The 61,723-nt window shown below is 42.4% G+C and overlaps 2 protein-coding genes across 5 annotated transcripts in view; both read right to left on the bottom strand.

The window, feature by feature from the left end:
- Positions 1-23,094: 23,094 nt before the first annotated feature.
- MED18 (mediator complex subunit 18) lies at positions 23,095-31,191 on the bottom strand. Of its 3 annotated transcripts, none has more exons than XM_011229150.3 (3): positions 31,096-31,191; positions 30,232-30,374; positions 23,095-23,986 (listed from the first exon to the last, which is right to left on the bottom strand). In XM_011229150.3, exons 2-3 carry the CDS (start codon positions 30,302-30,304, stop codon positions 23,433-23,435), a joined length of 627 nt encoding a protein of 208 aa, XP_011227452.1. In that variant the 5' UTR covers positions 30,305-30,374; positions 31,096-31,191; the 3' UTR covers positions 23,095-23,432. The 3 variants fall into 3 exon arrangements, with proteins under 3 accessions (XP_011227452.1, XP_002913377.1, XP_011227439.1); XM_002913331.4 differs by having other exon boundaries at positions 30,961-31,129; XM_011229137.3 differs by having other exon boundaries at positions 30,953-31,128.
- A 29,481-nt stretch (positions 31,192-60,672) lies between these two features.
- Positions 60,673-61,723, bottom strand: part of SESN2 (sestrin 2) — a 16,632-nt gene continuing 15,581 nt past the window's right edge. For both annotated transcript variants that reach the window (XM_002913330.4, XM_034647695.1), the window contains one exon: positions 60,673-61,723. This exon is cut by the window's right edge and continues 798 nt beyond it. The gene's annotated coding sequence lies outside the window, so the exon portion shown is untranslated.

Here is a 61,723-nt window from a genome sequence, read left to right as displayed (position 1 = left end):
TTTTTTTTTTTAAGATTTTATTTATTTATTTGACAGAGATAGAGACAGCCAGCACGAGAGGGAACACAAGCAGGGGGAGTGGGAGAGGAAGAAGCAGGCTTATAGCGGAGGAGCCTGATGTGGGGCTCGATCCCAGAACGCCGGGATCAGGCCCTGAGCCGAAGGCAGACACTTAACCGCTGTCACCCAGGCGCCCCGATGATAGTAGTTCTTAAAAGTGGGGACTGTGGCATCAGACTGCTGGGCTTTAAAGTTGGGTCAATCAAATACCTCTTCTATACCTCAGTTTTTTCATCTATAAAATAGTGATGATAACAATACCTCTTCTATATCACAGTTTTCTCATCTATAAAATGGTGGTGATAATAGCTTTTCTGTATAGATGTTGTGAAGATTGGATCAGATCATGTGAACTGCTTAGCACGATGGCTGGCACATAGCACAAAACAAATATCAACAGTTGTTGTCAGGCAGAGCTTCAGAAGCTCCTCCCATTCTAAACTGACAAATAGTACCTTGACACACAATAGTGCAGTGGAAAGACCTTTAGCATCTGGCTGTACCACTTCTGGCCTGTGACCTTGGGCAAGTGTTCTCACCTCTCTGAACCTTACTTGACCTCACAGGTGGTTTTGGATGTTACATGAAATCATCTGTATAAAGCACCAATCACAGTGCCTGGCATAGAGTGGACAGTTACATGCAGTGACGATGGAGTGATGATTAACACAGGAATAGTTACCAAGCATAGGCAAAGGTTGAACAGCTCAGGTTGCAAATAGGCAGGCCACAGGCGGTCACTACCCGCCAGATATTTTGGTTTGCCCCTCAGTGTTTTATAATTTTTAAATTACTTCCTAGCATTAAAAATGGAAATTCCACATTTAAGGCCAGATTCTTAACTTCTCGTAAAATGTGAAGGTTTGACAATGTATTATACCAGATCTACAAGGAAGAGGACATATAACAGGGAAACATAATTTCTTCCAAGGGAGCCAAGTAATGCTCCCTGAAGAAGTGATGTTAACAGCTGAGACATTAAGATTAAATAGAGGTTAGCCTGATGGAGAGAGAGGGGACAATGCTCCCAGCAGAGGGATTGCCATGTTCAAAGGTGTTGAATCAGGGAGTTTTAGTGCCTCCAGAAGACTTCAGGAAAGCCCACTGGCTGGAGCAGAGTGAGCAAGGGGAAGGTGGGAAGAAGATAAGGCTCTACTTGGCACCTTAAAGATTTTGGGCTTTATTGTGAGACCAGTGTAGTTTAAGGCTGGAAGCTGGGAGGTAGCCAACTGGGGGCTAGATGGTTAGAATGCAGAAGGGTCAGAGGCCAACAATTAGCAGCTGAGAAAACAGAAGAGTACTAGGGCAGAATAGGATCTATATCTAGAATAGGATCTATATCTAGAAACGCTGGGCGTACACAGGACTGCCTGTCAGGTATGGTCTGACAAAGGGCAGACTTTATAAGAATCAAGTTGAGTTGGACACCAGGGTGAATATCTTATGTTCATTTTAATAGTGGAAAAATGGGAAGAAAAAAGATTTGGCCAAGGGCATATAACAAAAAAGACACAGAGCTAGATTCACAATACCTATCTCTAATTTGTTCCTCCTCTCACTACACTAGTTTTCTCAAGGTGAATAAACACTAGTTTTCTCAAGGTGAATAAACTCAGCACTATGTTGCTAAAAATAATATATCCCATTTATTGAGAGCTTGCTAAGTGTTAGGCTCTGTGTACATGTGCATTATTATCTCATTAGTTCACTCAGTTAACAAATATAGTCCACCCAAAATATTATATACCAAGGGACTCTTAGGCACTGGGCACACAGCAATGAATGAGACAGACACCATCCCTATCCTATGGGAGTTCACAATCCAGAAAGGAAATGAGTAGTTGAGGAAGTAGTTATAAAGGGTAATTGGCAGGTAATTTAGGGAGAGTATAATAGGTGGCAGTACCATAGGTGGCAGGGAAGGCTTTCTGGAAGAAGTGACAGTCAAGCTGAAAAAGCAGGAGTAAAACATAGGAAAGACTGTTCCAGGGAAAGAGAAGGCACTACCTGGAAAACCCTATTCTCACCATAACTTGATGAGATAGGAACTATGATTATCCCCTTTTTCACAGATGAGAAAACTGATGTTCTTAGAGATTAACTGATCCATTAGACAGTGCTAGAGTGAGGATGTAAGCCTGGATTTACCCAGACCAAAGCGCATTCTCTTAGCTGTTCAGCTAGATATTCTATTATCTTGTCCTTTCTTTCTAATGGTCATAGGAGTGGAATGGCATATTAACTGAGGTGTCTGCAATGCAGGAAGTTGAAATCATGGCTTACAAACCATTCAAGCATGTCTGTGTCAGGGTAGGCTGTCAATTGCGGAATGGTAGCTATTTAGTGACACAGGTCTGCACTAAATGCCTGAATGGATGGTTCGCTCAACTGGATATGATTCAACAGCTAGTACTGAGCGCCTACTATGTGCCAGGAAAGGTGCCAGGCGCTGTCAGAATTACAGAGATGATGAGACAAGTTCCTAAGTACTAGGCTAAAGATGGCATTTATCACTAACAAATTAAAAAATTAAATAACAAAGCTGTAATCCTGGCAGTTAGAAACAGTAGGTAACTTGTAATAGCTACCTGATTTTGGGCATCAACCATATGCCAAGCATTGTGTGAGATACCTAAATGAAAATAAAAATGATCATGGTCATAACTAAAAACTAGAAGCACATACTGTGTTGAGCAGTTTACATGTATTATCTGATTCTTTTAACCCACATTCATTCTATAATGTTAGTATTATAGTATTAGTGACACTCCTTATCATTATGATAGTTAATATTGCCTATTTGACAGATGAGGAAACTGATGCAGAGATTTTCATCTGAGATCTCAGAGCAAAGAGGTAGAAGAGCTAGAAATCAAACCCAGGTCTGCCTGACTCTAAAATGTGGGCTCTAGGGGGGCGCCTAGGTGGCTCAGTAGGTTAAGCATCTGACTCTTGATCTCAGCTCAGGTTTTGATCTCAGGGGCTTGATCTCAGGGTTGTGATTTCAAGCCCCATGTCGGGCTCCACGCTGGGCATGGAGCTTACTTACAAAAGGGGTGCCTGGGTGGCTCAGTCCTTAAGCGTCTGCCTTCGGCTCAGGGTGTGATCCCAGGGTCCTGGGATCGAGCCCCGCATCAGGCTCCTCATCTGGGAGCCTGCTTCTTCCTCTCCCACTCTCCCTGCCTGTGTTCCCTCTCTCACTGGCTGTCTCTCTCTGTCAAATAAATAAAATCTTTGGGAAAAAAAAAGCAATTGGCCAAGAACAGGATTATTTAATCACACACACACACACACACACACACACACACACACGTGTACACACACAATACTGATAGATCATTGTCCTTATAAAAAAAATTTAAATACATAAAATAAAATAAAAATAAATAAAATAAAATTTGGGCTCTAGACCATGTGCCACACTATCTCTGCAAGGAGAATCAGCTTATAAAAACCCAGGGGAATTTGGTATGATCTGTATGGCCAAGTATATACCCAGATAGAGGAAATAAATGTCAGTGCTTTTAAAACCCTCCAGGGAAGTAGAGGAAACAGGAAAAAACAACAAATAAACCAAATAAACAAAAAGCAATGTGTCTAGTAATTAGACACTAGTTAATCCCTAAAACAGAGAACCTACCCAAGATATTCATAAACTATTCTTTTCTGTCATTTAATTCTGCTTAAATTTGCCTGTAGAATTATCTTTAAATTTAATTAGAAACTAAAGCTCAGAATTTTCGGTATCAAGATACAGTTCCTTTAATTCTTAATTTATAGCAATGTGAGAAAGAAAAAAAAAACTATTTCACAAAATCCAGTGTCAAGCAAATAAGTGACCCCATTAAGTATGGGGTGCAAGCTGTGCTTAGCAAACTGGGAGAAAAATGTCCCCAGCAGGAGGCAGTCTTCAGCCCTGAGCCGAGTGAACGCTCTGTCCCCGGGCAGGGAGGTAAGCAGCCTTATTCCAGATGTTCAGATATGGCCAGAGCCGAAATTTGTGTAGCTAAAGAAGTGCCCAGAATTGGTTCTGTGACACACAGACTGGGGAGATCACTGTTGTGTTCAAACATATGGATATTTACATTTCCATCTGCTTATTTATCCTCTGTCTCAACATAAAAGAAACTAATATTTATCAAGAGCCCCTTTGTATATAGTATATTGTTGTCTCAACAATTCATTTAGTACCGTAGAAATGAGTTCAGAAGAGGTAGAACTTCTATTATAGCAACTATAAAAAATTACTTATTATAATTACCCTGTTACTAAAACAGTAACTATAGCTTCCATTTATTGAGTGCATACTATGTGCCAGACACTGTGAAGGGCACGTCTCATCCATTACTTCATTTAATCTTGATGACAATCCTGTGGCATAGGAACTATTACCCATTTTACAGGAAAAGAAACAGACCTTCAGGAGGTTAAACAACTTCCCAAGGCCACACAGTGAGCAAGCAGCGTCTGTTCACGTGTCTGTCTCCCCACCAATCGCTGTAAATATCTTGAGAGCAAGCACTACATCTTATTCATCTCTGTATTCCTAGTCTCTGACACTGCCTGGCACAGAGTAGGCAGAATCCGGTAAACATTTTTCAATAAATGAAAAAGAAACAATTTCCCAAGATAAGTGGTAGAGCCGTCATTGGGATTTAGGTCTTCTGTCTTCAAGTCTAGTGTGCTTTCCATAATTAAATACTGCCTGCCTAAATCAGGAGCCTGATTAATCTCTCACATGCTTCTTTTACTCTGGAAATTCCTATGAGACACTTTCCATGTGACGATAGAGCAATTCCACTTCTCAGTCTTTACGTTACAGAAATACTAGCATACGTGCTTAAGGATGTATTACTAGGGTATCCACTGCTGGTATTTCAGAAGAAAACTGAAAAATAAATGTCCATCCATGGAAGTATGATTAAATGGTATATCTATTTTATAGAATATCGTACAACTTTAAAGAGAGTAAAGTAAGTCAGAGAAAGACAAATACCATATGTTTTCACTTATATGTGGCATTTAAGAAACAAAACAAATGAGCAAAGGGGGAGAAAAAAGAGAGAGAAAGACAAATCAAGAAACAGATTCCTCGGGAACCTGGCTGGCTCTGTCAGAACAGAGTGTGATTCTTTTTTTTTTTTTTTAAAGATTTTATTTATTTATTCGACAGAGATAGAGAAAGCCAGCGAGAGAGGGAACACAAGCAGGGGGAGTGGGAGAGGAAGAAGCAGGCTCACAGTGGAGGAGCCTGATGTGGGGCTCAATCCCATAACGCCGGGATCACGCCCTGAGCCGAAGGCAGACGCTTAACCGCTGTGCCACCCAGGTGCCCCCAGAGTGTGATTCTTGATCTTGGGGTGGTGAGTTTGAGCCCCACGTTGGGTGTGGAGATTACTAAAAAACCCGAAAAACAAAAAACAAAAAAACAACCTTAAAAAAAAAAAAAGAAACAGACTTGCAACTATTGAGAAGAAATTGATGGTTACCAGAGGGGAGGGGGAAAGGGGTGAAGTAAGTGATGGGGATTAAGGAGTGCACTTGCCATGATGAGAACCAGGTGATGTACGGAAGTGTTGAACATCTGAAACTTACATAACACTGTGTGTTAACTAACTGGAAATAAAAAAATAAAATAAAATAGAGTAAGGTAGACTTCTACTGATGTAGAGAATGAACGTAAGATTGTACTAAGCAGAATAAGCATGTTTCAGAATGTTAAGTATGCCTTAGTGTGCCCAATAATAATACTGTCTTCAGCATCTGTTATGCACCTTGTTTCAGGTACTCTTCAAACTGCATTACACACATTCCCATATTTCATTGAAACTAAGATATTGTTTATTGAATGCTTACAATTACTTGGACCTGTGCTAAACATTCTGATTTCGGAGATAAAGTTAATGGCTATAACTTCTCCCGCATTTAATTTTCCTATCCATCCCCTCCCCTCCCAATCCCACTAAAACTTCAGTAAAGGATTGCATTAAAGCATAAAAAATTGGAGAGGGAACAATAAATACAACAGAATTTCGCAGATGGAAAAGCAGATAAATGAGGGTTCTGGCAGACCCAACAACACTGAATCCTGGGCCAGAAACTGGAGAAGGCTGAGAAGCAGCCTGCTGTGTTCAGGAATTAACATACCACTGGTATCCTTGGAAGTGAGGGGTGAAGAGCCCCTAAAAAAGAAGCCCCTAGTTCCCTTTCCTATTTCCTATTCTATTCCTTTCGGTGACCGCCCCCTTCCACCTCTGAAGAAGTATGGGGGTTTATTCTCTTGAGAGAGTAAAACAGACAATCTCTGGAGTAAGGGTCACCAGTACAGTTAAGGGCATCATAATAAAAACAGGGGAATCCGCAGACTTTTCCCACACTCTGCTCCCAGAAGCTGGTAGCCAACCTTTACCACCTGTACAGATGCATATTCTTTAGGGAAAATGAAGCCCAATATTAAAGGTCTAGAGATAATGGCAGTGAGGTCTCCCAGCTAATGGTTCCTCACGGACATTGACTTATGGGCAAATGACCTCATGGTCAATGGCTCTCATTTTCTTTCTTTCTTGTTCTTTCTTTCTTTCTTTCTTTTTCTTTCTTTCTTTCTTTCTCTTTCTTTCTTTCTTTCTTTCCTTCCTTCCTTCTTCCTTCCTTTCTTTCTCTCCTTTTCCTTTCTTTTTCCTTTCTTTCTCTTTCTTTCTTTTTCTTTCTTTCTTTCTTTCTCTTTTTCTTTCTTTCTTTCTTTCTTTCTTTCTTTCTTTCTTTCTTTCTTTCCTTCCTTCCTTCCTTCCTTCCTTTCTTTTTCTTTCAATTATGAAGTAATCTCTACATCCAATGTGGGGCTCAAACTCACAACCCGAAGATCTACTGACTGAGCCAGCCAGGCACCCCTGAATGGCTCTCATTTTCATGCACAGATCTTTCAATCAGCTTTAGTGCCCCACTTTATCCAGGAACAAAAAGGCAAGGATTACCAGACATTGAGACTTTCCACCAGGAAAGAAAGAGACCAAACAAGAAAGAAATTTGGAAGAAGTTGAGGCAATGCAGAGAAAAAAAAACTTTAAAAATTATCATGTATATCTTCAAACAGAAGAAATGATACCTGAATATGTGCAACAATAGCAGGAAACAAAAATAAAGAATACTCGGGCGGGGGGGGGAGTTCTTGGAAATGAAAAAAACATGAAAGCAGAAGTCATAGCCCAATAGAAAGATTGGAAGAGAATGTGGAAGAACTCTCCATCAAAAAAACACAGCTTTGGAAAATAGGAGAAAAAAAATATAAGAAAATTAGAGCACCAGGGGCACCTGGCTGGTTCAGTCAGTAGACAATGTGACTCTTGATTTTAGGATTGTAAATTTGAGCCCTATGCTGGGTGTAGAGATTGCTTAAAAATAAAATCTTTAAAAAAAAATTGGAGGCATCTGGCAGGCTCAGTCATAAGACCATGTTGGACTCTTGATCTTGGGGTTGTGAGTTTGAATGCCACACTGGGTGTAGAATTACTTAAAATCTTTAAAAAATAATAAATAAATAAATAATAAAATAAAATATAAAAATTTAAAAAAGAAAATTAGAGCACCAGCCAAGGAAGTGTAACAGCTGAATAAAAGTTCCATAAGGAAAGATTATTTTTTTTTAAAGATTTTATTTATTCATTCGACAGAGATAGAGACAGCCAGCGAGAGAGGGAACACAAGCAGGGGGAGTGGGAGAGGAAGAAGCAGGCTCCCAGCGGAGGAGCCCGACGTGGGGCTCGACCCCACAACGCCGGGATCACGCCCTGAGCCGAAGGCAGACGCTTAACCGCTGTGCCACCCAGGCGCCCCAGGAAAGATTATTTTTAAAAGAGTTGATGAAATCATAAAAATCATTCAAGAACATTTCCTGTAAGTTTCCAGACTGTCCACTGTGTGCCCAGCACAATGAATGAGAATAGACCCACATTAAGACTTACCACTGTGAAATGTCAGAACTCTGCAAATAAAGACAAGATTCTATAAGCTTCTGAGGAAAAAAGAGACTGGTCCCATACAGATCAGGGATCAGAATGGCTTTGGCTTTTCAACACCAACACTGGAAGTAGAAGCAAAGGGAGGAATGCCTTCAAAATTCTGAAAGATGATTTTCATCCTAGGATTCTGTACCCGGTTAAACCACTGACACCATCATTAAAACATGTGGATAAAGACATAATCAGATACATGAGGGGTTAAAATTTTTACCTCTTTTTAAAAAATGTATTCATTTATTTTAGTAATCTCTACACCCAACATGGGGCTCAAACCCATAACCCCAAGATCAAGAGTCAGCCAGGCATCCCTAAAATTTTTACCTCTAATGCATCCTTTCATGAGAAGCTACTGGCAGATGCAGTCCACCAAAACTCGAGGGCCAACAAAGATGAAAGTTATGGGATTTAGCATGTAGGAGAGCCAGCACAGGAGAGAAGCAAAGGGAATTCCCAAGAAGCTGCAAAGAACATTCTAGGAAGACAACTATGCTCCAGACGTAGAGGGCTACCTATCCGACTCAAGCACTCTGACTCAAGAGAGACATACAGAAGACAGTCGTAGTCAAGAACTCTTACAGTTGAAAGTATAGATCCCAGGTGAGCCTGGCCCTGATTCTTACCTTCATTCAGCTTGTCTTGACCAGGTGGTGATGAAGATCATATGCTCCCCAAATTGGGTAATAGGGCAAGTGAAAAAGTGATGGTAATACCATAGCTTTGGGGCTAAAGACACTGTTTCCAGCCTCTGGCCATGCCAGCGCCCTCCTGCCCCCAGAATCATCCTGAGGAGCCAGTCTCTGATAGGGGATGGGCTTCCTGACATCAATCATCAGAGTTCTCAGACAGGAAACAGAGTCCAAATGAACCGGGCCTGATTTAAGTTACTGTAGAGATGGTGGTAGTCACCTTTCTAGGCCTTCCTCTCTTGAGTTGCTCTTCACAGTTGAATCTGAAGATTCTTGTAAAAGATTCTCTGGGATAAGAATTAAATACCCCTTGTGCCACATGGAGGGATGATCAGAGGTGGGCAGGGAGACCTCCCTGTAGGGACTACCAACTGTAGATGACTGAGCTGTATATTGTAAACCAGACTATCTAGATTCTTCTGTTACTTGATATCACTGGCATGAAAAAAAAGGAGCAGAGGAGGGAAACATTATAGAATAAGAGGAAACTTAAAGACATAAAAACTGAGTGTAACATGTTGACCTCTTTTGGATCCTGACCCAAATGAACCAATCATAAAAAGACATTTTTGAGACAATTAGGTAAATGTGAATAATAATTGAGTATCACGTGATATTAACTGTTGTTAATTTTGTTAGATATAATAATGGCATGTTTTTGTTTAAATCTTTATTAAGTTAGAGATGCATACTAAAGTATTTAAGTGTGGAATGGCATGCTATCTGAGATTTGTTTAAAAATTCTCCAGGAGGGGTGCCTGGTTGGTTCAGTTTGTTAAGTGTACAACTCTTGGATTCAGCTCCGGTCATGATCTCAGGGTGGTGAGACTGAGCCCTGCGTCCAACTCTGCGCTGGGCGTGGAGCCTGCTTAAGATTCTCTCTCTCCGGGGCGCCTGAGTCTTTAAGCACCTGCCTTTGGCTCAGGGCGTGATCTCAGTGTTCTGGGATCGGGCTCCCTGCTGCACTGGGAGCCAGCCTCTTCCTCTCCCACTCCCCCTGCTTGTGTTCCCTCTCTCGCTGGCTGTGTCTCTCTCTCTGTCAAATAAGTAAATAAATAAAATCTTTAAAAAAAAATTCTCTCTCCCTCTCCCTCTGCCCCTCCCCACCCACTCACATGTGTTCATACACTCTCTCTCCCTCTCTCTCTCTCACAAAAAAAAGTGTTGGGGGACAGAGAAATGAAATAACATTGGTAAAATTTTGGTAATTGCTGAAGCTGGGTGATAGGTAAATGGGGGTTTACTATACACTTCTTTCTTCTTTGGGGTATGTTTGAAAATTTCCATAATATAATATTCAAAAACAGGGGAACACAATCAGTGCAGAAAATTCATGAATACAGATAAGCAAAAAGGAAAAAAAATATTATGCCTAACCCTACCATCCATTAAGGGGATTTTGTAGCTCTCACCATTATGCACATACACACATGTATATATGTATTTTAAAGTTGGGATCATACCTGATGTGTTTAATATTCTCTTTTTCTCATTTTATATATCATGAGCTTTTCCTCATGCATTACATTTTCTATGACAACGTTCTACCTACACAGTTTTGTTCTACAGAGTTGCATAGTATTTTATCATGGAATTGTTTTCTATTACTGTAGGATATGTTGGTTCTTTTGAGGTTTTATTTACTTGAAATTATGAATAACACAGCAAAAGGTATCAGCCTTAATAGTTTCCCTGGAAGAGGTTCCTAAAAGAGGAATGGTTGGGTCAGATCTTCGTTTACTTGTACAAATTAATGGTGGAGGACACACTGTCCTACCAACAACCTTGTGCTTTCATCCATCCCTGCTCTTCTCCTACTTCATTTTGAAATTGTCCTCATCTTTAAGATTTTATTTATTTGAGAGAGAGAGCGAGAACATGGTGGAGGGGGCAAAGGGAGAAGCAGACTCCCGTGCTGAGCATGGAGCCTGACAAGGAATAGATCCCCAGACTCCGAGGTCATGACCTGAGCTGAAGGCAGACACTTAATCGACTGAGCCACTCAGGCACCCCTGAAATTGTACTCACCTTTCAAGACCTACTTCTAACGCTGAAGTCCTTATGAGGTATGTCCTTACTTCTCTAATCAGATTGTCAGTTCCTAGAAAACAGTAAAGAGGGGTCCAATTTTGCTTCCAGTTGTAAGACCTAGTTTCCAAATGCCTGAAAATGATTTGTAGTTTTAGTGAATAGAGTTGCCTGGAACAATGGTTCCTAAACCAAAGATCTTCACATTCACCTAGAGAGATTAATAAGGGAAAAATAGAGATTCCTGGGTCCACATCCCAAAGATTCCAATAGGGTTGGTTGGGGAGATTTGGGTGATCATCAGGTTTAGCCAATGCTATTTCTGAAACACTTCATTTGCTTACTATTGCTTCTACATTGTCTTTATTGGATTATTCATTATATCTTCTTGTTTCTTCAAGTGTCATTTATTTGAATTCCTACAGTATTTGCATCTCAGGTGACCCATGTCCATAAGAGGTCTACAAATGCTGCCAAACTCTTTTTGTGTACAGAGCAGGACTGTAAATTCTTATCACCTGAGCTTCCTTGGGCTTCAAGGAATAAATCATTCCCATGCTCCCAACTGCCAAGTCTTATCTGGTTAAATGATACTGTCCTTGGAGATATCTTCTAAGGATCTTGATACAGACAAGGAATATCCATTACGCTTACCTGCTCCTACTTTGGCCACCAATGTCACTGTCCAAGGAACCTCTTAGGGTTCTTGGCCAGGGTTGGGACTTCACCAACCCTGATGTCCTTGCCAGTTTGTGTCCACCTCAAAATAACAGAGCAATTCCTCAAAATCTACATTGTAGCAAAGTGGAGTATATTTCAAAAAATGGTGGAAGAGACCTTTCCCCTCTACCTTTTTACATTCTGTCACCTGGGCCCCAGAGCAGCTCTGTTTGAGACTTCGAATGAAACAGGAAAACAGTTTTTGGTTTTTTTAAGATTTTATTTATTAATTTGACACAGAGAGAGAGAGAGAGAGAGAGCACAAGCAGGGGGAGCAACAGGCAGAGGAAGAGGGAGAAGCCGACTCCCCGCTGAACAGAGAGCCCAACTTGGGGCTGGATCCCAGGACTCTGGGATCACAACCTGAGTCGAAGGCAGATGCTCAACCTACTGAGCCACCCAGATGCCCCAGAAAAGAGTTTAATTTGCAGTCCCTCATTCTACAGGACTCAACACAGGCAGGTCCTCAAAGCTGGGCAGGGGGACACCAGATTGTCTTCCCCATGCAAGCTCTTCTGGTCCTCCCCATCAATATAAGCCCACCAAATAAACTCATGCCCATGGTAGGAGCACTACAGCGCAACTGCTGAGTCTTGATACGTCTGAAGGCAGCCTAGGTTCAAATCCAGTTCTGCCTCTTACAGCTGCGACCTTGGCCATGTTTCTCCAAGAGCCTCAGTTTTCTCACCAGTAAAATGAAGACAAGAATATCTATCTCAAAATATTGTTATAAGAGTTTAAAACATAATAGTTTTTTTTTAGCACAGTGCCTACAACATAGTAAGTGCTTCATAAATGGTAACGATGATTATTACCTGGAGAGCACCTACCTTTTCAGGCACATCTAATAAAGACTGAATTTCAAAAGTGGGCCCAATCTATGGTCAGTCTGGGACCCACAACCGTATTTGAGTGATTCCTTAAAAACAGGACACACCTTGTCCCAACAAATGAATATTGTTTACTTCAAAGCTGTCATCACCTTGGAGACAGTGCACTTAGGCCAGGGAGGTTTCTATTCTCCAAACCATTACTGGGATGCCCAGTTCAGAACTGTCTGCAGGGTGTATGACAAAGCCTCATTGGTAGCAAACCATCATCTTTTTTTTTTTTTTTTTTGAGTGAGAGAGCGTGAGCGGCAGGGGTTGGGGGGGGGTGGCACAGAGAGAGGGAGAGAAAGAATCCTAAGCAGGCTCCGTGCCCAGTGACCAGCCCAGAGCCCAATGTGGGGCTTGATCCCACGACCCTGAGATCATGACCTGAGATGAAATCTGACTTTTCAGATGCTTAACTGACTGAGCTACCCAGGTGCCCTGAAAATCTTCACCTTCTAGAAAGACAAATTCCAGTTTTAAAATAATCGGAAGTGGGACGCCTGGGTGGCTCAGTTGGTTAAGCATGTGCCTTCAGCTCAGGTCATGATCCCAGGGTCCTTGCTCAGTGGGGAGCCTGCTTCTCCCTCTGCCTGGTGCTCCCCCTGCTTATGCTCTCTGTCAAATAAATAAATAAGAATTTCTTAAAAGTTTTTTATTATTATAGTGTATGTAGCTTTTCCCATGCTTTCCCTTATTTTCTCAGCCTGGATTATCAGAAGTGGTACTGTTGAAATAAATATTAAAAAAAAAAGGGGGGGGCCTGGGTGGCTCAGTCAGTTAGGTGTCCAATTCTTGATTTTGGCTCAAATCATGATCTCAGAGTCATGAGATCGAGCCCTGCAAGGGGCTCCGAGCTGAGAACGAAGCCTGCTTAATTTTCTCTTACCCATGAGATCATGACCTGAGCTGAAATCAAGAGTCAGATGCTTAATCAACTGAGCCACCCAAGTACCCCAGAAGATTTGATGGTTCTTAATATTTACTTCCAAATTGCTTTCCAGTAGGTTTTTACTAATTTATGATGCCACTAGAAACACCTAAATAATACCCATTTCACTGCATCTTAAAAAAGCACTTAGTATCAAAAAAACCCCAGAAAAGCACTTAGTATCACAATTTTAATAAATTAGGAGGTGGAAAAAGATTTCATTCAAACCAATTTTAAGGGCAATTGGTTTGACTTCTCCCCTCCCCCCAAAAAATCCAAAAAATTATATGAACAATAGCAAAAATTTGTTAATAAGTATGTGATTTCTCAAAATAAGTACTTTGAAGGGAGCCACTTATTTAGATGTTTATCTTGATATATTTGTGTTTTTTTTTAAATTAATCTCATCATTTCACATTCACACCTCCAAGGAAAACACAAACAATTACAGTCCCGACAGAATGCCAGTGTGATGACTCATATCCTGTTCACCTCTTGAGTTCAGTGTTGGTTCTATATTGTCGGGGCCCCACTTTGCTAAGAACTTGCCACTGCCTAAGGGCATCCTGGACATGTGGGTCCATCGCTCCTTTAAGAAAAGAGGAGATGGGGGCGCCTGGGTGGCACAGCGGTTAAGCGTCTGCCTTCGGCTCAGGGCGTGATCCCGGCGTTATGGGAGAGCCCCACATCAGGCTCCTCCGCTAAGAAAAGAGGAGATGGGAGTGCCTGAGCGGCACAGCGGTTAAGCGTCTGCCTTCGGCTCAGGGCGTGATCCCAGCGTTCTGGGATCGAGCCCCACATCAGGCTCCTGCGCTATGAGCCTGCTTCTTCCTCTCCCACTCCCCCTGCTTTGTGTTCCCTCTCTCACTGGCTGTCTCTATCTCTGTCGAATAAATAAATAAAAAATCTTTAAAAAAAAAAAAAGAAAAGGGGAGATGATCTTTTAAAGTGAAAGAAGACTAACCCCTCCTTCACTCTTATACCGGTCATACCAGGTAACAAGAAGGGCACGGACAGGGTAGAAAATTCCAGTCACCCTCCCTTCCCTACTAAAGGAATGATCTTTTTCTGTTTTTTTTGTTTGTTTGTTTGTTTTAGATTTTATTTATTTATTTGAGAGAGAGAGAGAGAGCAGGGGGAGGAACGGAGGGAGAGGGACAAGCAGACTCCCCAAGCTCAGAGCCCATCACGGGGCTTGATCCCACAACCTTGAGATCATGACATGAACCAAAACCAAGAGTCGGAGGCTCAACCGACAAAGCCATCCAGGCACCCCATGCTTTGTTATGCTTTTGATTATTGTTTTTAAGTAACACAGGACATATATATTTATTGTAAAAAAAAAGGCAAAAACAGCTATAACATGTACAGCATTATGTCCAACACCAAGAAGTAGCTGTTAACATTCTGAAGTATTTACTTTCATCCCTTTTCCCCTATGTTTATGTTTTGTAAGTAATAGCATATTGTACACATTGTTTTTAGACTTTTTCCCCCCACATAATAATAATTACAGGTGATATCTATAAATGGGACAGGTACAATTCCAAGTATTCTTACACATAACTCATTTAATCCTCATGATAACTATAAGGAAGGCAATAGTAATATTCCCATTTACTGATAAGGAGACTGAGGCAGAGAAGTTAAGTAATTTGCCTAAAGTCACAAAGTTAATAAGTTAAGTAACTGGAATATTTTTCCACATCATTAAACTCATAACTACAAATTTTTTTGCATGACTGCAAGATATCTCATTTGTGAATAAAGTACCATTTAATTATCCCGTCTCCTTTTATGAGCCATCTAGATTATTTCCATGTTTTGACCTATACACATCACTAAGATGACCAGCTTTAAACTACACCTTTGGGCACATCCTTAATTATTTCCTGAGGCTAAATGCCCTCAAGAACAGTTGCATCAATTTTTATTTCCTCCAAAAAGGCGCTCCTTTCTCTATGTTTTCCATGACATTGAATGTTGTAAATTTTACCACTTTTGTCTATAGCAATGTTTTAAAATTCATTTTACCAGTTCTGAGAAATAAGTTCAAGCACTAAAGCACGAGTGATTTCTCTAGAGTAAAAACAGCCAGGGTCTAACACCTCCCCCTTTTCATAATCTCCTCCTGCTTTTTACAGATGCTAAACCTTATGGCTTACACATTAACTCATCTCAGAGGAATGAGGAGTGTTAACCTGGGACAAACCAGCTTACAGAGGCAAGATTCTTGTGGCATACAACTCAGCGTTCACTAATTCACTCACACATTTATTCAATAAATATTTGAAAGGTTATTATATGAGTAGTGCTAAGCTAGGCAAGGGTCATGACGTTCACAGAAATAACATAGGACATTGCTAAGTAAAACCTTCAGCGCATTACCTGACGCATATTAATTGATCAAGAAATCAGTATTTATGCCAGGCACCATGCAAAATGCTCAATGAGTGAATTATTTCGTTTAATCCCTTCAACAGCCTCTAGTAACTGGGTTCTTTTATCATTCCCATTTTGCAGATAAGAAAACGAAGGCCTAGAGAGGTCTATGCAGCTTGAGCAACATACTTGTGGTGGAGTTCACATTTGAACTCAAGACTCTAGAGTCTTTTTTTTTTTTTTAAGATTTTATTTATTTATTTTGACAGAGAGAGAGACAGCCAGTGAGCGAACACAAGCAGGGGGAGTGGGAGAGGAAGAAGCAGGCTCTCAGCGGAACAGGGAGCCCAATGTGGGGCTTGATCCCAGCACCCTGGGATCAGGCTCTGGGCCAAAGGCAGACGCTTAATGACTGAGCCACCCAGGAGCCCCATCAAGACTCTAGAGTCTTAACCATTATGCTGTACTATAGAACACAGTTCTTCCTTATAAGAAGCATACAGTCTTGTTAATAATACTAAAACTGAGGGGCGCCTGGGTGGCTCAGTCGTGAAGCGTCTGCCTTTGGTTCAGGGCGTGATCCCGGCATTCTGGGATTGAGCCCCGCGTCAGGCTCCTCGCTGGGAGCCTGCTTCTTCCTCTCCCACTCCCCCTGCTTGTGTTCCCTCTCTCACTGCCTGTCTCTCTGTCTGTCAAATAAATAAATAAAATCTTAAAAAAAATACTAAAACTGAAAAGAGCTAACAAGTAGTAAGCACTCATATGATAAGCACTCTGTTAGTTCTTTATGCATATTGATCATTTAATTCATTCGACAATTCTATGAAGTATTATTATATTCCTGTTTCACAGATAAGAAAACACACTCCGAGAGTTTAACTAACTTGGCCAAGACACAAGCAACTATCAAATGGTAGTGGGAAAAGCCAAGATACATAAAGAATTACTATAGGGAGAACATAATGAAATGTGAAACAAGGGATGCTACTTAGTTGCCATCAAATGTCAGAAGTCAGAGCAAAGACACTTTGTGACCTTCTAGAGGTCCAGGACAGAAAGGGAAAACCCTGGCAGCTGTCAGGCCCTGTATCGAAAGCCTTCACACAGGTTAGTTCACCCGATCTTCTGGGTGATGAAGGTATTCTCAGGTTGACAGATGAGGAAATAGATCCTCTGGGGGTGGTGGTGCAATATGTGAAAGGTCACATAGCTAGTAAATGGCATGGCTAGAATTGGAACCTAGTTGTTGCTCAAGCCTGAGCCCTTAACCACTGTCTTACATGCTTCCCATTGTTTGATCCTGTGGGGTTTTTTGTTTTTTGATCCTGCTTTTTGTTTGTGTAGGAGTCACCTAAGCAGAGATGAGTGGTAAAGGCAAAGAGGAAAGGGTATGAAGAAAGATAATACATATGCAAGAGTGTTGAGGTATATCCAAGGAAAAGGAAGCAGCCCTGCTTGGTCATTCATCTGGGGAAGGAGACCTTTGTTCATATAACTTTTATGACTATACAAAACTGTATAAATATCCATTTCTGCCCTTATAATGGGAGCTATTACAGACAGGGACTGTAGCTTAGCCATTGTTGTAACCTAGCATCTAGCACAGTGCTTAGCTTGTAGTTCCAGCAGAGAGTTGGAAAAATAGGGAGTAGTCACATTACATAGATCTCTGCATGGCAATTAAGGTAGTCCACAATTCATATATCCTAAACAAAATAGTAGGTACTCAAATCCAACAGGGTATTTAAAAGATAATATCATGATGCATTGGAGTGATCCCAGGAATATGAGGATGGCCCAATAGCAGAAAGTCTGTCAATGTAATTCACCACATGGATAGACCAACGGGTAAATATCATGTAATTTTTCATCATACTTAATAGAGACATTTGGTGCAATAGCATTAAGATCAGGACAGAGTCACAGATACTCATTATTACCACTAGTGTTAGCTAGAGTGTTGGAGAATCTGGCCAATTCTTTTAGACAAGAAAAAAGTGAAAGAGTTACGTACTTTTTCTGCTTGCCACTCTTGCCAATGATGTGATAGTCTATGTGGAAAACACAACATAATCAGCAGGCAAACTATCAGAACTATAAAAGTTATTAATCATGTTTGCAAGAAATCACCTTATAAAAATCAATAGTCTTCTTCTATACCAGGAATATTTGCCTTAAAAGTGTAATAAATAGGGGCGCCTGGGTGGCACAGCGGTTAAGCGTCTGCCTTTGGCTCAGGGCGTGATCCCGGCGTTATGGGACTGAGCCCCACATCAGGCTCCTCTACTAGGAGCCTGCTTCTTCCTCTCCCACTCCCCCTGCTTGTGTTCCCTCTCTCGCTGGCTGTCTCTATCTCTGTCAAATAAATAAATAAAATCTTTAAAAAAAAAAGTGTAATAAATAGATAACATGATCAATAATCGCAACTAAACTAGTCTATGGCAAGGATCAGCAAACTTTTTCTGTAAAGGGCCAGATAGTAAATAGTTTGTTTTATGGGCCGTGTGATCTCTGTGGTAAGCCACTCAACTCTGTCATTGTAGTACAAAAGCAGTCATAGACAATATTTAAATGAATGTGGATATTCCAATAAAACTTTACTTACAAAACCAGACAGCAGGCTGACCTGCAAAGGTGTGGTTTGCTGACTCCTGGTCTACAGAAATTGGCCTAAAAGCAATGCTGAAGAAGTTTGTTAGACATTTTTTCAGGGGTGCCTGGGTGGCACAGTCGGTTGGGTGTCTGACTCTTGATCTTGGCTTGTGTTGCGGTCTCGGAGTCTTGAGTGCATGGGATTGAGCCCCGTGTTGGGCTCTGTGCTCAGCGTGAGTCTGCTTGGGCTCTCTCCTTCTCCCTCTGCCTCCCCCCACCCCGCGCACTCTCTCGCGCGCTCTCTCTCTAAAATAAATAAATCTTAAAAAAATTTTTTTTCAACTCTATACAGGGACAGGAAAACCCGAAAAAATGTCATAGTTGGGGTAACCTCAGCAGCATAAAGATTTTATTCATTTGTTTAACAAATATTCAGAGTGATTACCAAAGGTCAGACATTGTTTGGAGTGCTAGGGACACAGCAGAAAACAAAACAAAGCACTTTTCTTAATGAATCTTACATTCTAGTAGAGAAGCAGTAAAAAAATAATCTGAAGTTGGATAGTAATAAATGCTATGAAAAAAATGAAATAAGATAAAGAGAGAGTGATGGCGAGTGTGCTACTCAGGATGGTCAGGGAAGGCTTCTCTGACATGTTAGCAGAGAGTAAAAGAGGTGAAGGAAGCCTGCCACAGTGAATTATGGGGAGTGTTTCATGCAAAGACATCAGTTCTCCCCTAAATCAATCTATATATATTCAATGAAATTTCAAGAAATATTCTAGTAGTAATGGTGAGAAACTAAAACATATTCTAAAATATGATAGAAATAAAAATAAAAATGATGCCATAAAAAATAATAAAATGAATATGATAGAATAAAGGTCTATGGAAACTAAGTCTATTCTGAGAAGGAAATAAAAGTTGGGCTACCTGCCCTACTGGTAGAACTGGCTCTACGACAAAGCCTCAGTAATAAAAATACCGTGTTGCTGGCACTGAAATGAAGAAAAAGACCAATGGAATAGAATGGAGAGTTTAGAAAGAAAGTATATACGTGGGAACTTAATATGTGATAAAGGTGGCTTAGAAAGCCTGCTTTCTGATGGTGACAGAAAAATGAATTCACTGTATGAAGAAAAAAATCCGGATTTTTACTTGAAACTATGTTAAAGGTGGATTCCAATTAAAGACCTAAATGTCGGAAATTAAAAGTATAAAACTAAAAAGGAAAAACTGTTACCTCCGGGTAAATAAAGACTTCTTAAACGAGACTCCAAATCATAAGGTCAAAATTTAGGGCATCTGCTTAACTAACAACATCACATCACAAAGTTAACAGGAAGGTGACAGACTGGGAGAAGGAACTGTGATGTTTAAAACAAACACGGAATGTCTAGAATATACATGTAATTCCTACCAACTAACTAGACAGGAAACCAGGTAGAAAAATAGGGAAAGGATATAGATACCTTAGTTTCACATACTAAGTCTATACAATGTCACATATAAAAAAAGGATATTTAAAAAGGCTCAAATTTGATTATAACCAGAGGAATGCAAATCAAAACAGCCAGGAGCTGCCACTTGGCATCCTCCAAATTAGCACAAACTAGAAAGACGACGTGGGTATGAGTTCCTGTGCACTGGTGATAGGAATATGAAATAGCACAGCCATTCTGAAAAGATATCTAGCAATGTTTGGCAAACTCAAGCGAGCTCACAGGAACATTCCACCTCAATCCACAAATTTCCTTCTTGCAATACTTTTTATGGTAATAGAGTGTTGAGGGCAATCTAGGTTTCCATCCTCAAGGGAAGAAAGGGTGGAAAACAGGGATGGATGCGAAATGGGGATGTGCCTGGATTCTGTAGCGAAAGAGTGGAAACGCAGGCTCCCCCATTTACTAAATCTGACTGTGAACAACGGAAATAGAAAATTCGAGTAAATTCTTTGTCTCATCCTCATCTATAAAATGGAGTTAATAATGTCTAGCTCATAGGGCTATTGTGAGAACTATGTGAGTTAAAACCATTTAAAGCACCTGCCAGAGTTAAGCACTACTCAAGTATTAATATTCCTGTTAATATGAAAGCATATGCAAGTTGGAAATTATGAGGTAGGTTTATATATAGCAATAAAGGCATATCACAAAAGCAACATTATTTATAAAAAGTAAAAAAAGCAACATTTATAGCACAGTATCATTTGTGCGAAGTATGTTCATAGAACTCTACATATTACAAGACGGGCATCATAGACATACATCAAACATTATCAGAATGGCTGTCTACAGCATAACAGGAATGAGAGTAGAGTTTAGGAATAAAGGGGAAGAGTACAACACCGGAAGGGACCTTGCCTGAATCATTATGCTAATATGTTGTGAAGAAAGGAAGAGGATTTACCCATTTATGCAATCTGCAACTGAGGGGGTGGGGAAAGCTATCTTGAAAACATTCAGGGGAAAGCCAAGAACAGGATCCCACAGCCAGAGAAATAATCAGCTCACCAACTTGGAAGCTGCCCCATCTTAGAATTTATCATCATGTGAGATAATTCCATCCTTACTGTTTAAGGCAGCTTTGGATGGCTTTTCTGTTACTTGTAGACCGAAGCATCCTAACAGAATATTCATATAGTCTTTCAAGTAACGCTAAAGAGATCTAATTTGTCCAATGTAGCTCAACGGGGGAGTGATGTAAGTGGAGATTCCAGAAAAAAATGAAAATTTTGAATAACCTAAAATTTTTGCAAACCAAACTCTCTCCAGTGTATTAAAAACTCTAGAAGCATTAAAATGAGCAACACATTTATTCCACTAAGAACTGTTACTTAAAAAAAGAAAAATATTAGGGCACCTGGGTGGCTCAGTTGGTTAAGTGTCTGACTTTGGCTCAGGTCATGATCTCGGGGCTCTGGAATCAAGCCCCTCCCCCAGGTTGGGCTGCTTCTCCCTCTCCCTCTACTCCTCCCTCTTCCTTTCCCCTTCCTCTTCCTCTGCCTCTTCCCCCACTCGTGTTCACTCTCTCAAAGAAAGAAAAATATTAAATTCAAATGATGGGGAAAATTTTTATAAAAGCTCTTTATAAATTAACAGATAAGATGAACAATAATGAAGAAAAGGCAAGTCACATAAGAAAAAGAATGTCCAATAAACAAAAAAATTTAACCTCACTGATGAGTATTTTAAAAAGAAAACTTGAGGGATGCCTGGGTGTTTCAATTGGTTGGGCATCTGCCTTCAGCTCAGGTCATGATCTTGGGGTCCTGGGATCAAGCCCCATGTCGGGTTCCCTGCTCAGTAGGGCATCTGCTTCTCCCTCTCCCTCTGCCCCCCCCCCAGCTCGTTTGCTCAATCTCTCTCTTTCTCAAAAAGACAAATAAAATCTTAAAAACAAAAAAAAAGAAAAAGAAAACTCGGGGCACTTGGCTGGCTCAGTCAGTAGAGTACGCGGCTCTTGATCTTGGGGTTTTGAGTTCAAGCCCCACATTGGGCACAGAGCTTACATAAAAAATAAAATTAAAAAAAAAAAAAAGAGGGGCGCCTGGGTGGCACAGCGGTTAAGCGTCTGCCTTCGGCTCAGGGCATGATCCCGGCGTTATAGGATCGAGCCCCACGTCAGGCTCCTCTACTGTGAGCCTGCTTCTTCCTCTCCCACTCCCCCTGCTTGTGTTCCCTCTCTCGCTGGCTGTCTCTGTCTCTGTCAAATAAATAAATAAAATCTTTAAAAATAAATAAATAAATAAATAAAATTAAAAAAAAAGAAAATTCAAACTACCATTTACCATCAAATGGGAAAAACAAGTTTTCATAGTCACACCCAGTTTTGGCAACATTTTTTGGAACCTCATTTACAGCTGGTAGGAGTGAAAACTGGGACGTTTCTGGAAGGCATTTGGCAATGCATGGCGTAAGTCTTAAAATAGTGCATACTCTTTGACTCAGCAGTTCCCTAGAATTTATCCTAAAGAACAGTCATAGATGTCAACAGATTTTATTAAAAACACTAGCATTACAGGATTTTTTTCTTTAAGATTTTATTTATTTATTTGACAGAGAGAGAGACAGCCAGCGAGAGAGGGAACACAAGCAGGGGGAGTGGGAGAGGAAGAAGAGGGCTCCCAGAGGAGCAGGGAGCCCGATGTGGGGCTCGATCCCAGGACCCCTGGATCACACCCTGGGCTGAAGGCAGACGCTTAACGACTGAGCCACCCAGGCACCTGTTTTTTTCTTTTTTTTTTAAAGATTTTTATCGATTTATCTTAGAGAGCAAGCGGGCATGGGGGCAGGGGGAAGGGCAGAGGAAAGAGAGAATCTCAAGCAGATTCTGCACCCAGCATGGTGCCCTACGCGGGGCTCAATCCCATGACCCTAAGATCACAACCTGGGCCGAAACCAAGAGTCAGATGCTCAACACATTGAGCCACCCAGGCGCCCCTAGAGGATGTTTATAAAAGCCAAAAACTGGGAACAAACTAAAAATCCCAAAGTAGGGGAATCAATTAAGTTATGGAAAATCCACATGATGGGATACACATAGCAATTATAATTATCAATATTTACATGCCATCTCTGCTAATTAGCATTTGGATAGCCCAGGGAAAGCTAATTAATCTCTGCCTAAATTTCCCTATTTAAATGAAGTTTTGTGTTTTTAGAGAAGGACACTATAGACTAATGTTCTGAATTAAAACTAAAAACTCTCATTTTTTTTTGTTCCAACTGGTAGCGAATCCACCCCAAATTAGCAGGGTGATAAAGAACTGGAGCCACATATGTTTCTCTTCATAGCCTTTATTACCACACAATATAAGCTTGAAGTCTCTACTTTATAAACCTTATACACAAACAGCAAAACAATTAAAAGATTTTCCTTTCTAAAAGCTAATTTATTCCAGTTTCTCCCACTATATACAGAGGGACTGGACAGATTCTTCATGTTATCCTAAGCCTTTAATTTGGAAAGGCTGTCACAAAGGTGAACTTGCCACATGGGGAAAACAGTGTAAAGAACCAGCGAAGTCCTCAAGGTCCTCCTTTCTGGGGGAAGAATGCCTGGCTGGCAGTGGTGAAATGGGGCATTTATAACATCTTTTTGTAACAGGTGAGGACAGGTCCCGGTGGCAGACAGACTGTCTTAGTCACATGAGCCTCTTGGGGTCTATTTTCTCGAGGTGAACCAGAGGTTTCAGCTGCTCGGCAAAGTTCCTCATGTCATCAGAGACCATGTCCTGCCCAGCTGGCGCGACGACACTGAGCTCCACAAGATAGGAAAGTGACAAGGCCTCGGTGCTGTCTGTGTTTCCCGGCACCAGGATGCGGAAGATCTTGTACACCATGATCTTCATGATACCCTTACGGAACAAGTGACCCTTGGCGACAAACTCATGGTCCATGCGGAAGCCCATTTCCATCAAGAAGTCAGTGAGGTTCTCAGATGTGGCAATGTCTACACAATTTCGCACCAGGGCGTGGCGGTTCTTGTCTCCCATTTCCGGCTGTCCCAGGTAGCGCAGATGCCAGGGTGCTCCTCCCCTATCCATAGAACGCCGGGCCCTTAGAACAAATGGACTAGCCTGCTGGCCCTTAAGGAGGAACACCATCTCATGGTCAAGGAAAGTCTCGGGTTCCATGTTGTCGCACAAACCACGAAGGCGGTGGATGAGGCTTTCCAAACTGTGATCTAGAACACTTCCTAAAGAAGGAAAGAGCACTGCTGAGTCCCATCTTTCATTTTGGGTACTGGGATTAGCAAAAGGTTGAAAAAACTTAAGTGAAAAACCAAAACAGTTTAGTGCAGTGTTTGTCAAGCATAAGTCCAATAGATGAGATTTCAGAGGGGTTATGCTGCCAAGGTATTGGATAACATTATGAGAAAGTTAATTCCCTTTCAGTTTTTTGCACTGTCTTACGCTGGTACTAGAAAGTCTTTAGGCCTTCCCTAAAAGCTAATTGCCAGCGGGCTCTGGGCTCAGAGGCTTGAACAACAGTACCTATCTATAATAATAATAATAATAATAATAATAATAATAATAATAATAATACTCTTGTCATTTATTCGAAAAATTATCTTCTATTTCCAGCAACACAAGTTTTCCATCTGTAGATTATAACATTTCCTTTTTATGTAACAAATTTAAGTGAAAGAGAATGAAATGCTCCATAGAAATACGCTGATTTTTGATCTCATCTTATTCACCCTCCCAGCAGCATCTGGCATAGTTGTTAGATGAAACCCACCTTGAAATCTACTCTTCCCTTGGCCTCTGGGACACAACTCTTCTCTTTGTTCTTCACCTAACTCACTGACCATTCCTTTTAAGTCTACTCTGCTGGGTTTTTCTCATCTTGCCTAAATACTGGAGGATCCTAGGACTCAATCCTGGTCCTCTTTATCAACACTTTCTTCCTCCCAAGGTGACCTAATTTGGTGCTATGGCTTTAAATATCACTTATGCCCTGAGGACTCCGTATTTATCTCATTAACTACAGACTCATATAGCCATCCAACTGTCTCCTCAGCTTCTCCACTCGGATGCGTAACAGACATCTTCACCTTCATACGTTCAGTATCCAGCTGCTGGCTTTTCCTCCATAATCTTATTCCTCCTGCAGTCTTCTCCATCACGGTAAATGGAAACTCTCTGCTTCCAGTCGCCCAGGCTCCAAACCACAGAATCACCCTGACACCTTTCTTTCCCCCATATCTTACACCCAATCCATATTTTTAAAATAATGCAGAATCCAACCACTTCTCACTTCTCATTCATTTCCATCTAGTCCAAGTTTCGTTCATTTCTTGCCTAGTTGTTTCAATAGTCTGCTTCCACCCTTGCCTGCTTCTTCTCTTCTCCACACAACAGCCAAGTGGTCTTTTTAGAATATAAGACAGAAAATGACACTTCACTGCTCAGAACCCTTCAATGTGTCATTCAGAATAAATCCCAAAATGACCCTTCCTGTGTCATTCAGAATAAATCCCAAAGTCTTTACCAGCGTCTACAAGGCACGAAACATTGTAGTCTCTGCTACCAGTCCAACATCATTTCCTTCTACTATCTCCCTAGATCACTTTCTCCAGCCACAGTGATCTTCCTGTTGTTTCCTGAAAATGCCAAGTATATGATAAAGTATTTCTCTTCAGAGCCTCTTCCCTTAGTCCCTACACACAGAAAATTTTTCTCACCAGTATCTGCATGCCTCACCCCATCACTTTCTTCAGGTCTTTGCTCAAGTGTCACTTTATCAGAGATATCTTTTCTGATCACCCTATATAAGACAGCACATCTCCCTCCAATCTCTTTCCACCTCCCTGCTTTAGTTTTCTTTAGCATTATCACCTCGACTCTTTAGTCATCTTTCAATATATCAATTGTATATTGATACTTTATTCATCTTTCTTCCTCCATTGCTGATACTCCAGTGCTAGGAACATATTCAAATACATACTGAATAAATTTGTTAAAATAAATAACAGTATATATTGTTACTATAGTAAATATTGATAGTGAGACTCAAAGGACTGAATTTTTGGAAATGGGGAGCATTGTAGGAAAAATAACAGATCAGATCCCAGTAATAAAAGGACAGAAGATCATGGGAGCAGGGAACAAGTCCTACATTCAATACATTGTACCCTACATTCAGGACAGTATCAGACATGTGTTTGTTCATTCTTCAAACTTTTTTTTTTAAAGATGTTATTTATTTATTGGACAGGGAGAGAGAGAGTACAAGCAGGGGGAGCAGCAGGCAGAGGGAGAGGGAGAAGCAGGCTCCCACAGGGAGCCCAATGCAGGTCCTGGGATCATGAACTGAGCTGAAGGCAGACGTAACAGACTGAGCTACCCAGGTGACCCCATTCCTCAAAGCTTTGTGAGTGTTGGTTCATTCAACCTATATTCTTGAATGCTGTTCTAGGCACTATGCTAGGAAGTAGGGGTCCATGCCCTAATGGAGACTACAATTCAGTGGGGGAAACAAAAAATAAGTTAGTAAACAAACAGAAATACAAGGAAATAGAAGGGAGATGGGATAGATAGCAACTGGTGGGGGTGGAGAAGAGAAGACCTCTCTGAGGGGCTGGAGTCAGAGAAGGTCTCCCTAAGGGGATGCAATTGAGCTGAAACCTGAAGGATGAAAATGAGATGGTCATTTGAAGAGCTGAAGAAAAGTACTGGGCCAGAGGGATCATCAAGTGCTAAGGCACAGAGGCAGGAACGGGCCTGGGCAATTAAAGAAAATGGAAAGGTATCAGGGTATCTGAAGTGCTGTGAGCAAGAAGGAAGATGAGAATGAAGTGAGGATTTGGCCTGGGCCACAGCAGTGTAGGCCCGACATACAGTCCGTGGTGAAGGTGGTATTTTATCCAAAGGTCACTCGGCAGCTATGTGCGCCACACTTTATTTTCAACAAAACAGGGAAAGACATGACTGGATTTACATTTTCAAAGGATTACTCCACGAAAACTGGTATGGGCTCAACAAGACATGGTCATGAGGGGAAAAAAAGTGTAGCTGAGGGGAGACTGGTCCAAATTCAGAGACTTAAGAGGCACAATTATCCAATGTAATGCATGATACTTGATTGTATCCTGTTTACAAAATACATTTTGGGGACAACTGGGGAGAAACTTTTGAATATGGACTAGATGTTAGGTGACATTAAAATATATTATTAATTTTCTTAAGATAATAATGATGGCTGGGGCGCCTGGGTGGCACAGCTGTTAAGCGTCTGCCTTCAGCTCAGGGCGTGATCCCAGCAATCTGGGATAGAGCCCCACATCAGGCTCTTCCGCTATGAGCCTGCTTCTTCCTCTCCCACTCCCCCTGCTTGTGTTCCCTCTCGCTGGCTGTCTCTCTCTCTGTCGAATAAATAAATAAAATCTTTAAAAAAAAAAAAAGATAATGATGGTATTAAGGTTACGAAGAAAAATATCCTTTTTTTTTTAGAGATGCATACTGAAGAGCTTAGCGGTAAAATGTTATGAGGTCAGAAATTTTCTTTAAGAACAGCAAAAGAGGGGCACCTGGCTGGCTACGTCGGTGGAGCAGGACTCTTGATCTCGGAGTTGTAAGTTTGAGCCTAACGTTGGGTGTAGAGATTACTTAAATATACAGCCTTAAGGGGCGCCTGGGGGGCTCAGTCAGTTAAGCGTTCAACTCTTGATTTCGGCTTAAGTCATGATCTCAGGGTTGTGAGATTAAGTCCTGTGTTGGGCTCTGTGCTGGGAGTGGAGCCTGCTTAAGATTCTCTCTCTCCCTCTCCCTCTGCCCCCCCCCCGCCCCTCCCTCTCTTAAAAAAAAAAAAAAAACTTTAAAAAAAAAACAGCAAAAGAAAAAAGCAAATATGGCAAAATGATACAAACTGAAATCTAGATGATGGAAATGGACTCTTTACTATATTAGTCTCTATGTTTGAATTTTTAAATAATAAAACAATTATTTAAAAAGATGTCTACTGGGGGGGCACCTGGGTGGCACAGTCGTTAAGCGTCTGCCTTCGGCTCAGGGCGTGATCCCGGCGTTCTGGGATCGAGCCCCACATCAGTCTCCTCCGCCAGGAGCCTGCTTCTTCCTCTCCCACTCCCCCTGCTTGTGTTCCCTCTCTCGCTGGCTGTTTCTCTCTGTCAAATAAATTTAAAAAAATCTTAAAAAAAAAAAAAGATGTCTACTGGGGATGCCTGGTAGGTCCCCTGCAGCAGGCACTCCATCGTATTAATAGTGTCTCTAGTGACAGTGATCATGGTGACTGCAGGTGCCTTCATGGTGTCTAAGTTGAACAGAACTGGTTTTGGAGTCCCCAGTCAAGTAAAGCACAAGAAACACCTGGAGAAGTGTTACATTGTTACCAGGCTCAGTTGGCAGAGCCTGCAACTCCTTTTTTTGTTTTGTTTTAAGATTTATTTATTTATTTGAGAGAGAGCACACATGGAGAAGGGCGAGGGAGAGGGAAAGAATCAGACTCACAGAGCCTGACACGGGGCTTGATCCCGTGACCCTGAGATCAGGACGTGAACCGAAATCCGCAGTCAGACACTCAACCAACTGAGCCACCCAGGCACTACGAGCATCCAACTCTCGATCTTCAGGTCCTGAGTTCAAGCCCCACATTGGGGGCACAAAATTTACTTAAAAAAATACCAATAATAGGGATGTCTGGGCGGCTCAGTCAGTTAAGTGGCTGCCTTTGGCTCAGATCATGATCCCAGGGTCCTGGGATTGAGCCCATCAGGCTCCCTGCTCAGGAGGGAGCCTGCTTCTCCCTTGCCTGCCGCTCCCCCTGCCTGTGCTTGCTGTCTCTCTCTCTCTCTGTGTCAAATAAATAAAAAAAATCTAAAAAAACCACAATTATAAATAAAAAAAATAAAAAGATGACTACCTGTTGGTGTGGGAACAGAGATAATCAGAAGTGGAAACAATGTAATAAGTAAAAGTTTACTGAAGTAGTTCAAGTGGGGGATGATAAACCGGGTGTGGCACTGCAGGTGGAAAAAATACTTATTTAAAATATATGTTGGAAGTAAAATGAATAGGACTTAAGAGATGGACTTGATGTGGGGATAAAGTGAAAAACAGTGACTGACTCCTAAATGCTTGGTTCATGCTGGTGAATGACACTGGCACTTAATCGGTTGGGAAAGACTGAAGGAGAGGTAGCTTAAGAAGTGAAAATTAATAACATAATGTTGTTCATATTAAGTTACTAAATGGATGATCTGAATTAAAGTCTAAACTCTTCCACAAAACATTGTATGATCTCCTGAAAATCACTAGCCTCTCTGGATCTTGAGTTTTCTCATCTGGGCAAGTCACTTTACCTTTTTTTTTTTTTTTTTAATTTACATTCTTTTTATTTTATTTTAAAGATTTTATTTATTTGAGAGAGAGAGAAAGAGAGCGAGGACGAGTGAGGGGTGGAGAGGGAAAGGGAGAAGCAGACTCCCTGCTGAGCATGGGAGCCTGACTCAGGGCTTGATCTCAGGACCCTGGAATCATGACCTGAGCCACCCAGGCACCCCACTTTACCTGCTTCCTGATCTATAAGACAGAGCTAATAACAGTATCATAGAATTATATGATCCAGTCATCCCACTTCTGGGCATATATGAAAAATTCAAAGCAGGATCTTTTTTTTTTTTTTTTTTTTAAGATTTTATTTATTTGAGAGTGAGAGAGAGCAGAAGCTGGGGGGAGGGGCAGAGAGAGAGGGAGGAGCAGACTTGCCACTGAGTAGGGAGCCCAATGTGGGGCTCCATCCCAGGACTCTGAGATCACGGCCTGAGCCAAAGGCAGATGCTCAACCAACTGAGCCACCCAGGGGGCCCCTCAAAGCAGGATCTTGAAGAGATATTTGCACACCCATGTTTGCTGCAGCAATATTCACGATAACTGAGAGGCAAAAGCAACCCAAATGACAGATGAATAAAGAAAATGTAGTATATACACAAAATGAAATGTTATTCAGCTTTAAAAAGGGGGATCCTGTCACATGCTACAATAGGGATGAACCTTGAGGACATTATGTTAAGTAAAAGAAGTCAGTCATAAAAAGACAACCACCATATGATTCCACTCATATGAAATATCTGAAGTAGTCAAAATCAAAAACAAAGCAGAAAGGTGGTTGCCAAGGGCTGAGGGGAGGGGAAAGGAGCAATTAGTGTTTAAAGGGTACAGAGTTTCAGTTCTGCAAGATGAAAAAGTTCTAGAGATCAGTTATACAACGATGTGAATATAATTAACACTACTGAATTGTACACTTAATTGAATGTTATGTGTTTATGACCATAATTAATGTTTAAATTTTTTTTTAAAAAGTTGCTGTCTACTGAATGCCAGAAATCATGCAGGCTGCCTTTGTATAACAGCCTCTCCTCCCCACAGATGATGAACAGAAAGAGGAAAACAGGTCATCTATGTTGCCTGGTTCACTTACCCTGCAGCAGGTATTCCATCATATTAATGGTGCCTCCAGTGACAGGCATCATAGTGACTGGAGGTGCCTCCATGGTGTCCGATTAAGTTGAAGACAACAGAACTGGTTTCAGAGTCCCCAGTCAAGTAAAGCAGAAGAAACACCTAGAGAAGTGTTACATTGTTAACACATTAGAGTGGGAGAGAAACAACAGATCTGCTTGTGTCATTGGCCCTGATATCAAAAGATTCATTCATCCATTCAAACTTTTTGAGTAGCTTTTATAGGCCAGTTTCAGGAACTGATGATACTGAAATACACAAAGGAGTAGTGGTCGTGGAGTTACAGCATAATCTTCTAGTCTCAATGTCTGTCTGAAATTTCTAAAAGTTTTCTGGGCAATCTTGAGGGAGTCATCAAACCTGGGACTCAATGTCCTCCTTATAAAATGGGGCCAACGATATTTAACCCCCAAAACTTTGTGGCTCGGACATGTAATACCATTCAGAACTGAAAGGTGACTTAATAAAGACTTTGTCTACTCTTCAATTTATAGATGAAGATACTAAGACTCGGAAGGGGGCCCAAGGACTACAGCAAGTCGGTGGCAGAGCTTGAATCAATCTAAAATCTAGGCGATCCGCCTCTCTGAAAACGCCTTTCAAAAAGAGCAAGGCGGAAGCGTGAAGTTCTCTGAAAAGGATGGTTCAGGTCCCCTTAAAACAGCATCAAAGACACGTACCCACTTACACTATAAACACTCCCCCGAGCGCACTCTAGTCTCTTCTCGTAAAGTGGGTAATATACCCACCCCAGCACCTCGGAGATTTTGAAAAATTAACCCCCAGCCCTAAAATTAAAGCCCCCTGGATAATGCAACACCACCTCCTCGTCTTCCCACTTCCAGCAAGAAACGGACGTCGCGTAAATCTTGACGCCAGTGCCCCGCGACGTAAGGGTGCCGAGAAGGGATAAAATCTCCCTCTTTGCAGCCTCGCAAACAGAAGCGCATGCGCGAGACGCAATGCCGCCGTATGGAAGATGGCGGCCTCCGTTGGAGGGTCCCCTGGGATTTACTGGGGCGGCTTGACGTTATAGGCTGTCCTATAGGAAAATATTTTTTCAAGTTTGATGATCTGGACTGTTTTTGTCTAGGAAATCTCTTGAGACTGACAGGGGCGAAAGAGAGCCTGGGGAAGGGAGCTGCGGAAAACAGGGAAAGGGAGACTTAACAAAACGAACATTTTGTTGGATGCATAAGGGTGAAAAGACACCCTTTGCTGCGAAGCATAATGTTCTGAACAATTAGGGAGCTCAGCAATACACTTAATATTTGTTCACTGTACTGCATATTTGAAAATATAGGGAGATAAATAAATTCAACAAATGTTTATTGAATGCTGCTAATATTTGTCAAGCATATAAAGTGTAGACAAAGTGAGGACTAGAGTGAAGTGAATGAGGTACTCTACTGGAGAGAAAAAAAGGGACACCAGAAACTCATTGGCTAAGATAAATACTATTTTAATGCGATATTTTACAAATTTAATGCAAAAAATAATGAATATGTCAAAATTTTAAATTTGATCCTCACAGCAGGCCTATGAGCCAAGAATAATAGTTACTCTAATTTTACTAATGGGGAAATCCAGGCAACTAGTTGTTACATAACATGCAAAGGAGCGGGGAGGCTGTAATACCAATGTAAAACGTTGACTTGAGCCCTCTGTCTTAATTACTGTACTGTACTAACACTTGTAAGTCTAGTTCTCTTGCTGTAACCTACAGTACCCCATTCATTTTTTTATATTGAACACTTCTTGAAATTCTAGACTGTTCTAGACATTTTGTTAGCTGTTAGCTCTATCTCTACCCTCAAAAGAATTTATAGGTAAGTTGTGGGAATCAGAGGGTTAAACTAAGGTGTCTACCATGTAATATGATTCAATAGGAAAATTAGGTATCAATTGCTCAACCCCTTTGGAAGCAAGCAGGACACTTGGTCCATCTTGGGGGCATCAGTGAAGGATTCCTGGAAAAGGTAAGCAATGCCTACTTGAAGGATCAATAGATGTTAGATAAAGAAGGGAGAAAAGGGAATTTCAGGTGAAGGGAACAGCACGTTTAAAAGGACACTAAGTTAAATAGAATTAGGGTATAGAATCTGAGGTAAGGGGCCAAAATAAATGAGTCTGGGGAAGGAGTAAGGCCCAGACCCTGGAGGACTTTGTGTGCTAGACTTAAAGAACATTTGTGAGCTATAAAAAGATCACTCTGGCTGCAATGTGGAGAAAAGCTTGAGAAAGGAGAACCTGGAGAAAGAAGACCAGCTTAGGAGCTTTGGCACAACTCCAGCTGAGAGATAATTACAGGACAAAAGACAGATTTTAAAAATACAAAAGAGAACAATTTGATGACTAACCAGAGCTAAAGATAGAAGGAGTCACAGGTGTCTAGATGTCTACCTTGGGGTGGCCATGGTAGTGCTTTTTTCTGAGCTAGGAAACACAAAGCAGTGTGGGTGAGGCAGGAAAGATGAGTTCATATGCAGATACACTGAGCATGAGGTGTTTATGAAACACCCAAGTGCTAGTGCCCAGACAGAGTTCAGGGAAGAGAGAGCTGGGCCGGAGGTAGACCTTTCAGAGTTAGAGCCTCTTAGATGGTAACTAAAGACATGAGAATAAATGAGATCACCCTGAAAGACTGTGTAGAACATGAACCTTGCACAGGACTCTGATAGTTATTAAGGCTGCATATACCCCAGGGCTTAGGATGTGCCTCCCGATCAGTTTGGTGATTCACTAATTTGGGCAGAGTGACAAGCTCTCAGTGCTATAATGACTGGGGGAGGTTGTAAAATTGCCGTCCCTCTTTTTTCCTATACAGACACTAACTTCAGAATGGAAAGTCCAGTGAATTGTGGGTCCTTTGAGGCACGATAGTATTTATTTAAATTTTAGCTGGCATCTCAAAGTAGGGTTAAATTAAAAAAAAAAAGATGGACTGGAAATGGATGAACAAAATGGTAAAACTTGGACAAAGCGTAGGAGTTATAGGGATGGATTTTTCTGATAAGGATGTGAGGCCTAGAGCCCAGAATGGGGCTCACTTCTGTCCCCTGCCACTATCCAGCTGTGCAGCCTTGGGCAACTCACTTCCCCTCTCTGGGCCTCAGCTTCCTTTTTGTGAAATAGAGATAAAAACAGTACTTTTTAAGGTGGAATTTGCAAAAGTAAAATAAGTTGTTTATGAAACACTTGGCATAGTGCCTGGCTTGTTGTAAGTAACAATAAATGGTAGCTATTATTGGTATTATATCTTGTATCTCATTTGTGCAAGCACATTCTGTCTTATTGAATATATTTTGCATATGCCTCATCTCCCTGGTACGGATTGTCAACATCCTGAAGGGAAGAATCATTATTTTCTGTACATATGTGTGTCTTAGCTTGGGCTGCTATAACAAAATGCCATCAACTGGGTGGTATATTAACAACAGAAATTTATTTTTCATAGTTCTGGAGTCTGGAAGTATGACATTAGGGTACCAGCATGGTTGGGTTCTGGTGAGATCCCACTTCTGGGTTGCAGATTGACTTCTTGTATCCTTACACGGTCAACTGCAAAACAAAGGAAACTTTTCAGGACTTTTATAAGAACACCTATTCCATTCATGAGGGCATTTCCATCGTGACCTCATCTAATCCTAAGTATTCCTAGAACTATTCCTAAAGGCCACTCCTAGTACTACTATCACATTGGAGGGTAGGGTTTCGACGAATGAATTGGGGGCAGGCACAAGCATTCAGTCCATAATTATATACTTTGTATATAGTAGGTGTTCAAAAATTTTGTTGAACACATCACAATAGCTACCAATTATTGAACTATTGCTATACACCAACGACTTGACAATATATGTGTGTGGATATGCCAAATACTGCTAAAATGTAGATATCACCATCTTCATGTTACAGAGGAGATAAAGAAGTTCAGAGAGGTTAGGTGACTTGCCCAAAGCCAAGTGCCAGCAAATGGTAGAACTCATATTCAAATTCATTTCTTTCTGACACCAAGCCTTTTTATCATGCTTCCTTCTGAATTCTTGGGCTCTTTCTCCACAGTTAATTTCCCTAATTATTATGGTTAGTGGCCTCAAAGAGGAGAAAAGTTCATGCTTCCCAGCCAGTCATTAGACTGGGCTCAAAGGATGAGGATTAGTTCTTGAGCAGTCTTCATCAGGACAGTAGACCATCAACATGAATTGCAAGGCACACGTACTCATACGTAATTCCTTCATCAGCTCTCGAGAGTGGCCTGATGGGACTTAAGGTAGATCTGCACCACCATTGTATGCAATGCTAGGCCCTCAATCTTAGTATTATAAACTAATATTTACTCAGGAATGTCCTGACGTTTATTGGCTGCTTCCTATATGCATAGCCCCATGGAAAAGGTGTAGTAACCATTGCTTTTCAACCTAATTAACTCCAGCATCCTTGTCAGTTCATGTCATTCCTCCACTCTGAGTAAAATCCAAAGTCCTCCTTATGCCTACGTGCTGCCATCACCTGTTACCTCTTCAACCATATTCCAGCCATCCCCATCTGTTCCTGCCCCCCATCCAGTCAGCTCTAGCCATGTTCTTCTCCTTGCTTTTACTTGAACATGTCAAGGATACTCCCATCTTAAGTCTTTGCAATTGTAGTGCAGTCTGCCTCCCCCATTTCCTGCTGTATTTTTCTTCACAGCACATTTGACTAGGTGACATTACTGCCTACTTACTGATTTGTGTATCTCCTGCACCCCACCCCGTTAAAATCACAAGCTCCAGGAAAGCAGGGGCTTTATTTTATCTGCCACAGTATCCCCAACTCAGGGAATAATGCCTGACACAGCACAGGCATTGATAAATGCTGTTTTGGTTGACAGAATGATTAGTAGAGAACAGAGGTTAGCAGAGGGATTATTAAATGATTTTCTTGGTCTCATATATTTAGTCAGCACTGGATTTGGGGGTGGGAAACCTAAGTCCTTAAATTCCAGGCTGGGGACACTGCACTCTTCCTCCAATATGTGCTGTCCAGTGTGGCAGCCATAAACCACATGCAGTTACTAACCACTTGAAATCTGGCTAGTTCAAATTGAGACACGCTACACGTGTAAGATACACACTGGGTTATGAAGACTTACTATGAAAAAAATGTGCAAAATCACAATATTTTTTTATTGATTATATGTTGAAATGATATTTTGGATATTTGGGATTTAATATCATATGTTATTAAATTTAATTTCCACCTGTTTTAGGGTGCCTGTGTGGCTCAGTCAGTTAAGCATCTGCCTTTGGCTCAGGACATGACCTCAGGGTCCTGGGATCGAGCCCTGCATCAGACTCCTTGCTCAGCCTGCTTCTCGCTTTCCCCCTGCCACTCCCCCTGCTTGTGCTCTCTCTTAACAACTGAGCCACCCAGGCGCCCCATAAATAAAATCTTTTAAAATTTTTTTCCACCTGTTTTTTATTATTTCTAAACACGTGACTACTAGAATATTTTACCTTCTATATGTGGCTAACATTATATTTCAATTGGACAGCACTGCTATAGGATCTAGATTTGAAAGTGTGACTTCAGAGCCAGGCAGATCTAGACTTGACTCCTGGGTACTGCTTATGCGGCCTTAGGCAAATTATTTAACTTGTTAGGCCTTTGGCAGTGCCTGACACATACTGTGTGTTGTTGGTAGGCAATGAATCAGAGTTATTATTAGGAGAATGGTTTAAGAACTGGGGAATGTTTAATTTGGAAAAAACTTGAGAAGGGTGGAATGTAACATGTGTCTTCAAGTATATGAAATTATACGGCCAGCAAGGAAAGCATGGAGAAGAAGAGGAAGGGAGTATCTGACATTCATGGAGCATTAGGTACCAGAGACTTTATACGTATTTATTTCATTTAAATCTCACAGTACTTAAACCCACTTGACCGAGGAGGGAGAAGTCGTTACTTGCTAATAACTGGTAGAGTCAGGAATAAAACTCAGATCTGTCTGCCTCCAGAGATCTTGCTTGTTGTCCTAAGCCAATCTGCTCCTATGAAAGGTTTGACTGGGGTCACCTGAGTGGTTCAGTTGGTTAAGCATCTGCCTTTGGCTCCGGTCAGGATCCCAGGGTCCTTGGATTGCGCCTGAGTCTGGCTCTCTGCTCAGCAGGGAGTCCGCGTCTCCCTCTCCCTCTGCCCCTCCCCCTGCTCATGCTCTCTCTCTCAAATAAACAAATAAAATCTTAAAAAAAAGAAAAAAAAATTTGATTTTGTGTAGTTCCAGAGGACAGGACTGGAAATGCTGGGCGGAAGTTACAGGGAGACAGATTTCAGCTTTATATAAGGAGTACATATAGGCATCACATTGCTGGTGACCAGTAACGAAAAGGACCCCTTTGATGAGAAGTAAACTCCCTTTCCGTAGAAATATTGAAGCAGAGATTATTATAGGAAGAATTCGCCTGGAGTGGGAGCGTGAACTATTATATCGCCTTGATTCTTAGACACTATCCACTCTAAGTCACAGCTTTTACTTAATAACAGAGTTTCAGGCAATTGAGAAACACTTCCATCTACATGTATAGATGTTTTATAAGATAAAGCCTGAAAAACATGGACACAAAGTACCTCCTCAAGTTGAAAAAATATGGTAGTTGAACCCTATGATTTCATAATTCATAGAGACACCTAGCCTTAGTAGTTCTTTGCCTTTGGAGTTTTTTCATATTATGAAAACAACAGCATCGTTATTAATAGTAACCACCAACAGCAAACACCCAATGACAAATAATAAATGATACAATTCTTGCTCTTCAAGTGTTTGATTTGCTGAGAGTCTGGGAAAACATCCCAGGTTATTTTGTGCATAGTAATCTTCACCGGCTGCTGACTCAAGAGCTCACCTCCTTACCCCACCCCTGTATGACAGGCAGCATCAACCATTTCATCCTCTTAATCTCAAGGTGGGGACCTAAGAAAGTCTGTTGCAGAAGGGTAATTGGCCTATTTACCTTCTCCTTTCCACTTAGCCCAGCCAACCTAACCCCGGTCTCTGGTTGACCAGGTGTTGAGGTGCCTCAAGGGGATAAGCTATAATAGTTAATGTATTACATGTATCCATAAAAGATTAAAGATTAGCCCTATTTTAGCTGAACTGTAACTGTCTGTTTGGGTTTCTCCCTCCCAGGTCTGTCTGGGGAAGTCAGTGTGGTTTCTGCCAGAGGATAATTAACCCACTGGGTCTCCAATTCCCTAGACGGAGGCCCTTTGACAGCTCCCCTTTAGTGCATACTTACTGGGTACCATACCAGGCTCTGTTGGAAGCACTTTTTGTGAGTCTGGATCACTCATTTACTCCTCATACCAGCCTTTGGAAGCACGTTGTGTTCTTCCAGTCTCATAGCTGCAAGAATTGTGAGTCTGCCATGTGCTCTCTTTAGAAGTAAAAGGGTTTGTTTCTGGTCCTCTAAGATTTCATCATCATTAACCCCTTCCTTGGGTCAGAGGGTCGTATACCATCATCTGCACAATCGATTCAAACATTTCCTGGAGGACATTCTGTGTACAGTCCAGAGGATATAAAGAAGCCCAAGGAGACTCCATGGAGAAGTAGAAGGGAGTGGGTTGACACACTTGTGCTTAGGGTTTAAGATGGGCCCTGAAGTCAGACTGTTTGGGTTAAAATTCTATCACTGACAGAATGCCTGGCTGGCTCAATTGGTAGAGCATGCAACTTGTGATCTCAGAGTCGTGGGTTTGAGCCCCATGTTGAGGATAGAGTCTACTCAATTTTTTTTAAATTTTTAATTCTATGACTGTCTAGCCATGGAAGGTTGGGCAAGTTACTTTGCCTCTGTGAACCTCATGTCCTCATCTCTCCAATGGAGAGAATACTAATACTAATACTAATAATAATAATAATACTAATACTAATAATACTAATACTTCCCTCTAAGGTTGTTATGAGGATTGACCTATACACTTGGGAGATAGCAAGTATCAATAAAAATTTGAACTATTCCCAATATCATTGTGGGATTCAGAGTCTATCAAACATGGGTTAACACACAAACAAATGCAGGTCACATCTGGATTCAGCTACATACTGGTGTGTGGCCTTGAGATAGTACTTGATTTCTCTGAGTCTGTTTCTTAATCTCTAAAACAAGGAGATTATTCACATGACAAGAATGCTATGAAGAGTATGGACGATATGTACCCATATAGATATATGGTACCTGTGCTTAGCATGTAATAGGTGTTTTCAAACACTGCCCTCAAGCAGCCTGGCTGAGGACTCAGGTCATAAACATTAAAAAGAGAACCAATGAGGGGCACCTGGGTGGCTTAGTTGGTTAAGCATCTGACTCCTGATGTCATCTCAGGTCATAATCTCAGGGTCATGGGATCAAGCCCTGTGTCGGGCTCTGCACTGGGCATGGAGCCTGCCTAAGATTCTCTCTCTTTCTTTTTAATTTTTTTTAGAGAGGGAGGGGGAGGGGCAGAGAGAGAGAACTAATGAAAAGGAAATTTTAAGGAGAATTTGTATGTCTCTGAATGGACATAGCAAGGCACACTGTGGCATAATTTAGTCAACACTTACTGTGTGCCTGCTGTAGGCCAGGCATTGTTCTGGGCTCTCGGAATATAAGAATAAGCAGGACAGCCTAAATCCCTCCCCTGACAGAGTCTACAGTTTAGCGGAAAGAAATGATAAGGAATTGCGTTTGATTGGGTTTTCTGCCTGCTCTTAGGGTTCTTTCTTCTCATTTTCTTGGGTGAAGGAGTGAGCATGTTGCAATGACAAAAATCATCATGGCAGAGAAAAGCTGAGAATAAACAAAGAAGAAAGTGGACACAGGGTCCTTTGTAATGACTAAGTTAACCAGAGAGCTAATTCCCAACGTCATTGTTCTTCCTGCTTATTGATTGCTCCCATTTGTTTGTTTATAGTGAATGGTATTATATCAATTGGTAATTATGCACCAAAACTCCATAGAAAGTCCCACCTTGGCATTCTCTGCAGACGCAAGAATGGTTGAGGACTAAGATCCCAACTCCCTCTATAGTGAGAAAAAGAGAACTAGTGACAACTCTTTTTTTTTTTTGACAGACAGCCAGCGAGAGAGGGAACACAAGCAGGGGGAGTGGGAGAGGAAGAAGCAGGCTCATAGTGGAGGAGCCTGATGTGGGGCTCGATCCCATAACGCCGGGATCACGCCCTGAGCCGAAGGCGGAGGCTCAACCGCTGTGCCACCCAGGCGCCCCTAGTGACAGCTCTTAATGGGTCACAAGAACGTAGTGATCCTCAGTCCCCCAAGTGCTTTTAATTCATTTCAGTCCATTCTCCCACCATCAGAAGTAAGAGATAGGGGGAAAGGCAGGGTAGCAAGGGACGAAGAGGAGACCTACCTCATCTAGGCTGAGATGCCAACTCCATCGTCTATAAGCTGGATGACCTCAAGCAGTGACATCCTCTTCTACGGCCATTACGAAGCTAAAAGAAAATGTGCATGACCCATCTAGCCCAGTGGTATGTACCGTGACTGGGTTGCTGGTATTATTATGGCCATCCTGATTTTACGGATGTGGACGTGGCTCAATGGAAATCATGAAAAAATTGTGAGAGCTGAGACTTTCTGAGAAATCTCCAAGTTGGAAGAATTCTTCATTGCTGATGTCTGTTCTTCCCCCCAAAGAGGCAAGAGTGGACTGTGCAGGGAATGAAGACCATGCCAAAGTGGTGACTTAGGGAAAGATCTCACACAAAATCATAGGCTCATGGCCTAAAAAGTGAGCTTTTGGACTCATCAGTTCAGCTCCCTCTCCCCCACTGGACGGAACATATGGGGAAACCAAGGTCCAAGGAATAGAAGGGACTTGCCTAAATGACTCAGTGTAGAATGGTAAGCCCGAAACAGTAGCTAGACTTTTCTCTTGCTATTTCCTTCTGAACCCAAACTCTTGAGTCATACAGACTTGTAGTCAGTTCTTGACCCTGGACTAACTAGCCGTGTGATATAACAGCTCTCATGTTCAGAATCTGCATTTGCAAAATGAAATAATAACATCTACTTCACTGGTTTGCTGTGAATATTAAATTATAGAGTGCATGTAGAATGCACAATCATTTAAATATATATACATTTCCCATTTTACAGATGAGGAACTGAGACTTGCTGAAATTTCCCTTGGTTCTCTCTGGTCAAAGAGAGAGCCTAGAAGAATCGAAGAACCCTCTGGTTGCATATTGGGTGGGCGTAGGGTGAGCCGAGGTCTCCTTCTACCTATCACTGGGAGCCACCTTTCTGTCCAGGAGTTCAGGAAGACACAAGCCACCTAGAGTGACCTTCCTTGCTCCTGCCACCTCAATGCACAAACAGGTTGTGAAACAGCTGGGCAGTGACTCAGCCTGGGGGCCTGTTCTGCTGGTCAGCGCGGGCAGGCTGGGGCTGTTTGGCTGAGCCTTGAAAGGACATCATGTCTAACAAACACATTGCCTGTCAAAGCCCTGACGGGGGTGCCAAGCAAAGACTGTGGACTCTGGTCCCTGAGGCGTCACAGATGACCGAACTGGGGTGCCTGAGTTGTATACAACATCTCCTTGTGGTTATTCTGGCCTAACAACCATCCAGGGCCAATGCCAGGAAGAGGGGAATGTGTTAGAAATAGGAACTCCTATTTCTCAAAAGGCAGTTTGATGTGGTGGTCAGGCCCTGGGCTTTGGTGTCCACATTATGCAGACCTGCGTTCAGATCCTGGCTCTGTTGCTTATTGTCCTTGTGACCTTGGGCAGGTGGCTTACCTCTGGTAGGCTTCAATTTCCTTGTTCTATAAAATGCCCATTTTTGCAAAGTTGTGTTTTAGAAATAGAAGATGCAAATTTCCTGGAACATAGGAAATTTCCATAAATTGTTAGTTGGATCCTGTGCCAAGATCTCCCTCTTCCTCTACTCCAAACCAAAATTGTCCCTCCTGAACGAAGGATTTTTATTGTAGAGGTAATTTCCCACTCAGCCGCAAGTGGTAAAATAGCAATGAGTGCAAAGTCCCACAGATATATGCTCCAAGCCAGTTTTTTCATTGCTATTCAAATGATTACTGGATTCATTTCCTAATATTAGAAGAGAAAGAGACATTTGAACCTGTCAATGTTACCTTACATGGCAAGAGACTTTGTAGATGTGATTAAATTAAGGATATCGAGATGGAGAGAGTATCCAGATATGCCCTAAATATAAGCACAGGAATCCCTATAAGAAAGAGAATGAACAACTGACTACAAAAAAGGAATATTTGACTACAAAAAAGGCAATGTGATGACAAACACAGGGGTCCAAGTGACAGGACTGCAAGTCAAGGAGCAGGAACAGCCACCACAAGCTGGAAGAGACAAGAAATGAATTCTCCCCTGGAGCCTCCAGAAGAGACCACTCTGCCCATAAGACTCATTTCTGAGGGCTCCTGGCTGTCTCAGTCGGAAGAGCATGTGATTCTTGATCTTGGGGTCATGAGTTCGAGCCCCACGTTGGGCGTAGCGATCACTTAAATAAGTAAAAAAATAACTTAAAAAAAAGATTCATTTCTGACTCTCCTCCAGAACTGTGAGAGAATACATTTCTATTGCTTAAAAGCATGAAATTTCCGGTGATTTGTTACAACAGCAATAGGAAACTAATCCAGGCTTGTGGTTGTCTTATTAATTATGAAAAATAATTCTTGTGGTATACATCCACACAGGGGCATATCATTCAACAATAAAAGGGGAAAAAGTAAGTAAGTAAATAAATAAATAAATAAAAAGGAAAAAAGTATTGACAATGCTACAATGTGAACGGATATTGAGAACATTATGCTAAGTGAAAGAAGTCAGTCACAAAAGGACTACTTATTGCATGGTTCCATTTATATAAAATGATTAGAATAGGCAAACTAGAGGGACAGAAAGTAGATCAGTGGTTGCCTAGGGCTGGGGGATGTGAGGATTGGGGGATGATGGAGAAGAGCTGCAAGGTTTCTTTGGGGGTAATGAAAACATTCTAAAATTAATTGTGGTGTCATATGATCACACAACTCTGTGACTATACCAAATTATGTAATGTAATTTATGTGTGTAAACTGAATCTCAATAAAATTGTTAAAAATAATGCCAAGAAGCTAACATTTACTGAACAATTTATCGGACACTGCTATAGTTGAAGTGCCTTCTCATTGAATTCCGGAATAATAATAATGTGATAACAACTAACCCCAACTTAGCACTTGCTATATGTCAGGCACTATTTTTTTTTAATATTTTATTTATTTGAGGGAGAGACAGACAGAGCATGAGTGGGGGTGGAAAGTTGGGGAGCAGGGGCAGGGAGAAGCAGACCCCCTGCTGAGCAGGGAGCCTAACAAGATGAGCGGGGCTCCGTCCCAGGAGCCCTGGAGATCATGACCTGAGCCAAAGACAAACGCTTAACCGACTGAGCCACCCAGGCGCCCCTGTCGGGCACTATTTTAAAGTCTTTTACATGCCTTCACTTCTTTAATCCTCATATCAACCCAATGACAGTAGATACCATTATGGCTCCATCTGAAGATAAGATGAGGTCCTGGGGCGCCTGGGTGGCACAGCGGTTAAGCGTCTGCCTTCGGCTCAGGGTGTGATCCCGGCGTTATGGGATCGAACCCCACATCAGGCTCCTCCACTGGGAGCCTGCTTCTTCCTCTCCCACTCCCCCTGCTTGTGTTCCCTCTCTCGCTGGTTGTCTCTATCTCTGCCAAATAAATAAATAAAAAATCTTAAAAAAAAAAAGAAAAGAAAACTGAGGTCCTGAGAGCTTCACTAACTTGCCAATGTCTCATAACTGGTAAGTTTTAGAACAAAGATTTCATCCCAAGTCATTGGATTCCTGAGCCCAAGATCTTGACAGCTGTGTTTGCCCACAGTCACACCTGCACCATGGGATGGGCCCCTCCGCTGGCTGATCGGATCTGCAGAACTTTCCAGTTCCTAACTCTAGTCCTTTGCACTGTTCCGCTGCACTTCCTGAATCTTCAGACTAAATCCCCTTTTGTATGTAAAGCTTAGCAGATTTCTGTTATTTGCACCCCAAAGTGCCCTGATTCAGAAAGTGGCAGACTCCACTCACACCAGGGCAGGGCAGGGGTTGCATTGAGTGTGTTCTGACCTGACAGCCGGGGGGCCCCCAGAGACCATGAAAGACCTACAGAGAAGACCAGTGATTCAGCATCTCCGAGGGCCAGCAGCTCAGACAGCCCTTGCTGTATGTAGTCCAATGTGTAAAGGCTCTGTGAATGCTTATTTAATTACAAATAAGTTATATTGTGGGGGTTTTAAAAATGTATGATTACTAAAGTTCATTTATAGGTAATAGCATATTGCAGTTAAAACCCTGGCCTCTGTACTTTGGAAAACAGTTTGGCGGTTTCTTAAAAACTAAACGCACAGCTACCATACAACCCAGCAATTGCAAACCTGTACATTTATCCAGGAGAAATGGCTTATGTTCGGACAAAAACCTACATTTAGAGCAGTGTTACTGGTAGTAGCTATTAAGTGGAAACAACCCAAAAGTCCTTTGGTGAGTTGTTAAACCATGGTGTGTCTGTGGAATACCACTAAGCATGGAATGAAAAGGAACGACAGAATGATACACACAAAAACCTGAATGAATTTCCAAAGAATTATGCTAAATAAAAAAAGCCAATCTCAGGAGATTGCACTTGGTATAATTCATTTATGTAACATTCCTGAAATGACAACATTATAGAAATGGAGATCAGACTATTAGTACCAGGGGTAAGGAGGGGGTGGAGGCAGGAGGGAACCAGACGTGGCTATTAAAGGGCAACACTGGGGCGCCTGGCTGGCTCAATCTGTGGAGCATGTGACTCTTGATCTCGGGGTTGTGAGTTCGAGTACCATGCTGGGTGTAGAGATTCCTTAAAAATAAAATCCTGGGGGGCGCCTGGGTGGCTCAATCAGTTAAGCATCTGACTCTTGATTTTGGCTCAGGTCATGATCTCAGGGTCATGAAATCAAGCCCCGAGTCAGGCTCCTCACTCAGTGGGGAGTCTGCTTGACAATCTCTCTCCCTCTCTCCTGCTGCCCCTCCCCCACTCTCTCTCTACCTCTCTTTAAAATAAATAATAGATAAATAAAATCTTTAAAAAAAAGAGCAACATAAGGAATGGTGATGGAAATATCCTGTATATTGACTGTATCAGTGTTGTGATACTGTACTGTAGTTTTGAAAGATGTCATTGTTGGGAGAAACTGGGTAAAGGGCACACAGCATCTCTTTATTTCATATGTTTTTACTATGTTTTTAAAGATTTTATTTATTTGTCAGAGAGAGACAGCAAGAGAGCAGCAGGCAGAGGGAGAAGCAGGCTCCCCACTGACCAAGGAACCCAATGTGGGACTTGATCTCAGGACCCAGGGATTGTAACCTGAGCCAAAGGCAGACGCTAAACCGCCTGAGCCACCCAGGCATCCCTCTCTGACTCGTATCTTACAACTGCGTGTGAATCTATAATGATCTGGAAATTAAAAAGTTAATTTAAAAAATCCTGGGCCCTGGGGCGCCTGGGTGGCATAGCGCTTAAGCGTCTGCCTTCAGCTCAGGGCGTGATCCCAGCAATCTGGGATCGAGCCCCACATCAGGCTCTTCTGCTATGAGCCTGCTTCTTCCTCTCCCCCTCCCCCTGCTTGTGTTCCCTCTCTCGCTGGCTGTCTCTATCTCTGTTGAAAAAAAAAAAAAAAAAAATCTTAAAAAAAAAAATGAAACCTCTTAAAAAAAAAATCCTGGGCCCTGTGTTCAGATTATGCCTCCATTATTTTTTATTAGCTCTGTGTCTTAGGATAAGTTATGTTTCCTCTCTGCCCTTCATTTTTACTTGTCCTGTAGATTTGTTATTAGAAACAAATGATATCATGCATAGAAAATGCTAAGTACAGTAGCTGGTACATTGTAAGGACTTAATAAATATTAGTATGATTACAGAAAAATTAGAAAATATAGATAATCAAAATGAAGAAAATATTTCACAGAACCATTCATTCCACCACTGTTAATACTTGTGTCAATTTCAATGTTTTTAGCTGCAAATGAAATAAAAAAAACAACCACAATGAGGTACCCCTTCAAGTGTATCTGTAATAAAAAAAGTCTGTAATAAAATGTCTATAATAAAAAAAGAATGTAATAAAAAATATGAAAATGTTGGTGAGGACGCAGAGAAATTGGAAACCATCATACATCACCAGTAGGACTATAATATGGCTTCCCTTTTCTGCGGAAAGTAAGTTGGCAGTTCCTCAAAAAGTTAAACATAGAAATACCCAATGACCCTGAAATTCCACTGCTGGATATATACCGCAAATAGTTGAAAACAAGCCCTTAAACAAGTACATGTACACACATGTCCATAGCAGTACTTAGGTGCAAGAGCCAACAGGTGGAAACAGCCCAAATGTCTGTCAGTGGACAACTGGATAAGCAAACTGTGGTATACACATATAACAACATTTAATTCAGCCATAAAAATGCATGAAGTATTGAAACAGGCTAAAACGGAGATTAACCTCAAAACACATTATGCTAAGTGAGAAAAGCCAGACACAAAAGGCCATATATTGTATGATTCCATTTATATGAAATATTCAGAATAGATAAATCCACTGAGAGAGAACACAGAATGGTGGTTCCAAGGGGCAAGGAGAAGGGGAGATGGGAGAAAGCACTTAAAGGGCCAAGGTTTTTTACCCTGAAGTGATGGAAATATTTTGGAATTAGAGAAATGTTCGTGATATTGTGACATTGTATCATTGTGAATCTACTCAATGCCACCGAACTATGGTATTTAAAGTGGTTGATTTCATGTTATGTGAATTTCATCTCAATAAGTTATTTAAAAAAATAAAAAGCTGGGGCGCCTGGGTGGCACAGCGGTTGAGCGTCTGCCTTCGGCTCAGGGCGTGATCCGGCGTTATGGGATCGAGCCCCACATCAGGCTCCTCTGCTGTGAGCCTGCTTCTTCCTCTCCCACTCCCCCTGCTTGTGTTCCCTCTCTTGCTGGCTGTCTCTATCTCTGTCAAATAAATAAATAAATAAAATCCTTTAAAAAAAATAAATAAATAAATAAAAAATAAAAAGCTTTCCGAATTATTTAGGAAAAACCCATTATCTCTCAGATTATGGAGTCCTGAGGTAGAATGGCTCTAGAATTGTATATTTCAGTAGCTCAAAGATTTCATCAAGGACACAGGTGTTTTCTATCTCTGTTTTTCCATTCTGAGCTTGCTGGCGTTCCCCTCTCTTCCATAGTGGGAAGACGGTTGCCACAGTTCCAAGTTCTGCATGCAGACGTAACATCTAGCTCCCTTAGATTGTAGTGGAACAAAGAAAGGGTACCCATTCCTGTAAGTAGCTCTCTCTCTTGTCTTAAAATATCTCAGTAAGAAGCTTTATTGAGATCCTTCACATACCATCAATTCACTCATGGAAAATATACAACTCAATGATTTGAAAAATATCCACAGGTTTGTGCAACCATCATCGCAATCAGTTTTGAACATTTTTTCACCTCAAGAAGAAATTTAGCACCCATTAGCCATCACTTCCCATTTTCCCCCAACATAACCCCCCCACCCCCAACCCTAGGCAACAACTAATCCACTATCTGTCCCTATAGATTTGTGTATTCTGGATGTTTCATGTAAATGGAATCATACAGTATGTGGTCTTGTGTGACTGACTTATTTCACTTAGTGTAATGTTTTTAAGGTTCATTCATGTTGTAACATGTATCAGTATTCTCTCCCTTTATATTGATGAATAATTTTCCATTATATGGATTTTCTTTATCCATACATCAGTTGATGGACATTTGGGTTGTTTCCACTTTTTAGCTGTGACGCACAATGCTGCCACAGACATTTATGTATTTTTGTGTAGGCAGATGTTTTCACTTCTCTTGAGTGTATACCTGAGAGTAGAATTGCTGGCCCATATGGTAACTCTGTGTTTTACCTTTTCAAGAGCTGCCATATTGTTTTCCAAAGTGGCTGCACAGTTTTATATTCCCACCAGCACTATATGAGGGTTCCAATTTTCCACATTCTCTTCCATAAATCTTCTTCTTCTTTTTTTTTTTTAACTAGTAAAAACCTTTCCTGGAAGCCCTCCAAAAGTCCTTTCTGTCTTATTGACCAGGACAATCATTCTGTTTTGGCTGCCCCGAAAATAATTACTAGCATTTCCATGACTGACTTAGAGTTAAGTCTTGAGCTAAGCTCTGGATATGGACGTCTTCCCTAAAAGGTGAATACCTGAACACTTGGGGTTCACTGGACAAAAAAGAAAGAGGAAAAAGGTTTGGGGTAGGTAACAATATTCTGTTATGATATTTTTCAGTCCTGTTTCTTATAAACACATGAATATATGTTGAAACAAAAAAAGAGATTATACTATATATATATTATTTTGTCACTTCATTTATCACTTAATGATATACTAGATATGTCTTCCATATAATACATATTCATTGGTAACATGATTTTAATGGCTGAATGACATTTGTGAGTGCTTTAAATTCTGTAACTTACAGAAGCCGTTCTAAGTTTGTCTTGGCACACTAACCATCAGATTCATAGAAGAATTTAAGTACTGGCTCAGAGAGAAAGAGAAGGATGATGGCAGAGACTAGTTTTTTGGATCCTCTGTCTCTAACTCATGGCAAAAACTCAGGTGCCCCTCTCCCTGAGAAGAGGGATATGGTAGGTGCTCCCTTTACTTTCCTACACTCTCACTTCAATTCTCTTCACCCTTACGGAACTTGCTTCAGTAATTGTTGAATCTCCTTCCTTTCCCTTCCTCACGGCTGTTTCCCCCTGTCTTTCATGTGTCTTTAGAGGCTATGTAGAACTCCTGAGAGTGACATTTGAGACCTGTCATAATTACATTAGTCAGAATTCTTCAGTTGAGAGGGACAAAAAAGCCAACCTCATATAACTGAAGAGGGTGGGTGAAGACTTTAGGCACGTCCAGATTTAGAGACCTAAAAGCAATCATACGATATTAATGTCTCTCCTTCTCTCTCTAACTTGCTCTCTCTCTTTCTTTAATCTATAAACGTGATTTTCCTTTCTCTTAGCTTCTCTGGTGAAACAGGGCTTCTCTATCCCCAAGAATTCCAACATAGGTGGTGGGGAGGGTTCTTGTTGGCCCAGCTTTGTTTATGTGTCTATTCTGTACCAGCGACCGTTGTACTCTCATTGACTAGAGCAGACGCCATCATGCACCCGCCTCTGGAGGTATAAAGGTGGGGTCAGGTCTACCAGGACTATACAGAATGAGAGGCGGGTAAGTGCATCTCTAAAGTAAAACAGGAGCATGATGTTCCCAAAGGAGGCCAGGTGCGTAAGGAAATGGTGACGTCCTTCTAGGATATTCAACATGGTATACAGTTTGTCCCCACCAGCGCAGCCATGGAGACTGTTTAAAACTCAGTATCCATTTTGATCAGTTGCTGCCTATGCCCTTCTGGTTTCTAGCTATTTTGACCATTACCCCTGCCATTTCCACTGAATAGTCTTGCTTTAATTTATTAACTTTCTCAGCCAGATCATCTATTTCCCCAGAAGCACACATCCTATGGCCCAACCCAATGGTCACACTTTTCAGGACCTTACTCTGAAGGAAGAGTCTGATGGTCTACTCTCAAGCCTCCTCATCTTCAAAGACCACCAGTTTGGGATGCCTGGGTGGCTCAGTCTGTTAAGCGTCTGCCTTTGGCTCAGGTCATGATCCTGGGGTCCTGGGAGCGAGTCCCTCATCGGGCTCCTTGCTCAGCGGGGAGACTGCTTCTCCCTCTGCCTGCCTCTCCCCCTGCTTGTGCTCTGTCTCGCTCTCTGACAAATAAATAAATAAATAAATAAATAAATAAATAAATAAAATCTTAAAAAAAAAAAAGACCACCAGTTTAATTACCATTTCCTCCATGAAACCTTCTTTTCCGCCCCCCCCACACACACCTGGAACTGACCTTTGACCCGCCCTACCCCACCTGAACATTCTTTGTTAACATCTCTCTCCTTGTCACTTGCAATTAGACTTGAAGCTGTCATTATGAGACTCTAAGCTTGTTGAAGACAAGGACTGAATCTTACTCATCTATTTCCCAAAAGTCTGTTATAGCTATCGTCTGTCAGTTCATTAGTCTTGGGACGTTGGGCAAAGCCTTTGACCTCTTTGGTCCTTGGTTTATTCTTTTGTAAAATGGGATAATAATGGCCTTTACCTCCCAGGTTTTTTTGTGAGAATGGAAACACACACATACATAATCTATTGAGCATATACCATGTGTGTCAGAGTCATACCTAGTGCTGCCAGACCTGGGACTCAAACATACTCTTCTAGATGGACTATGTTCCTAACCGCCGTTCCCAATGGCCTCCCGCATAGGAGAGGGACAGCGCCTGGTACACACAGCAGTGCAATGAATGTTGCTGAATGCTTGACTCTGTTGAACTGAATCAAATTCCCTTGGCTGCACTTTCCCCTGGACCGCGGTTTGTCCCTTTCCAGTTCATCCTGCCTGTGCCATCAGACCACGTGACAGGCCCCCCCCATGGCAGGAGCGGGGGCGGGGGGGGGGAGCACTTAATTCCTGCTGACCTAGAATGTGTTTTCCCAGCACTTCTGAAAACTGGGAGGAGCCATGGGTTGTAAATCCTGGATCTGGGACAGCCCAAAGGTCTTTGTTTGCTCTAACCCAGACAACAGCTGGGACTCCGGCCTAGGGAGATGCTGCCTGGTGGGGAGGGTGAATGTGTGAGTCTGCCCATCCTCCCCACACAGCGGAGTCCAAGGTCCAAGGCTGCAGGTCTCCAGTCTTGAACATACTGCTCACGCTTTGTGAGTTTCTGGTGGTAAAACTACTTCTTCATTGCGAGTCTTCTCACTTTGCAACAGCCTTATGGCTAGATATTTGTGAAAGGGACCGTGGCGATCTGGATCCACTGAACTTATACTCCTGCTCCTGGAAACATTTTCCCCCCAAAGTTATTTGTTTTCCACGTATCAAGCAGTTGATATGTGCCAAGTGCTTATTGAACGTGTCATGCGCGTTATTTAATTCAGGATTTTTCAACCTTGGGACTATTAGCAGCTTGGACTGGAGAAATCTTGGTTGTAAGAGATTGTTCTGTGCATTACTGCAGGGTTTAGTAGAATCCCTGACCTCTGCCCTCTGGATGCTAGCAGTACCCTCCCTTCTGTGACAACCAAACAATGTCTTCAGACTTTGCCAAATGTCCTGTGGGGCAAATCATCCCAGGGTGAGAACCACTGTAGATCTACTCCCCAATATACTGTGGAGGGGGAAGCAGATTGTAAAACAGACTGTTTAATATACTGCCATTTTGTTAGCATATTTAAGCATAGAAGGAAGATCTAGAAGATACATTCTACAAAAAAAATAACGGTCGTACTCTCCAGGGGTGGATTTTCAGCAACTTTTATTACTTCTGCTTATCTGTATTTCCTGATTTTTCTATAATGAACAGGAAGCCTATTTTATTTTATTTTATTTTATTTTATTTTATTTTATTTTATTTCATTATTTTTTTTTTTGGCTGGTTCCAGAAAGAAATCGAGTTTACTTCCAGGAAATTCATGTAATAAATAGTGAACAATACATTAATAGTTTAACTATTAGGGCCAGGGTAGACATATAAATCAATGGAACAGATTAAAGAAATGAGAAATAGACTAACACATGTTTAGTCAGTTGAGTTTCAAGAAAGGTAGAAAAATAATTAAATGGAGAAAGAATAGTCTTTTGGCAATAGTGCTGGAACAATGATATTTGAGGGGAAAAAAATGAACTTCTCCCATTACCTCACACCATACACCAAAATTAACATGAAACAAATCATAGATCTAAGTGTTAAAGACAAAATTTCTAGGTCAAAAATACCACAGGACAGCATTTCTGTCACTTTGGTTAGGCAAAGATTCCTTAGATAAAACACAAAAGGTCTGAACCATCAAAGAAAGTGATACATTGATCTTAAATTACAATCTTCTGCTCTTCTAGAGAATGAAAAGGCAAGCCACAGCCTGGGAAAAAATATTTGCAGTTCATATGTCTGACAACATATAAATCCAGAATACCTAGAGTATATAAAGAATATAAACATATAAACATATAAATCCAGAATACCTAGAATATATAAAGAACTTGTATTACAGGGCACCTGGACGGCTCAGTCAGTTAAATGTCTGCCTTCAGCTCAGGTCATGATCTCAGAGTCCTGGGATTGAACCCTGCATTGACTCTCTGCTCAGTGGGAGCCTGCTTCTTCCTCTGTGTTCTCTCTCTCTCACAAATAAATAAATAAGTAAAATCTTAAAAAACAAAAAACACTTGTATTACTGAATAAGAAGAAAATGAACAACCCAATAAAGAAAATCAGCAAAAGATTTAAAAAGATATTCAACAGATATACAAATAACCAATGTGTATATGAAAAGATGCTTAATATCATTAGTCATCACAAAAATACAAATGAAAAATTATGAGCTACTGGGGCACCTGGCTGGCTCAGTTAGAAGAGCACATGACTCCTGATCTCATGGTCCTGAGTTTGAGCTGCATGTTGGGTGTAGAGATTACTTAAATAAATAAAATTTGGGGGGCACCTGGGTGGCTTAGTCAGTTAAGCATCTGCCTTTGGCTCAGGTCATGCTCCCGGAGTCCTGGGATCGAGATCCAGGTCGGGTTCCCTGCTCAGCAGAGAGTCTGCTTCTCCCTCTCTCCCTGCTCCTTCTCTCTCTCTCTCTCTCTCTCACTCTCTCTCTCAATAAATAAAATCTTTAAGAAAACCAAATGTTAAAAAAATAAATAAAAATTTAAAAAATAAATACATAGATAAAAACTAGGAGCTACTGTTCCATACCCATGAGAATGGCTAAAGTTACAAAGTCTGACAATACCAAGTGCTGACAAAGGCTGAACAATTTTCACTCTCACATGTTGCTGGTGGGACTCCAAAGTGACACAGCTATTTTGAAAAATGATTTGGCAATTTCTTATAAAATTTAACACTTACCACATGTCCTAACAATTTCACCCCATGTTTTCACTCAAGAGAAATGAAAACCTACACAATGCATACACAAATAGAAGCTTTATTCATAGTAGCCAAAATCACAGACAACTCGTATGTCCATCAACTGGTGAAGGAATAAACACATTGGGATACAGCTATACAATAGTCTTCTACTTTGCAATAGAAAGGAATGAACTACATACAACATGACAAATACACACAACAACATGATGACTATCGAAAGCATTATGCTAACCAAAGAAGTCAACCACAAAAGATTACACAATGAACACTTCCATTTATACATAGTTCTAGAAGAGTCCAAACTATAGTGACAAAGGCAATCAGTGGTTGCTAGGGGATGGGGTTGGGGGAAGGAACTGACAGTCAAAGAGCCTAAGGAAATGTTGAGCGGTTATTAAAACATTTTATATCATGATGGTGCCACTGGTTACACGATTGTACACATGGTCAAGACTCAAAGAACTGTACACTTAAAACCGGCAAGTTTTATTTATTTATTTGTTCGTTCGTTTATTATTATTTTTAAACATAGTCAATTTTATTCTTCTTAAACCATGAAATAGAGTCTTTGGTTATACAAACATCACTAGTTACAGTCTTGCCAACAGGTCCCAGCTGGGGCCCAGCAAATTTTATTGTATGCAAATTACATCTTAGTAAGGCTCGCTGCAAAAATTCCGTTGCTGTGATAGACCTGTTGGAATGGCTAACATGAAAGAGCCTGACAGTGCCCAGTCTTGAAGAGGATGTGGGGCACCTGGTACTCTCGAGTATTGCTGTGACAGTGTAGAATGTCACAACCATTTTAGAGTGCAGTTTGGCATTTTTTGAAAGCTTAAACATACATTTACAATACAACCCAGCCATTCCACATCTAGGGACTTACCCAAAAGAAACACATATATACGCCCACAAAAAGACTTAGAGCTGAATATTCATAGCAGCTTAATTTAAATAACTGGAAACAAGCCAAATGTTCACTAACTGGTGAAGAGAGGAATGTTTTGTGGCATATTCACACACTGAAATAGCACTCAGCTATAGAAAGGAATGACCTACTGATATAGGAAATTCTTTGATGGACTTTAACAATGTTACGCTGTGGGCACCTGGGTGGCTCAGTTGGCTAAGCGTCAGCCTTCAGCTCAGGTCATGATCCCAGGGTCCTGGGTCTGAGTCCCCAATTGGGCTCCTTGCTCAGCGGGGAGTCTGCTTCTCCCTCCTCCTCGTGGGTGTGCTCTCTCTCTCAGATAAATAAAATCTTGAAAAATATATTTAAAAGAAGATATTTAAGCAAGAGAATGACATATATAAGGCTATCTTCTAGGAGATGACTTAAAACTTGTTTGCTATAATTAGAACAATGAAAAAACAATTTGGCTTTCTTTTTCATATAATTTGTTGATTTTTTTTTCGCATTTTAAAAAGTGTTTGGAAAAAAAAAAGTTGGTATGATTTGGCCCAATAACATGACCCAGGTATATAATTTTAGCATTAACTATCTTATGTTTAGAGTAAACACTTCTCCTGCTTATTTACTATTTCTTTGTTTGATATGATTGTCTTCCTATTCAACAAGAGACCCCAAAACAGAACTTTTCTTCCTTAAGTTGGCATCTCTATGAAATGTCAGAATCATTCTTAATTTGTGTATCATGAAATTAAAGGAAGAGATCAGAGAAAAATGGATAATGACTATTGATCCCTAATACTTTCTTTTAAAATGCCTTTTCTTTAGAAATATTTAAATTAAAAATACTGCTTTATAGATAAGTCATCATCTCTCAAGAAGCAATCAGGTTATCCATGTTACCTCTTGTAACTTTGTAGGTAGAGTTTTTATCCACAAACTTTTCTCTAAACGGGCAAATTATGATTATTATTCATTATTGTCTCCAATTAGCTGCTATTTACCTAATGATTTCTGTGTTCCTTAGCAAATGCTCCAGAATGAAAATATTCTCTAAAGCCTAGTGAAGTAATACATTTTTTGCACTTATGTTTTTGTTCTAGTGTTTGAATGAACTTCATGATTTGCTTATGAAAAAATGAGCGATTAAGGAAAGAACCTGTCGTGACAGGAAGCAGAGAGTGGTTGTATGGGGGACACAGGGACGGGGGCTGGAGATTCGCTGCAAAGGGCCACAGTGGAATTTTATTTGGGTGATGGTTGCATAGGTGTGTGCTTTTGCCAAAACTCATGGAACCGAGTGCAGGAGAAACCTGTTTATTTTATTGTACGCAAATTATACTTCCATACGTTTGATTTGAAAGGAAAAATAAATCAGGGTAGGGAAGAGCCAATTAGAAGAGAATATCAACCAGAGGGGGAAGACAGTAGAGCTCAGAGAGGCTGGAGGGTCCTGCTTTGGTTGGTCTGTGGCTTTGGCTCTGAGCTTGGCTTCTCCAAAATCTTACCGATCTTGAAGGCTTCGCTGAAATGCCACTGCTGCTAGGAAGCTACCCTGGCTTCCCCAGCCCTCGGGGATTTATCTTTGACATCAATGTTGATTCTGCAAATGCAGACAAAAAAAATCCTCCATCAATGAGTGTAGTGCTTTCAGTTTACTAAACGATTTCAGCCCGTTACCTCAGCTGATTCTCACCTTAATCACCGTTCAGGGCAAGGATTATTTTTTCCATTTAGAGTTGGGGAAACTAAAGCTCAGGAAGGGAAGTAACTTACCTAGATCTTACAATCTCAAGTTAAACAGAACCTGAGCCAGCACGCGGGCCTCCGGTGCTTCTTGCCCTGGAAGGCAGTGGAAGGGTGGGTGGAAAGAGCACTGGCCAAGGGGTCTAGAACTCCCACTAATTTGCTCGGGAAATTCCTGGGTAATATTAATATTGCTAGATCACAGCTTCCATAGCCGCCAAATGGGTGAAATCCTTGCCCTTTCTATGTCCTCGGCTTGTGGTTAGGCTCGCCTTGAGCAGTCCTTGGCCGACAAATAAGTGCCAATAAATACTTAATGCAATTAACCAATAGTTACTGAGCACTTACTCAGGCAGTACGGTAGACAGTGGGGATAACCTGTGAAGGGGAGATGGCGGGAAAAGAGGCGGTGGGGTAGGGTCAGGTTTAGGAATGGGAATCAGGTCAGAAGTCTGGTGAGGTGATGTTCAAGGTGAGAACTGAAGGTTTAGAAGGAGCTAGCCACACTCTGGGCGAAGAGCATTCCAGGTTTTGGAATACTATATTATCTTGCATTTCATAACTCCCCCTTCTCAGATGAGCAAACTGAGACTATTAGTCTAAGCAAACGGCATTGACCCAATCCCTGTCTTGCACTGAAGGGACTAATCAGGAACTCTATGAACATTTTCTCGCTAGCCTAACAACTATAATTTTCGATGGTGATGTTCCCATTTTATAGGCGAGGAAATGAACGAAAATCATCAAATCTCACAGAGGTCCTTGGCTCTGTTTATTTATACGACTCTGCCTTGTTCCAGATGGACTTGCTCTCAAATGGAAGCCTCAGCTGTCTCGTTCCAAAGTCCAAGCTCTTTCCCCAACATCAGACTGACGCAGAGTGCCTGACAGCCGGCAGTGTAACAACGAGCCAGGCTGAGACAGCCAGAGCAGAGGCCAAGTCCAAAACAGGGGGGAGGCTGTTATTTCTGGACCACCTCCCCCGCACCCCCCCCAGGCCAAATTCAGCACTAGGTGAGGCATCCTGGTGGAGAGAAATACATGTTCCACGTATTTTATTTATTCAGCCCCTACTACCTGCAGGGTCCTGCTCTAGGCTCTAGAGAGAAAGCTGCCAACGTGCTAGACAAAAACTTCTGCCTCCACCGGGCTTGCAGTCAAATGGGGAGGTGAGTGAACCACACGACTGATTATCATACTAGACAGAAAAAAATGCCTTGGAAAAGCGGAAGGACTTGGGAAGCTTAGGTCAAAGACGGAAGATGTATACTCAGGGTGGAGAGGGGGAATCAGAGAAAGCTTCCTGGATGAGGGGGCGTTTGAGGCTAGGTTCAGTGATGCCCATCCGTCGAATGGAGCTGGTAATAGGTTCTCCTACACAGGGCTGTTGTGAGGATCAGACAGGGTCAGGGCTGGGAAGCTCTTGGTGAAGTGCCTGGCACACAGAAGTCCTAAGTAAGTCTTACTAACTTCTCTATTCCTTCTTCTAATAAACATCATCTATGGTCTTAGTTCAAAGTGCTACACCAAAAATTCCTTAGATTGAGTGGCTTGAACAGCAGAAATTTCTTTCTCATGCTTCCGGAGTCTGGGAAGTCCAAGATCAAAGTACCAGCCAATATGGTTCCCGATGAGAACCCTTGTCCAGGTTATGTCCTTACAGGCCCGGGTGGGGAGCAAGCTCTCTCCTGTCTCTTATTAGGGCGCTAATCACATCATGGGGCCCCAGGTTCGTGACCTAATGACCTCCCAAGTCCTGATCTCCAAATACCATCACGCTGGAGATTAGGATTTCCACATACGAATTGGAGGGGGACACGAACATTCAGGGCATAGAATCTCTTTTGTACCGCAAGACAAAATCGCCTTTGAAGACTTGCCATGGCCCATGGGATAGAGCCCCAAATTCTAACATGCCAGAAAGGCCACGACAGATCTGCCCTAGGCTTCCTTCTTAGCCTCGCCCTTCCTCACGTCCTAACTGCTCCCTCTGCCCAGAGCAGGCTCCCTTCCTCCTGCTCTTCCAGATCCACCCTCCAAGCTGCTTCCTCTGCCAGAAATCTTGGCGCCACACTCCTCTCTCCCCCTCCCATCCTTGGCCAGCCCTTCCTTATCCACCGAGTCCAGGGTATTTCCCTGGGCACTGCCATGAGTGTGGACGTTCCATGGCTGTACTCTCCCACAACTCCCTGCACAAGTACTTGTGCGATGTGTGTCTTTCCCCCTGGACTTAAAGGTACATGAGGGCCAGGACTGCATCTGTCTCATTCGTGGGCACAGCCAGCATCAGTCGTGTCTGGAACAAACTCAGCACTCGATAGTGTTGGCATGGCTCCTCCTTGAAGCGTGAGCTCAGATACGCAGAACTGGGACAGAGCACAGGGTCTTCCCCCGCCCCCCACAGGAACCAGCTGTGAGGTCAGAGGTGATTCAGCCAGAGGGGTGGGGATCTCTGCGGCAGTCAGCAGCTGGGCCGTGGCTTCTCCCGGGAGCAGGGCCATCACGCACAGGCGGACGTGGAGAAGACGGGGCGTTCAGACAGGGTACTTAACCTTCTCCCCACAGACGGGAAGTGACTGGCCCAAGGTCTCCAGCCGCAGGAGTGGGGTTGGGAGTGGACATCTATTCCTGCCCTTTCACGCCGCAGCTGTTGCCTCCAACCTCAGGAAGAGAGGGTCGAGACGGGAAGTTGTGGGACTGACACAGGGTGGTGACAAACCATGACAGGGATCTGAAGGTTCAGGCTTGTGAGACCTCAAGCAAGTCGTCTCCGCTCTCTGCTCTGTAGGCAGAGTCTGTAAGCGGACTCCGAGGTGGAAATTTGCATGCACGACTTTTATCAGGGACCAAAAGCAGAGGGCAGAGAGCAGCAGGACCGGGCACGGGTTGGGCTGGGGCAGAGCTGCAGCGTTGACCTCACAAAGGGAGCCCCAGAGCTGGGACAGTCCTTCAGAGTGGTTTCAAATGGAGGCATGCGACCAGGCCTTTGTATACTCCTCTCCCGTTTGCTAGTCCTTGAAGGCCGACTAGACTGCCTGGCAGGACCACACCGTCAGCGAGGTGGCTCCCTTCAGTCCGGGGCAGTTCCCAGAGAGGGACTCCGCTGAGATCCTGCAGCAACTGACACTCCCAACGGGGCGGAGGTGCGGGGTGAAATGAGGGCCACCGTCTGGGCCGCACCCCACAGCATCCATTAGTAGGAATGTAGATTAGCAGTTTTCTAACTGTCCCACGGAGCCCTCGGGTTCCAAGAAGGTGCAGCGGGGGAGAGGCTGCTCTTCCTGGATGTGTTTGGGTTTCTGCGAAGGTCCAACTTATTTCCTTGGAAGAAAAAGCTCTGCTCGTTTGTTATGCTCCTGCAGCACCTCCTGTTTCTCCTCAGGGGCGCGGATCACAAGTAGAATTTAAATAAGCAGTTGTGTACTAATCTAATCCGGCGCTTCCTCTGGACACTGAATCTCCAAAGGGCAGGAACCATGCCTGTCTTGGTGGCTGCTCTATGTCCAGCACATTTACGTAGCTGTCGCACGAGATCTGTTGAATGAAAGGATGCCCCCGGCATCGGAACACCGGGGAAGTGGCTCGAGCTGCAAATTTCTCAGTTTGACTTCCAAACACTGGTCCTCTAAGAGGTTGCAAGGCACAATAATTTGGAGAGCCACTTCATTCCGCTTGTCCCAGGGCCCTGGTGAATGTTGGGAACCGCTGGAGGAGACTTGCCCAGGTCCTGCCTCTACCCATTATCAGCAGTCCTCAATCCCAGCGCGGCTTCAAAAGCCAAACATAGAATCAAGCCACCGGCAACCTTGAACAAACTCCAACCTGGACAGGTGTGCCCAGGTCCTGGATCGCAAATGCGGAAACCTAAAAAAGATTCATTAGATCCAGTCTGGAGCCCAGAGTTTTCAATTCCACATGCAAATTAATTTGAATATAATAAAAAAAAAAACCACCGGCAGATTGAGGGCCTAGGGAGTTTGGGGACAAAAGCAATGATCTGGAAGCAGACTGACAAGGGTTCAAAGCCTAAGTTGGGTGATGTTGGGCAGATAACTAAATGCTGAATGGCTCACTGGTGATAGGTGCCAGGAGCTGAACTGTGCTAGGTGTTTTTCATGCATTATTTAATCCACACACCGCTCCTGTGCCCATAAGTATTGAGAACTGAACTAATTTGCTTATGGTTGAGACCGACATTAAATATCAAAGCTGGAATTTGAACCTGGGTGTGACTGTTAAGTTGGTGTTCCGTAGACTCTCACTTGAGGTTCCTTTTCCACATCTGTAAAATGGGAACGTCACTCCTTTCTCACAGGGTTGTGAAGATTGAGGTATTAAATTTGAAAACATTTGGCAAGGGCGCCTGGGGGCTCAGTCGGTTAAGCATCTGCCTTTGGCTCAGGTTATGATCCCAGGGTCCTGGGACTGAGTCCCCAGTCAGGCTCACTGCTCAGTGGGGAGTCTGCTTCTCCCTTTGCCTCTGCCTCTCCCCCTGCTTGTGGGCTCTCTAACAAATAAAATCTTATAAAACATTTTTTAAAAATGAAAACATTTGGGAAAAGTCATTCAGTAATGCGACCTGGAGAAGAACTGAAGATGTATTGCCTGTTTTTTATGGCAGTGGAAATTTGAAGCCCAGTAAAATTATTCAACACTCCCCCCCAACCCAGGGATAGTAAGTGGCTAAGTCAGGACCAGAATCAAAGTTTTCCATTCCAGTCTGGTTTGTTCTCTCACACCCCATCAAACAACTTTAGAAGGAAGAACAGGTAGATAGAACACCACAAAACATGAAGAGGGTAAAGGGAAAGGGAACATGGAGTTAATCAGGGGAGGCTTCCTGGAGGAGACCCAGTTTTCATTTTATTACAGCAGTGTTTAGAGGAAGTGGGAAGCCAACAGAAGAAGTCTTGGTTCTTAGTCATAATGTGGTTTCCCTGATACGCTTACTAGAGTTCCCGGTGCCCAGAGAAGCTAAGAAACTTGACCAAGATCACACAGCTACCAAATGGTGCTGGTACAACGTGGAGGCCACATCTAACCCTTTCCACCTGGTTGTCTCCTTGGTGCTGGAGAAGTGATGAGAAGCAGGGAAGCATACCGTGGTCGAGCAGGGAAGGGACACAAGGGGTTCCCACAGATTCTCAAAAGCCTCCCCCTGCGATAGGAAAAGCAGCAAGGTGAAATGCTGAGGCTTTGGGGTCAGGCAGACCCCGGCTGGAATCCCAGCTCCACCAACGACTACCTGTGTGGCCCCAGCAATGTCACTTTACCCCTGGGTCTAAATTATCTTGCAGATTCAGAAAAATGGCCTCCAAGCACCCAGCCCAAGGCCAGGCTTAGCGAGGAAAATAACACTGCCACTATTCTTCAGGCTATGTTAGGCCTAACAGGCTGGCTGGGCCAGCCACAGATGGGTAGCAGGGCTGGGCATCCAAGGGACAGAACAGACTTTTAATGCCAACCACTCCCCACCCTGCAAGTCACTGGACACAAGTGCCCAGCAGGGTAGGGGCAATAGGTCAGGTCTGTGATGCAATCAGAGCTCCCTGCTGATGCTAAGAGACGAACCATGACCCTTGCAAATGGAAAAACAGCCCATTAACAAGTAGTACAAAACCAAACCTCAGTGAACTTTTATTTTTCATCATATGGAACTGGTAGCAAAGCCAAAGATTCCTGCACGTGAACCCTAGATCCCCCTCCCTCCCCACCCCCGGGGGACATTTACAGAATCATCATGTCCCTTCTAGAATCCAAACCCCAATGCTGGGGCCTCTTCCCTCCTGCCCAGCTTCATTGCAGGGAGGGCTCTGAGGCCTGAAGGGGGTGCTAGTCGCTTCCCCATGCCTGCACGGGTGTGAAATGTGGCACGCTGACCAGGCTCCTCTCCTGCCCTCTCCAGAGAGGAGGGTCAGAAGCAGCAGCAGCATGACCCCTGCCTTTCTTCAGTTGCCTCCAAACTGGTCAGAGAGGAGGCACATACTGTCAGAAGAAGGGCAAGGGACGTCATCATTCACAGCTTATTTGCTACAGAAAGTGCCTGGGATCGGTCCTTGGCTGCTTCTGCCTCCAAGCAATCCACCTAAAATCGAGGAGGGGATGGAAATGGGGCTGGGGGGTGTGCTGGGGGGCTGTCCTAGGAAGGCAGCCAGGAGAGACTGCCTGCAGGGCCGGGCTATCTCTGGAGGCCTTGAGACTCTGCAAGATTTGCAGTTTGCTGCTGGTTGGCCTGAGAAGCTCAGAGTAGACTCAGACATCACAGAAAGCCTCAGCCCCCCGTCCGCAACTACACAAACGGGGTCGGGGGGTTTGGCAACGCAGCCTTGGGCAGGACCCAAACAAGAACGCTGGGGTCTCCTAACTTTCCCCGAGCCCCTGCCTCTGAAGCCACTCAGAAAGGCTTGCTTGGTGGGAGAGGTCTGTGGCAGCGCTGTGGGAGACAGGAGAGCGGGGTGCCAGCCTCTGGGGGGCCGGTGCAGTTCTGGGGAGAACGGATTTCTCCGTCCTCCTCTCAGGCATTGACTGTGACTACAGAAGTGAGGCCCTGATAAACCTCCCCCATAAAGAACCAAAATACAGAGAACCGGTAATACTCCCTCCTCTTCAGAGGGCAAAGGGACCCACAGACACCCCAAACTCTCTAGAGATAATCTACTTTTT

This window comes from Ailuropoda melanoleuca, chromosome 2 (assembly GCF_002007445.2).
Source record: "Ailuropoda melanoleuca isolate Jingjing chromosome 2, ASM200744v2, whole genome shotgun sequence".
NCBI lineage: Eukaryota > Metazoa > Chordata > Mammalia > Carnivora > Ursidae > Ailuropoda > Ailuropoda melanoleuca.
The sequence above is the reverse complement of the archived record's forward strand: the minus strand, read 5'-3'. Positions and strand labels throughout refer to the sequence as shown.

Coding starts and splice junctions, on each gene's coding strand:
- MED18 (XM_011229150.3), bottom strand. CDS start 30,304: ATGGAGGCACCTCCAGTCACTATGATGCCTGTCACTGGAGGCACCATT. Junction 23,987..30,231: donor GATGGAATACCTGCTGCAGG/GTAAGTGAACCA, acceptor TTCCTTCTTTAG/GAAGTGTTCTAGATCACAGT.